General features: G+C 52.5%; 2 protein-coding genes and 2 non-coding genes across 5 annotated transcripts; 1 reads left to right on the top strand and 3 right to left on the bottom strand.

Annotated features, from left to right (window-relative positions):
• Window positions 1-4,321: 4,321 nt before the first annotated feature.
• Window positions 4,322-23,258, bottom strand: LOC119095558 (failed axon connections). The gene is made up of 2 exons (XM_037218410.1): window positions 22,832-23,258; window positions 4,322-4,547 (listed from the first exon to the last, which is right to left on the bottom strand). The coding sequence occupies exons 1-2, from the start codon at window positions 23,144-23,146 to the stop codon at window positions 4,341-4,343; spliced, it is 522 nt and encodes a 173-aa protein (XP_037074305.1). The 5' UTR covers window positions 23,147-23,258; the 3' UTR covers window positions 4,322-4,340.
• A 6,707-nt stretch (window positions 23,259-29,965) lies between these two features.
• LOC119095528 (N-terminal Xaa-Pro-Lys N-methyltransferase 1-B) lies at window positions 29,966-36,490 on the top strand. Of its 2 annotated transcripts, none has more exons than XM_037218378.1 (5): window positions 29,966-30,015; window positions 30,936-31,198; window positions 32,751-32,934; window positions 34,422-34,530; window positions 34,982-36,490. In XM_037218378.1, the coding sequence occupies exons 2-5, from the start codon at window positions 30,959-30,961 to the stop codon at window positions 35,205-35,207; spliced, it is 759 nt and encodes a 252-aa protein (XP_037074273.1). In that variant the 5' UTR covers window positions 29,966-30,015; window positions 30,936-30,958; the 3' UTR covers window positions 35,208-36,490. The 2 variants fall into 2 exon arrangements, with proteins under 2 accessions (XP_037074273.1, XP_037074274.1); XM_037218379.1 differs by having other exon boundaries at window positions 29,977-29,991.
• A 24,040-nt stretch (window positions 36,491-60,530) lies between these two features.
• Window positions 60,531-60,603, bottom strand: TRNAK-UUU (transfer RNA lysine (anticodon UUU)). Its single transcript has one exon. It is a non-coding gene; the product is annotated as a tRNA-Lys (tRNA).
• A 2,070-nt stretch (window positions 60,604-62,673) lies between these two features.
• On the bottom strand, window positions 62,674-62,746 carry TRNAK-UUU (transfer RNA lysine (anticodon UUU)). The gene has a single exon. It is a non-coding gene; the product is annotated as a tRNA-Lys (tRNA).
• Window positions 62,747-71,300: the final 8,554 nt, after the last annotated feature.

Raw genomic sequence — 71,300 nt, forward strand, 5'->3', positions numbered from 1 at the left:
ACCGGCCAGGAGGACAGGGGCGAGGGGCGCCGAGCAGGGCAGCGCCTCGGCGCCATCATCTTGCCGCCAGCGATGCATCAGCGGCGCTATGATTTCGTAATGAGCAGGACGAAAATCGATTTCGGGGGACGGCTACCGCTAGCCGGCACGACAGGGGGAGCGATTTGGAGGGGGGGGGGGGGGGGGGGCAGCAAAGGGGACGCCCGCGGCGCTCGCGAGGGGAGACTGGCCAGCGCCGGAGGGCAGATCGCGAGTGTGGACAGCAAGCCGCGGGCCTGCGCGTGTTTTCCAAGCGGGGCAAACTAAAGAAACAGTACGATCAGCAACGCGTCGCCGTCAAGCGTGTCGCCACCACCGCTGCTGTAGGCATAGACGTCGTTGTCCCGCGAAGCTGGAGCAACAAGCGCTGACACGGCCACGTTAGCGCCTGTCTCTGATGTCATACCAGCTATGAAACATCACCTGACGGATTAAACTATAAGCATCCAGACAGGCGCAACCCGCTGCTGCAGCAAGTGAACGAGACAAGATCGTGCCGAGTCTCATCGTTGGACGATTGGTGTCTGAATCACAGCGATGGTCTTCAGTGGTGCTGCCTTGAATGTCTCCATCGCCCGGTCCGCCCGATCCAGCGTGGTCCAGACCGGTCCCCGGGCCAGACCGGTCCGGTCTGGCGCAGTTCAGTCAGGCGAAGCTGATCTGAGTTGCGGTCTGGGGTCGCACCGTTCAGCCTGATGCCCAACCATGTACAAAGCCTGGTCACTCTGGTTTGTGTAGTGGTCCCGTCTCGTGTGGTCCTATCAAAGCAACGCTGCCAGCCTGACGTGGCCCCACCTAGTGCAGTCAGCTGTGGCGAAGTCTACCACGGCGCAGTGCGGTCCGGTTTAGTCGCGTCTGGCCCGGTGCGGTCCGTGACACAGACCACCCGCTCCCCGTGACGTCATCAGAGCGGCGGCCGTCTCTCCGGCTGACATTAGCCCAATTGGACACAAATCCGGCCGGGCCGCCGCGTCACGAACGCGCGTCTGACAACTGACGCCGGTGGCGGCGGTGGCAGCACGGACTTGCCGTCTGGCGCGCGCCGCCACCAGCCCCGCCCGCCCGCCAGCCAGTACAGCACTGCACGCCCGGGCGGCCGGTCGCGCCGACTGTCAGTCATACCAGGTCTTGTCCCGTCAGTGGGCGTCCGTCCCCCTCGCCGGCGACAGCCCGGTGCGGCGGCATCTCCGCCGGGAGCGACAGCCCCAGCGGCCGCAAGGGTGCGGGAGACGTCCCCCGCCACCGGCCCCCCGCCGGGATCAGTCTCTCGGATTACGCGGCGGCGCTGACATTGTGACGGCGCTGCCGCGGCGATCGCCGGCGCGCCGAACAATGACGAGCGCTTGCTGACGGACGCCGCGGCCCGCCGGGGCGCGCGGCTGATGAGCGCGGCGGTCGGGTTACGCGGCGACATCCGAGCCGCCTCCGCGGCGGCAGGGGCCGGCGCCCGGTCCGGAGGCGCCGACAGGGCCGGCCAGCGGCGCCGACGCGCTCCGGCCGGCGCGCCCGGCCGCGCCTCCACGCTCGCCGCGCCTCCAATTGGCCGCCGGTTCGCGGCGTGCTCGACCGGCCGCGCGGGCGCCGCCACAAAGGCTGCGGTCATTCGCCGCCATCGAACGGGGGTTCGCGTCCGTGACCCGCCGCCGGTGCGCCCCCCCCCCCTCCCCCGGGGGTGTTTACCCAGCCGCCGGCGGCAGCGTCCGTCCCCGGGTGGGGAGGCGCCCCCGGGCGCGGCAGGGGCGCCGGGGCCGGACGGGGCGTCGCCGCGGCGTCGCTATGCAGCTCTGCCGGCACGACGGCCGGGCGGCGGCGGCGAGGCGGCCGGCGGCGGCGAGCGGCAGTGGCAGCGGCGGCGATCAATACCACAAAGTGCCGCCGGCCGGCGCCGGCCCGCAGTGCAATGGTCTGCGCCGCCACCGTCCTCAGGCCGCAGGTCAGGGGTCACCAGACGACGTCGCAGGCGGAGGCACCGGATGGGGGCTGTAAGTGGAGAGCGAGGGGGGCAAGGCACGGAAACATCCGGGCGTGTGATAACGGTCAGCGCACGAAGACGGCAGGGAGAGGCGAGAGAGAGGAACGAGGCGGAGCGAAGTTCCGGCACGGCGAGAGAATAGTGTGAGAACGAACGCCAGGAGTACCACGTGAAATATATGATGCAGAAAGAACAGTTTTCACATTCCCCAATAATCTCGTATACGCTCACGCGTACTTCCTCGGTTGTGATTATAGACAAGAGACAGCTGCATCACATATGGGTCCTACACCCCTACCATCCAATTCCAAAGCTATGAATAATAATCGCCCCACAAGTTATGCCATTCCAGCTGATACTGCTGACTCTCGATGGAAGTGACGCAGTGATGGATACTCAACATGTGTCTGCGTGTATGTACCTTCCGCTGCACCCTGCTGCGTGAAATGAAGGCCATACCATGGTGCGGCCAGCCACTAAAATGTGCTAGCAACTGTTGCTCAAGCTATATATCGTCTTGTCCCGTAGCGAGTATCTACACGCAGGTATCCTACATGAAAGCGGCAGACACAGGCCAAATAGCATCAGCCAGGGACAATTAGCTAATCATCACAGCAAAATAAACATCCGACCCCAACATAACACCGCAGCCAATTAATGCGTCGGGGCTCAGTCGGCCGCCGATTCGCAGCACCCTCAAACGCTAACCCCATGACGTGCGTCTGTGCTTTACCCCCTCAATCACGGGCGAATCAGACCCGCGCGTCTCGGCCCCCTCCCCGTCCCGTCCAGCTCAGGTGACACTGAGCGCGCCCCCCCCCCCCCCTCCCGGCTGCAGCAGCTGAGCTGGCGGCCGCCGACGCAGCCGGCCGCGGCGGCGCCCAGCCAGCCGGCCCGTACGATCCATAAAACGAAGCGGTCGGAACGGACGACGGCGGCGGCGCTGAAGCGAGGCACGACCCGCGCAGCCAGCGGCGCGACAGAGCCGCTCGCGGCAGAGGCGCGACAGAAACTGCCCACAGAACCGCTCGCGGCAGGGGCGCGACGGAACTGCTCCCGGCAGAGGCGCACTCGGTCCGCGAAGGACAGGAGGCGGGGGGGGGGGGGGGGGGGCAGGAGTACGCAGGCGGAGTAGGGGTCGGCCAGGGATTTGAGTGGCGGGCAAACGCCTACGGCATCATCAGCATCTGGTCCCGACAGTGGACCCATTGTAGGTGAGCTTCAGTTTGTCAATTTCAAGTCTATCCTCAATGTGTCCACTAGCGTATCCACCATCGGGTACCGGTGTATCGACCAGTGCGGCGACCAGAGCGTCCACCAGTCGGTCCATCAGAGGTTCATTGGTGGACCCGCCGGCGGAGGGAAGAGTTGGTTCACAAGAGGATCCGCCAGCAACTTCAACACCAGAGCGTACAAAAGTGGGTCTGTGGGCGGGTCCCCCAGTCGGTTCATCAGTGGATTCACCAGTGGGTCCCCCAGTGGGCCTATCTTTGGGTTAACTGGTGGGTCCAAAGGTGGGTCTACGCGTGGATCTGCCAGTGGGTCCACCAGTTGGTCAGTCAACCAGTGGGTCCACGAATGGGTTGATCAGCGGGTAAAGCAGAAGATGCAAAATGTGCCCGCCGGTAGGTCCACTTGTTGGTTCAATGTTGGAACCCCTAGTTGGTTCGATATTGGGACCACCAGTTGGTTCGATGTTGGGACCACTGGTCGGTTCGATGTTGGGACTGCTGGTCGGTTCGATGTTGGGACCACTGGTCGGTTCGATGTTGGGACCCCCAGTTGGTTCGATGTTGGGACCCCCAGTTGGTTCGATGTTGGGACCCCCAGTTGGTTCGATGTTGGGACCACCAGTTGGTTCAATGCTGGGACCATCAGCTGGTTCGATATTGGGATCACTAGTTGGTTCGATGTTGGGATCACTAGTTGGTTCGATGTTGGGAACACCGGTTGGTTCGATGTTGGGACCACTGGCTGGTTCGCCGGTCTGCTCTCTGTGTGACCAAGCGCGTTATCCGACATTCTGAACATTCCCGATGTTTGATCTGCTATCATCAGCGTCTCCCCGATATGCGATGCCGATGTGACGTCAACGGGTTTTCAGAAAACTATCAAAACATTCTCAGAACGCCATCGACGCCTCATGGCTGCAATCAACTGACTAAGGCTAAGTGCGATTCTGCAGCACAGTTCCTGTTCTCTCGCAGCCAAACAGCTGATAAGCCGGCCGTTGTGCGGAGGCGGCCGGGGAAACGCTATCGGCCATTGACCGGAGGGTACGGCCGGGTCTCTCTCTCTCTGTCTTTCCCTCTCTCCCTCTCTCTCTCTCTCACCAGTGCAGATGGTTCTCAATCATGGAGATCATGGCGTGGCTGAGATTCTTCTGCTCGGCCGTCAGCGGGGCGTCCAGGTCCTTCTCAAACTTGGTTGACAGCTCCTTGATGATGAAGGACGAGTCGGAAATCTCCTCGCCGTTCATCTCGACGAACGGCAGCTGGCCCTTCTTGGAGCGCAGCTTCATACGGTGGTCCACATTCTGTAAACAAGGTCTCACTTAATCCTTCGTTCCATTCAGTCTCGGTGCAGCTGCACCTTGTCCTCGCGCCGTACCCTGTCTCCCATGTCTCGCTCAGTCTCAGTGTCCCGCTCAGGCTCAGTGTCTCACTTAGTCTCCGCGATATGCCCCCATCCCTGTGTGCTCCGGTACCACCCTAAGTATCAGCCAAGTATTCCTCAGCCCGCATCTCAGCATCCTTACATCAGTCTAAGTCGGTCTCCATTCGCCATCAATACCAGCCGAGTCTCCTTCAATCTCACTTAGACATATGCAGAGAACGCGGCTGGGAATAGCTTTCCTCAATGGGAACGCGCAGCGCGGGACAGCTTGGAGCCGCTGAAATATTGCTTTGCTGAGAATAGCGCGGTGAGAAAATGCAAAAGCCTCATTCATCGCGCCCTGATGCTGCCATGTTGGGATACACTGGTCATTCACCAGTAATGGACCCGACCCGGGCTCAAAGGCCGGGCGATCGTGCCTGAGCGGCGGCACTTCCTTCCCAGGCGTTTGATATGAGGCGAACGACGTGAACTGTCCAGGCACTTGGGGTCCTATGAACCGGCAGCGGCGCACAGCTCATCTGGGATCATAATGCATGGCCGCAGGGGTGGGCCCAGGATTTTGTCAAAGGAGAGGTCACGGTTCACTGTGGTGCCCTGGAGCTTGGCGCTACCCTCCCCCCCCCCCCCCCCCCCCCCCCCCCCCTCACAGCGAAGTCCCCGAGCTCCGCACCTTTTTCAAATTCCTATTTTTAAATCCATAAAATAAGTTTCGGTGGCAAGGTGAGCCGAATACGCCCCCATTTATTTCCAGAGGAATTTTTCTTTTAGTTTTTACGTTGAACTTATATTTGGAGTCGCTTGGGATGCCCATGAACTAAGTCCGGTTTAAAAATAACGTTATGTGGGCACGAAATGAGAATTTTGGTGCCCTTTACCACAAAATGTTAGTGCCCCTTCGGCCAAAGGGCCATCCCCCAGGCCCTCCCCCCCCCCCCCCCTCCGGGTCCGTCGTTGCAAAACCGCCCTTTCATAGGCACGTTGTTGTCACTTGTGCCTTGCAGCACGCTCAGCAGCTAAGGTCATATGGCGTCGCCTGCTTCCCACCCGGCACAAAGAGGCATTGCAGAGAATCGAACCAAGCACCTTTGGTTTCTCAGACGCGTAGCATAATCAACGCGTTACCGAAACCCTTATAGTGTTGACTTTAATGGAAAGCGCGCGCACACGTGACAGTAGCATTGGGTACTTATGAGCCGACTTGCAGGGTAATTCACTACGGATTCTATTGTACTTTTAATCATGACTAGGTACTAATTTTTCCAGTGCACCAGGCGCTTTTACTTAGTTCCTGACAGTCTACTGCCATTGATGTTAGATGTCCATATATTGGCCCAAGAGAGACCATTCCCATCCCTTTGATCTACACAACCAGTGGTTGCGTCTACACAACCAGAGCATCAAAATTCACGAACTGTCCCAAATCACGCGCATTAACTTCGCGATACTGACGGGCCCGTGGGATCGGAGCAAAAGACTGACACAAATCCCCGCATGCTATACGCATTTTCACCGCGCCATCCGCTACAAAACAACAAGCTGGCACTCCAGTTCCCACAGTCGACGCTGACACAGCGCCTCATCAATAGCCAGTTCCCATGCCAGAGTCGGCTAACGGCCGCGCTCGGCCCCAGCTCCGAGAGACCTGCGCCAAGAGCGCGGCCGGCACGCATGTGAAGCAGCTCCCGGTGGGCAACCTGCCGCTGACGTCATCTACTGCCATGCGCTCGAATCTGGAGGGCTCTCCCAGCTCCGAAGATGGCCGTATGGGCCCACCGAGCAGGCGGCTGAAGTGGCGGTGTGGACCAACGGCGGCGGCGGCGGCGGCGGCGCCGCTGCAGCGCAGCACTCTCAGCCGAGGCCAGAGACAGGGCTGTCCGATCGGGACTCAGTGTCGCAAACGAGGAGGACCCGTGTTTTGGGCCACGGTAATCGCCGACGCCGACGGTGTTCGCCAGTGCCGCGACGTTAACGTTCACCCACACCGATATCTAACAAACAAGTGACTCGCGAATAACACGAGAACCACGTGGCGTTTATTCCAGCAGAATGATACACAAAGGAGCAAACTCCTTGGTGCGTAATTACGACAGATCAGCATTGCAAAACACTGGGATGCACGTCTGCTTCAAATCCAGGCTATTCTGCAAACGTCGGCCGAGCGTGAACGCGCAAACACAGTGCCGCCGGCGTCGACACCCCCGTCCCGCGGGCGGTCCCGTCGACACCCCTGCCCCGCGGGCGGTCCCGCCGACACCCCTGCCCGGTGGACGGTCCCGCAGATACCCCTGCGCCCCGGGTCGTCCCGCCGACACCCCTGCCCCGCGGGCGGTCCCGTCGACACCCCTGCCCCGCGGGCGGTCCCGTCGACACCCCTGCCCCGCGGGCGGTCCCGCCGGCACCCCTGCCCGGTGGACGGTCCCGCAGATACCCCTGCGCCCCGGGTCGGCCCGCCGACACCCCTGCCCCCCCCCCCCCGCCCGGACCGTCCCGTCGACACCCCTGCCGCAAGGACGGTCCCGCCGACACCCCTAACGTGCGGACGGTCCCGCTGACACCCCTGCCCCGCGGACGGTCCCGCCGACACCCCTGCCGCAAGGACGGTCCCGCAGACATCCCGCGTCGAGCGCGCCACGCCTCTTCGTAAACTACTGACGCTGGGACAGCGTCACGAATCACCGCCATGAACAAAGGCACCAGGCAAGGTCGCAGACAGGGCCTGAAGAGGGCGGCGCTGGTTCCCAGCACCCGGTAACGTCCCAGAGCGCCCGGCGACGGAGACCAGCGGCCAGCGCCCCGCCTGGATCGGCCGACCGTGCGCCCCCCTCCCCTCCTCCCCCCCCCCCCCCCCCCCCCGCCTGGATCGGCCGACCGTGCCGCGGTTTGTGCCCGCGGGCGCCAAAACCACGCACGGATGGGCCGCAACCCGACATTACCGACCGTGATGACGGGGGCAGCATGTGTGACTACCGCTTCCCGCTGTTGCACGCGACCCCGCTCCCGGCCACACGCGTGCGAACGCGCGAACCGGCCCCACCCCGACATTCCACGGCGGGGAGGGTCGGGACAAGGGACGGCACAGCATCCAATTAACGCCATGGTGGGGCAGGGCCACTGGCAGGGGATGACCCCGTTTCTCCGTCCCGCGCGGGAGAGATGGGAAAGGGAACGAGCGGTTGCCGATAAGGCACGCCTTCTGTCGCAGCGATACCAGTCCGCTGTGTCAGTTGTGAGCTTGTGTCCCACATCGTGGTCTGGGTGTTCCTAGCTTACCGACCGAAGGTCCGCGACAAATGCAGGGCGGGATCCCTCGAGGCTGCCCGGAGACCCAAGCAACAGTCAACGAACGACCGCACCAACGGGCTGCTGGCCATGCTCGTGTAGGATGAGAGACAAAGTTTGCTAAAATACATTTCCGATCGTAGCAAAGCGCGGCTCGGCTTGCTCGACGCACTGGTTCGTTTGTTGACTCCCTCGAGTTCTCGCCTCGGACGTGATATGTGCAGCCGTCTCATCCCAAACATGCGTAAGAAGCCCGTAAGGGCACGCCGCAGCGCCGCCTGTCCGTGGGCAGTAGCATGCCATGGCGGGCCTGCCGACCACCGCTGGTAATTAGCGCTGCTGATCGACATAAATCAGCGACGCAGCGGTGGCGCGGTGGAACCGCTGCAGAGGCGCATCGCGGTGCAGAGGGCACAAAAACGGCGCACAGACCGCCGACGCCGGTGCAGATTGTGTCAGTGCGCTCAGCAAAAAACACGGCAGCGGACGCCAGCCACCAAACAAACGGCAGACCGTTTTTGCGGGTCCTCTGCGTCGGGCGCGGACCCCAATTGGGTCGTGTACCGCGAGACTAGCTGGTGCACCGCGGCTCCGAAACAGAAACAGCTGACAGAGCCGGCACAGTCGAAGTGCAAGACGGGCGGTCTCCGGTTACAGACAGGATTTACGTAAAAGCACAAAGGCGCCCTCATCGCAGCAAGACACGAATATTAAACAGACATTGAGCCAAGGCCTGCTTTGCACACGACCTTCGCAAAAGTGGCCCTAATACTAGCTTTCCACGTAATACAACATCCAGCCCGCTGTTTATGATGGGTCGTGCTCGATTTCGCCCATTGTCCGGCACGCAAGCGGCTGAGCCACACCAGCAAATCAAACAGCATGCAAAGCCCGGTGCAAACACCAATCAGAGGACGCCGCCGCCCGACGGCCGTTTTTTGCCGCGTCATTCCGCCGCGCACGGTCCCCTCTCCCTTTCGCGGCACCCCACCCCTGTCCCCTACCCACGGGCAGCAGGGGCGGGCTCAGCGACACAGTTTGGGGGAGGAGCCGATTATCTGAGCCAACTCTCGCATTGTCCGTGTCCGCAAAGTGCACGTTTCACGTCGTGCTTTACCCAAATGCCCGGCCTTTCCAGGCGTCCGGTCGTGACAGCCGCTGCACGCGCTCCTGCACGCTGTTCTGCGCCGGCGGTGCCAGCGGTGCCCGCGGCGCCGGCCGCCGGTGCCGGGCCGTTTGCGCGGGCCGGGCGCCCCCGTAATTGGGCCGGCGACCGGCCGGCCGGCCGCCGCCGCCGCCGCCGCCGCCGCGGTCGGCTGGGAAGGGAAGTCGTCACGGGTTCGTGTTCACCGCTCCCACCAGCCCTAATCGTCGCCAGTCGGGTCCGCTCCTGCCCGCGCAGCCGACCCCAGAGGCGGCGGCGGGGGGCGACGGAGGGGGGGAGGGAAGCAGGTGCGGACCGCCAGTCCCTGGTAGCGCGGAGCGGGGGGAGGGGACGCGGCGTCAATGCGCGCGCGGGACGCACGACGGCTCCGTGACGCGCCGCTTTGGGGAGGCGGCGCCGCTTTCAGAGCGGACGCGCGCCGACAGGAGCGGGCGGGCCAATTTGTCCGCTGGCCGCTGAAGCGCGGCGGGCGTCGACTGTCGGCTGACAGCCAGCTGAGTCTGCGTCCACGCTCGGGCGCCCTCATCCGCCGCCCAAACGCAACCCGTCCTCACCGCTCGCGATGACGAACACTGAGACCCGAGCTGCTGTGACTCAGCAGCGGCCGGACTGCGAATGGCAACAGCGAACGGGAAATATCTCGAAAAGTTCCAAACGAAATAAGCACGTGGTTGTCAATCCGCCCTCATTCAGCTGTCTATTACACATTCACGTGCAATAATAGGCTCACCAATAGCATAGCCAGCATGGGGCAGGCCTTCCGTGATAGCCTTTTTGCTGGATCAGCGCTTACATCCATCCTTTCTCCCTTCCCCCTCCCCTGTAAATTTCAATCACTAACGCCGGACGGATCGCCGTCATGTCTGTGGCTGCGGGCGATCAGCGTGTGCACCTGGCGTGGGCTTCTCACGGGGGCCTGCCGACTGGCGCCTTCCCAGCCAGGAGGCCAAGCACCGTGCCAGCCTCCGCCCTCCTCCACAAACTCATGCCTTCTCAAGCGCTTCCCACCTCCCCATGTAAATGCGCAGCGCATTCTCTTGCTGCGGCGGCCGGAGGCCGCTGCAGACCCTCTCGTCCGGCGGCCCGCTCGCGAGGCGACTTATCGCCCGTCAGACCCTCCGCCCCCCCCCCCCCCCCGCCCAACCGCGGGCCGGGTGGTGACCTGAGCGACACCGCAGTCGGGTCGCCGGGGCGTCCCGCCGACCGCCGCGGCCGGAAGCGGCGCCGGCCGCGTGGGAGCGCCGCCAGCGCCGCCGGAAGGCCACCTTGACCCAGGTCGCGGCTGGGGCGGGCCGCCCTCCGCCGCCGCGTCCAGCGGGCGGACGCCGGGCGCCGGGCGGCGGCCGAGCCGCGGGCGCCGGGCGAGCGCGTCCGATGACCTGGCCAGCTGATGACGTGATGTGAGCCAGTGAGGAGGCGGGGTGACCTGCGATAGCTAAGGAGTTCCCAGGTCAGGGAAGGTCGGATTCAAGTCAAAGGGACTCCCTCACCTTTGAGCATATTTCAAAATCACACTAGTGAAGCGTCAGGACTAGTTACTTAGTGTACAGGGCTAGTTGCAAATATTGCATGATACGCCGTTGGAACAAGCAAAGCAAATGGCGTCTCCAACCTCTCACCCTGGTCCCGTGAGGAATCGAGCCCGTACCGCATGGTTTCCCAGACGCGCAGCTAACTGCTACACTACCAACGCCCTTCCTTGAAATTATAAACGCTTCAGTTCAGAAACTGTTTCAACAAAAAGAGGCTTACTCTGTTCACTAACCGTCCTCCTTTTCTGTTCCTCTTTTATTCTAATCCCTTCTCCACTTAAGTTGCCATTTCTTCTTTCGGAATTAAAAATGACACATGATTGTGAGGGCACAAACACGTGATAATTAGAGCCACGTCATGAATTTCTGCGTGACCGGTGTCGTCATCGCTCCGGGGCGGCGAGGTGGCGTCGTCGTCGCGGCCCCGAGGCGGCGGGGCGGCGGGGCAACGGGCCGAGACACGCCACCGCGCCACAAGACGCGCGCCGCCCGTGATTAGCCAGCTAACGGAAATGATTGCCACTTCCGGCGGGGCGGCGGCGGGGCGGCGGGACGCGGCGGCGGCGGCGGCGGCGGCGGCGGCGGCGGTCGTGGGAGTCTCGGCGGCTTTTAAGCCAATTTTGACGGTGGATAACGTGAAATTCCCCGACGTGGGAGTGCGCGCTCCATCAGTGGCGCGCGCACACCACGCAGGCATACTTCTGGGTATCGGTAACGGAATCGTTAGTAATCGATAACAGCCGCCTTCCACAGCTACGGATGCTCCTTATCAAGCGGCAGGCCGGCTTTCAAGCATTGATAATGGAACACCGCTACGCGTCGTGAACTCACCAATGTCGACTTCTGAACAAAACAACGCAGCACCGCCATCTGATCCTCAAGTATGCAGATCGGTCTCCACGAACGCCCGAAACGCAGCGCCGTTTCGCTAATGAGACCCAGGTTCAATGCCACCCGGCGCTATCACAACAAGCTCCTCGCCCGTATCGATGACGGACGACGGTGCAGACACAGAAATACTTTCACGCACCGGCGGCCGCGGCACCGCGCGCCGCCAGCCGGGAACAATGGCGGCGACACAAAGCGACACAATGCGACACAGGAAGCGCGTCTCGCCGGCGCGGACGGGGCCAGCATTCGCCGCACGTCGGCATCGGATCTTCGCCGCGGTCGACCGGTCGGACAATGCATGAAGGCCCGCCGGGGCAGGCGGCAGGCGCGGGGGAGGGACGGGCCCAAGGTAGCTCTCGAGGCGACCAGACGGGGCAGCTCGAGCGTGGCCGGCGACGTGGTCCGCGGACGGCGACGACGCGCAGCGCCGCTCCAACCTGGAGGTGGCTTTGCGGAGGGTCTGGTTAGGAGGTCTGGCGGCAGGGTATAGTGAAGTCTACTACGAGGTTCTCTCCAGAAGATCCAGCGGGAGGGTATGGTCAGGAGGTCTACCGAGAGGTTCTCGTCAGGAGGTCCAGCGGGAACGGCCACCACTTGACCTTCTGAAAAACCTTTCCACTGCACTGGTCGTGAGCGAGTTGTGTCGAAGTTGGACGCAAGTGGCCTTACTGTCGACTGTCGAGTCTTGTCATGTCATGTCATGTCATGTCATGTCATGTCATGTCATGTCATGTCATGTCATGCTGTGGCGGCAAGGCAATGAATACAATCGCCATCAGTCATGTGAGTGAACCATACATTTGCAGGTGCAGTACAATGCGCATGTGTATTACAACTACAGGCCCCAAATGTGCGTTTTGCCGCAGTTGACATCGTTGCAAACAATGCACACCTTTTACGACATACCGGAAACTGAAAAACCAGCAGTCCTCATCCCTCATTTCATCCCATGACAGAATTTTCCCATCACTTCCTTTTCATCCAGCCAAGAGCTGTATCGGCGAAACTATTGCCGATGGGCACTCAAGAGGGCCCAGACATAGGCTGTGGCTGGTCGGAGCTGGATGAGCGAGGTGAGGGGGCTCGCGTCTGGACGGGCTCCCCTGGTAAACACCTGCAGCGGCACGCCACAGCTCAGCCTCCGTTGACTGGCGCGGACGCCGGTGAGGTACGTTCTTTTACAGGTGCTGAGGCCGGCGTGGCACATACTGGCGTGGTAATTACTGGTACGTGGCCGACTGTCACTTGAACCCTGCACTGATGTACAACACGCAGCGCGTGCAGCACTATCTGAAACTGACTAGCGAGACGGAGGATCCAGTCGCAGTGAGTAAACAGCTTCAACGGCTATCCTGGCTGTTTAAGAGCCCAGGTATTCGGAACGCTCGAGGCATCGAGCCTCCCCCGGACGATAACCAAGCACCGCAGAGCGGTGGGGCAGCCGGCCGGATGCGGACAGAGCCCCGGAGGCGGAGGCGCCCCCCCCCCCCCAGGGGGGGGGGGGGTAGAGCATGTGACCTGATCACGGGACGCAAACCTGCGGCGGCGTCACGGCGCCGACCGATAAACAGTGCGTCACGCGGCGGCACGGGAGTGAATGGTGAGTCACGCCACAGCCACGAGGGCACACCGCCACGCTGGTGGGGTCGCGGCTGCGGCGCCCGTGGGCACAGCTGACCAAGGCCGGTCCGAAGCAGGGAGCCCTGCTGCGGACCTGCAATTGCCACTGTGCGAAATTGCCAGATCAACGGATCTTCGCGCGGTTCTTGCAGTGCTGCCGGACAACATTAACCGGGCTGGCGTTAATAGGGCTGGCGTTAATAAATAACTCATATATGTCCCTTGCTGTGCGTTAGATAGCGGGAGTCGGCTCATGAACCCTTCATGCTCGGCCTCCAGGCGAAAGTAGCTTGCCCCGCCCGGGATGTTATTGGGTCTACCGGGACACCACGGCACGGGGAGGACACGCTCGCGGCAAATGCGGCCGCCTGGCCTCACTGGGTACCACGAAGGAGCGAAAAAACGGTTTATTGGAGAGTGCCAAGGCCAACTGCTATCCCAGTCGTGTCACCACCATTTTCCACCACCACGGCTGGCCAGCAGGTGACCACGCCTGCTGCCCCTTGGTCACTGGCGCCCGCTGCCTCTGAACGATAGTCCTAACGCCTGTGAGCGGACGGCCAGCCCAACGCCTCCGAGCAAAGACTGTTAGTGAGCCAACCAGCCGCCATCAGCCCTGCAGCACGCCCCTAAACGGTCTGCAAAAGTCCTGCATGCGGTGAAACGAAGATGAATGACGGAGCGAGTAGAAGTCAAGGGTTAAGAGAAGCGGGAGATAATAACAGGGAGAGGAGGGGAGAGAGACAGAGGGCGGGGGGGGGGGGAGAAAGAGCAGAGCCGGACGTGTTGGGGGCCCACTGAAGGCGTCACGTCCGCCTGTTTATGAAAGATAAGGGACGTAAATCAATTGCTCAAAGGAGAACGTGAGCGGAACGCGGAGTTGGACAGCGCGATTTATTGCACGGGGGGTGAACGTTCTGTTCCGACGCGCGGCGACGAGCCCGGGCCCGCGGCCCTCCGCCGAGAAAAATGCCACTGGCGCCCCTCGACCGCCGCTCGCTCCCAGCCTGATTGAATTAAGCAGCAGCGCGAGCACAACACAGACGCTCCCAGACGCTCGCGGACGGTGCGCGCGTGCCGGGCCCGCCGGCGGCAGCGGCGCGCGGGAGCCGGCGGCAGCGGAGCAGCGCCGGCTGTCGGCGGCAGCCGGCCGCGGCCGCGCGGCCACCGCAGCCCGGTTTCCCCGGGCGGTTCCGGGCCGCCGGCTGGCCCAGATGGCCGGCTGGCCCGCTCCCGAATGCCCAAACCGCTGCGCTGGTCTGGCCGGTGCGCGGTGCAATGGCCGCTGCCGCTGCCGCCCTGCGGCGGCGAGGGAGCGGGGAGGGAGGAGGGACGGAACAGCGCACCGGGAATGTGAAATGACACGCCGGCCTCCCCACGCCGAGGCAAGATGAACTGCAGCTACGCCATGGCGCCGGAGGGCCCAGCTTGCAGGCGCCGTGACAGACGAGTGACTGCAGGTGTCGTGACAGACGCTTCACGGATGGCCATGCTATGGTCGGAACCATCGACTCTGAGATCGTGAGCTAAAACGGATGATACAGCGCATCAAAACGCGGCGAAGTGGAATCTTGCGGCAAAAACAAATTGACCCACCCAAAATTAGTGCAAAGGGTATACAATCGTCTGGGAACTGCAGACCATCCGTCCAGCTGTCGTTGCTCGCCTGTTTCAAGACTGGGGCTCGGCAGTCTTGTGAGGGGCTGCACTCCCGAGGATCTCAGCGTCGGTAGTGTCACACTCCGAGTATCTCAGCGTCGGTAGCGTCGCACTCCAAGGATCTCCGCGTCCGCAGCGTCGAAGCTATCTTCCTTAGTGCATGCAAACGGCAAGCGGCCGCATGCAAATGGCCAGCAGGAATTGCAGTCCGATCATTGCAATCCTGTCCCGGAGCTAGCCCAAGCGTAGTAGACTGCGCCATTCTCCAGCTCCGTTTAACGCAATAAATTGAGCAAACATTGAACGGACTGCGCTGTGGTCACCCGTAAGGGACGTGAGGACGGCCAGACGCCGGCAGCCGGTCGTGTTTACTGTTTACTTCACATACTGCGACGAGGTGACCAGAGCGGGGGAAGGGGAGGGGAGAGGGGTGAGGCACGTGCCGAGATCGCCCACAGCCGTGCCGGTCCAACGTCCAGAAAAAGGGAGAGCGCAGAGTCACGCAGGCCAGCGCACGTGGCCGCCCAGAGGTGCCCAGGCACGTGACGCGCTGTGCGGGTCACCGCACGCGGCCACGTGCGCACGCGCATGCGTCAAAAGGCGGCGGACGTGCGTGTGCAGACTGCAGACGCCGGTGCCGCCACCCGCTCAGTATGCGGCGACCAGGCCGCCAGCGACCCCGCTGCAGGGCGACCCCATCCGTCTCCCGCCGACGGGGTCGACGTCCGGAAGCCGACCCCGGCCCAGCCCGGCCCCGGCCCCTATTCCGCCGCCCCGGGCTATCGGAAGACATCAGGCTGCAGCGCGGAAGGCCGGAGCGCCGCGAGAGCAGTGAGCTGACTGGTGGACACCGGTCAGCGGCGGCCCCATCGGAGCCGGGTGTGGTGACGGCAGCAAGGCAACAGACTTGAGAAGGGACCGCCATTAGGCAGCGCAGGGATTCTAGAGCCCTTCTAGGCATCGGAAGAGCGGCGCCACTGAAAGCGAAGTGGCGATGAGCAGGTCACGCCTTCTACCAAAAATCGTGAGGGTGTGATTACTTCCCACATAAACGTTTAATTACTCGGAAACGCAGTCTGCAGTGCGCAACCTAACTGCATTAGCTGCTTGGTGTAAAGGCCACCTGTTGCATCCTTCCTTACCCATGAGCTGAACGCATCAGGAGAGTCAAAACACGGCAGCACCGAGACTGCAAACTAATTACCATCACAACTCAGCCACTGCGCATGAAGTTGGCAGCCATAAACCTCGCCGCCGGCCAAACTGCGCTTCGTCGGAAGTCTGAGCGGGGCGCCGACCGATCAGCCTCCCATAGGTCACCACCAAGGCAGGATTGCTCACCGCCGGTCGGCGCTCCATCCGTCAGCCAGTAATTGGCATAATTGAGCCGCTTCCGGCCGGCACGACCCCCGCTCGGCCGCGCACGAAGACGCTCTCGAAATGGACTCTTCCAGGAGCTGCTCAGCGGCCGGCTCTCGCCGAGTGAGCGGAGGCTCGCCTCGTCTGAGGGCGCCCCGAGGCTCTACTGCGAGCCAGCGAGCTGGTGCTGGCGAGTCAACGAGTCGGTGCTGGCGATCCATTGAGTCCGTGCTGGCGAGCCAAAGGGTCGGTGCTGGCGAGCCCGCGCGTTGGTGCTGGCAAGTCAGCGAGTCCCTCCTGCCAGCCAGCGAGTCGGCACTGCCAACCAGCGAGTCAGTGCTGGCGAACCAGCGAGTCGGCGCTGCCAGCCAGAGAGTCGGCGCTGGCGAGCCAGCGAGTCGACGCTGCGAGCCAGCGGTCCAGATGCCGGAGGAAGGTCGTGACTCAGCAGCGCCGGATATTAATGTCGGCTGCTGGCTCGCGTTCCGGACCATCATCTGTGCTGCACTGTCGCGATGCGTCACCGGACGCAGTCGCTCGTTCGGCCCCGTATCACGAGCGTGACCAGCGCTGTTTGCGCCGATCAAACGGAGCGGCTATCGACGCGGCCCAGAGACAGCTGGCCAATCGTTCAGACCTCTCGGAGCGGATGCGTCAACAAAGGAACAGAGAGGCCCGTCAGACAAAAACACAGTTACCCGGTTTACATGGGCAGCCGAGGATAATTCGAATTAAGATCGGAACGGATCATGCGACGTTAACCCTCTCGGCGAGGGGCGTTTACATGGGCGAAACCGGCTTTACGTCGGATTAACGGTCGATAGTTCGATCCCGCTTAGTTCGAACCAAGGAACGGGTTATGGGCGAAAACTGCGCTTTTGAGGCGAACTGAACAAAACAAGAAGAAAAAAGCCGGTACTCTGCGTATGGATGGCGAATGTCACGAGCCATGGCGGGCGCGAGACAGATTTGAGGGCGAGGAGGAAGATGGACTCCGTTGGAAAAATGATCTGTGCGGGACTCATAGGCTTTGTAGCTACAGCACAAGCCATAGCACTTGAAACACAGGAGTTGCGCAGTCAGCACTGCCAAATCTGTCACATAAGCAGTGTTATATGCAAATTTTTACTAGCAGGAAACTAGCTAGCACGAAATCAGTATTTTCTTGTATTGGCCAATGACACTCACAAACTTACCACACTCATCAGTATGCCACCCAGCATCATGTCATCTACTTTGCGCAGCCCAAGAAACACATTACCTAATCCCGCACCAATGCATTTATGAGCAGCCTGCAACAGTGAGCTAAGCTACAGAAATGACTCATGAATGCTACATAGTTAGTGGCAAAAATTGTGTAACTATGTTGTCTTTCCCCATCCAATGCATCATCAGTACCTGCGGGCAGCATTGCCATTTAGACTTGGCATGGACTGGCAAGTCAGAATGCAGCTATTTGCTTTCTTGACATACTAGGGTTGAAATACTACTTTGATATCCTTGCAGTCAACAGCATTGGCTGATATGGACTGATGGCTAGGTGGCACAAACAGCCGTGTTCGCACAGTCCAAAGATCATAACGTGAACCAGCCCCAGAGCTGTCATGACAAAAGCAATCTGGGCTCAAAATTCATAACAAATGATTAATTATAGCAACAGCTCAATTATCCACCTCATGGTTTGCAAAGATACGTGTCACAAAAAAGCACCGAGGCAACATATTTACTCACCAGTACAAAAACAGGTAATGATGTGCACTGCAGATGTTCTCTGCACATCATGTGGCATTAGGTTAGGTTTACTTAGTTTATGCACTGTTTTCTTCCACATGAAATGCACAAACCTGGATTTGACAGAGTACTGATGACAGCTAATTTCATCCAGTGCTCACATTTGCTTTCTTGACATTTTGGAACCATCACTGGGCAATTTTGGTCCCATCATTAAAAATAGTTCACATTCTGCACTGACTGCAATTATCTATTGCCTATATTTGTTGATCCTTTGCATCATGCAGGAATTATTGAGTTACCTATCTCACACATTAAACCGACAAGCAACAAACAGCCTAATTGCATCAAAAACAAATATTCCAGCCCCCACTTCCTTGCCAGTTGGTCTACCAGTGTGACGTAACTTCATATTTCCTTGACAAGCCAGTCACCAATATCCAGCACATCCCTCCTGCCAATAGGTGGTCAACCAAATGTTCAAGTCACAGGAGGAATGTCTGCAAAATCAATCCTGGGGCATTTATGTATTCACCTAATGAAAGGAACTATTGGTACTCCCTGCAAGAATTGTTGAACAGTTGAATTACCTACCTCGTGGCCTGCAAAGACACCCATCACAAAAAAGCACCAAGGTGACATATTTAATCACCAGCACAAAAACAGGTGATGATATGCAACACAGACGTGTTCTCCATGCAGCATGTGCCATCATGTTAGGTGTTAGTTTATGCACTGTTTTCCTGCACATGGAACACACAAACTTGGATTTAGCAGAGAAATGATAACTATTTTCATCCAGTGTTCACATTTGCTTTCTTGCTGTTTTGACCCCATCATTGGGCAATTTCGGTCCTACCATTAAAAAGTTCACATTCCGAGCTGACTGCAATGATCTATATTTGTTCATCCGTCATATCGTGCAGCAATTTTTAAGCTACCTTTCTCACACAAATTAAACTGACAGGCAACCAGCAACCTAATTTAAGGAACATCTGCAAAAACACTCCTGGGGACTTAAGGTATTAACTTAATGAACAAAACTTGGAGGCATTCTCTGCAAGAATTTTGAGCAATCCAAAAATTAAAATGAGAACAAGTCAAAGCTATATAAAATAACCATATTACCTCCATCTGGCTTTTGGACGCATGGAGCCTGCCCCAGATGTAAACTAATCTAACCTTTAGGCGGAAAGATAGCACCAAACACCGTCGACGCCTGCTGTCTGCATAGATCAAGCGCCTAGCAAGGCTAAATTACGTGAGCATTTCTGTGCTGCCAGCCACTCAAGGCCCTCAATAATAAGAGTAGTTTTAGCAGCATGGTGTCAACTTCACCTTCCTTCTCTTTTCCCTTACCATCTTGGACTTGAACCGTCTCGAGCAATAGCTAAAAACCCGTGGAAAAGCGGTAACACCGCACAAAGCTGAAATGGCTATGAACAGAACTGCGTGCGCCAGGCATTTTTCTTTTTTTTTGTTTAGACAGCTGACGGCCGATAATTCGGACGAAATCCCTTCCTGAACGGATGATCCTCTCACGGGAAGGGATTTCCTCCGGCGCACGATTCGAATCAGCGGAACGGCGCGTGAGTGTATACATGGGCCAGATAGTTCGGATCGAGGACGGGTCCCGGCTTAATTCGAATCACAGCTGCCCATGTAAACAGGGTAAGTGTTGGGCGTCACGGGACGGGGTGGGGTGGGGGGGGGGGGGGAAGGACGCGTCCTTGTGCACGAGGAGGAGGCCTCGGTCTGGCAGGGCGACGCCTGGAGGGGCCGCGCGGGGAGTGGCGTGACTTTGGATACAATAGGGGCCCATTATTGAATGGTGACGCTCCGGGCTCCGAACGCACGCAATTGTGGCACCTCAGCCATTTAACGTCGAAAGCAGCTGAAGCTGGGCTTTGAGATTTGACGTACCATTACGGGATGGATCAGATGACTGTCACCTGCTTGTGTTCCTCATCCACTAAAACATGGTGCATATGTCCAGATATCGCCACAGACATGTGCCGCTGCAAACATGTGCCGGAGGTGATAACACTCGAGCTTGTGGCCTGAATCGATCAGCTTCAATCCAGTCTACATGCTGTAGGACTGTGGATCCCTGATGGAAGTTAATGTTCATACAGTTGAGCGATTTACAGGACACAGCTGAGAAACAAACCGTCTAGAAACTCTTGAATGTACTGACCCAACTTCTTGCCGTACTTACAACATATTTATCCGCACAGAGTTCTTAAGACCTGACATCAAATACCTTGAAGCCCGCATCAATCTTTGCATGAGGTATAGTTAATTTTCGATACCCAGAAGCAGACCATATCAACGAATGTTTGGAAAGATAATGTCATCCAACCAGCATCTCCTGGTTATGAAAAGTTGACACCCGTCAGCACATGAAGTATGTGCTCGATTATTTTCTCGGTACCTGCGACCCCAATTCCAAGCACAGCCTAAACTAACATGCGAGCAAGCTTACTTACTTCCAATACGACCATTTCTTAGCTACATAAATTTATTCAAGGCTTATTTGTTCTAAACTCTTGCCTCCTCCCACCACGACCGCTTCCAACTTGCGTGAATTTCGTCCAACTTCGCACGTTAGCGAGATCATCAATCAAAGCTCCTCGGCCAAGAAAATGTACGCCGCTGCCTCATAAACCCGGGGTTTTAACTAGCCGCGGACCGCAAGAAACACGGCTCCCAAGCAGCGGGCCACATTAACCCAGTAGGGCAGCCGCCACATACCGACGACCGTCCCAAGCGGAGCGAACTGCACGCCGCAGCACCGGGGTGCAACGGCGGCCGGTGCCGGCCCTACTGGCCGCATTTCTAATTCATGCATGCGCGAAATAGCGCCCTGGGACTGCTGACACTTGCCGTTGAAAACAGCTGGATGACGTGAAAATTAAAGCAAAGCTGTGAAAGCACAGCCGGAAACTTTTCGATTCAGATTTGAAAACGACGCTAAGCGGGAACAGAAGCCCAGACAGTGACCATGCTTGGGTGCAGGTGCAAGGACAAATTTCCGGACGTAGGTAAGCGCGCCCAGGTTGAACGCTGAAATGTTATAAAGGCCCAGTTTCTGATGACTGATGACAGCTATTCTCTTGCACGTACTCGTCAAACTCGGTTTCCACGACTAATGAGAACCGTGTTTTTTGGCAGAAAAGTCCCGTTGCGGCGACGACAATTAACAACGAAAAGCAAGATGGGGCGCAAAACACGCCGGTTTGGGAAAAGTTTCGACTTTTGGTATCTTCTTCGTCAGGTGCTTTTTACTCACGTCGTAGTAATTCTGCATGATTCAACCTCTTTGCAATCCAATCTTAGGTTATCAAATATTTTAGCATAGAACATATGGAAAAGGAATGTGGGACAGTGGCTTTTCCCATTATGCACCATTTTGGCTAACGCTAGTGCCACCGTCGACACAACATCGCTGTTAATTGGTGTCTGACGATGCGTCGACTGCAATGGTCATCTTGAGTATGATCAACAAGGCACGACAATAGAAAAACTCCACTTATAAGGTGCTTTTAGAAATCGCAATTTTCTGTTTATTTCAGAAAACGAACTAAAACGATTAGGCGCGCTCCATCCACTTGAATTCGAAGAGACCTTGTAGGGAAATATCATGTCCTGCTACATGCTTATCATGAATGGACAAGCAAACCAGTAGCAGCTCGCGCAGTTCAACTTTGAGCAGAGCTATCAGTGTGTAATTCGCGCCTGTCTGTTCGCAGATCAAGTCTGATACGGTTCGTCATTGTCACGACCGTGAGTTTGCTCGGAGGTGTAGACTGCCACGTCCCCATATATAGAGCCACACAAAAAGGACCGTAAACTACTTGTTAACGGTGCTTGACTACGGTCCTCCGTTTCACCTTATGACACCAAAATGTTGGCGAAATGACATGAGTAACTACAGTTATCAATACCAATTTATTGAAGGATGAAATGCTGCCTGCTCTGCTGCACTGCATCGACTGCAGCCAGATTAACAGACAACTCCGTCCCCTGCAATGCATGGTGGTCAACGCCCGTGACACCGCCGGCGCACCCAGGTCCGACTGCCGTGGCCAGATTCTATACATCTCACCCACGCCCAGCCCGTGAGACGACCTCCACCATCGGGCTGGTGTTCAGATCACCCACGCCCAGCCCGTGAGACGACCTCCACCATCGGGCTGGTGTTAAAACGTTCATTAAGCGCGCCCGTTTCCGGTAACGCGATCTATCGCCCATCACAAATCCGGCTATAATTTCGGAACGGGCCGCCGGGCGCTGGTGGTTCGAGCACAGTCTGCGATCGAATGGCGCCCGCTCGAATGACCTTCCGCTTTTCCCCAGCCCCTCCTCGGCGGGCACCGCCCGAGGCGTCTGTTAATTCCCTCTGTTCCTCCACCCGGCACCGTCCCGGTCCCAGAGGACGAGGCTAGAGGATCGCGCTGAAGGTGGTCAGGCCGGCGAAAATAGTTTTATGGCGGCGAAATTGGACAGTTAAACTATATGGCGCTTTTTAGTGCTTCTAAGCTCGGTGTGGACAAAACACAGTTTCTCGGAAATTGCGAAGAAATGAATCGATCGGCACACATGAGCGCAACTGTCACGACACACACTTCAGACACACCAAATCAAACAGCAACACAAGTTCATTGAAGTCGCCAGATTCAGAAGTTATGTATCCTTGCGGCGTTTAGTTCGATGGCCCATGGGGGGGGGGGGGGGCGGCCAGAGCGTAAGCGGCAGCCAGACACGGGAAAAGGGGTGAAAAGGGGCGAGAACCGTTGGCCTCCCCGGGCGAGCCCACTAATGGGACCCACATTCCAGCGAGCCCAGACTCCGCGGGCGCGCGCTCACGGGCATGCAAGCAGCGACAGGACACGAGAGCACGAAACACTCGGGAAAGGCGAGCATTCAAAAGAAACGAATAGCAGACCGTGCCGGCATTCTCACCTCGTATTTGATACCGGCGACCCTCAGGAAAGTCTCCATCTTGAGGCAGAAGGGCGAAATGGAGGGCAGCACCGGGGTGCGCGAGAACTGGAACAGGTACACCACGTCCTTCTCAAAGTCCGGCTTGTGCACGGCCGGCTTGGGCGGCGGCGCCGGCTTCTTTTCCTTCTTCTCCTCCGGCTTCTTGTCCTTCTCGGTGTCCTGGTCAGACTTCTCCTCCCGGTTGGCCTCAGCCTTCACCTCCTCCTTGACGGGGACGTCGGTGTCGGCCGGGGCGGGCGGCGCCTCAGTCTTCGTCTCGGCTTCGTTGGTCATGCTGGCTGTTGGAGGACTCCGACTAGGAGGGTAGGCACCGAAATGAAAGAGCGGCTGCACCGACACCCAGCACACCCGGCGTCCTGAGAGAGTCTCACACCGGGGCTCCACTTTGAAATGGAAGGCACCCCAGGGTGGCGTGACGTCACGCAGACCGATCGACAGAGCGCCTTCCCATTGGCTGAGCCTGGACGCAGAAGTTTAGCGAATATAAATTATTATGTCGTTCAATGTACGGCGCCCAAACTTGAATAGAGGTTACTTTGTCTTTATTTTTATCGAAGTGGTGTCAAATAAATTTTTAACAGCCCAAAAATGAGCTTTGACAACGCAGCTGCTCTGTTGATTGGTCAGGGCGTGTCCCGCCGGCGCCGGGTCTCGTCGCCGCACGGAGACCGACCTGTCGGGCACGACAGGCGCATGCAATAACGGAGAGCAGCTGCAGAAAGGTTTTGCATATGCCAGTGAAAATCCTCATCGGTTGGTCCGAAATTTGATTCTATTACACCTCAGGCACGGCCTCCAGCGGAGGTCAGTGAATGAGAAAAGGTGGCATTGCAAGGCTGCCAAAACGGACACTCTTCAAGTGCGAAAAACCAAAGCTGGATGAGGTTTTCTAAAAACCCGTGCCCCTCCTAACACACCCATCGTCCCTCATTTTATATCCAGACCGTTCAAATGCGAGGGCATGTTTTGGCATGTGCTGACATCTATTGAATGCTTTTGAACTATGCTTTTCAAGTACCGTTTAATAGGTGGCGGTAGGACACGTCTGAATCATTTTGTTCGTGAGCCAGAGGCATGACTAAGACGGTCGACTCATATGGATTTGTCATAGGAAATGCGAGAAAATCGGTATTATTAACTGGTACCTTCAGCCCCGCCTGAAAGTCCACAGCCGAATAAGGCTGGTTATACAATTGTGAACCGCGGTAGCCTGATCAAGGATATTCACACTTCCGGTAAGTGGGCTATATTTTCACATAACTTGTGAGCAACATAAGCTCAGGCTTTTGTAGTTCATGACTTGTGGTTTTCTTGTGGAGGTTACCCTGCACGCCAGCCGAGCTGAGCGCCGATTATGCTACGACCCGGTGCATGTCATTTGTTGTAAGGATGCGAAGTAAAATGAATTCGCTTCTTGACTCGTAAAATACCTACAAGCTCTGAAAACGACATATCATTAAGATGTCATCTAGCTTGCGTGAAAATTGTATTCAAGCGCATTGAAGTATAATTATTGGTACCTGGGGCGTAGTTTCACAGAATAAATTGGGGGCTGAGCAGGTATGTGTTTGGAGCCCACGGGTGGATACAGAATCCCATAGGATTCCATGTTAATGGGATCCTGGGATCGAATTCGGGAACCTTTTTAACAAGCACATATTTACTTAAGAATGAAAAGGCGCGAACTTCCCTGAAATGCGTCAAAACAGGTTTGTCCACGCATTTGCCCAATTTTCGTCTCAAATTTAGGGTTAACTGGATCTCAAGAAAAATGCACTGCACTCCGTCATGTACCGTGAGAAGAGCGTACACTGTGGGGGCAGGAGGAACACTGCACCTGATGTTTTCTTTACTACTCGGATTTTGCGCCTGACCCTCGACCCCTGCGGATTTTGCGCCCGCCCTCGGCCCGTATGGATTGCGCGCCTGACCTCGGCCCCTGCGGATCTTGCGCCTGACCCTCGACCCCTGCGGATTTCGCGCCTGACCTCGGCCCGTATGGATCGCGCGCCTGACCTCGGCCCCTGCGGATTTTGCGCCTGACCTCGGCCCGTATGGATTGCGCGCCTGCCCTCGGCCCCTGCGGATCTTGCGCTTGACCCTCGGCCCCTGCGGAGCTTGCGGATGGATGGCAAGCACTGCCGATTTTCAGAGCTGAGTCAGCCATAACTAGGCATTTTCAAGGAATCGACCGTCCACGAACAGCCGCCTCCGCTGGTTCGGCGGAGAAGGTGGTGCCTCTGTAACCGGCCGTCAGCAGTCCCGTGTCACTGCACGACGCAGGCGCGCGCTCGACTCAGCGTCTGACTCACAGCGCGCTGAGTCAGTTGTCACCGCGACCTCCCCTGAGCATCACTGGAGTGTTGAGATGACTCCGAGCTTGTGGTCATCAACCTGCATTTCTGTCCGAGTCCGAACCACGAGTCCGTGGTTCGCGGAAATGCATGTACTTTTCGCTAAATTTTTATTCACACGTGAGCCCTTGTAGAAATCTATATTTCATTCAAGTCAAAAACAGTCACACGTGTATCGGGCACAAGCCTGCCGCGTTCCAAGCTCATGTCTGCCGTTCATCGGCCGCGAGTAACTATGGCTACCGCCCCGCTGAGATGGCATCGTCAATCAACGACAATCTCATCCAATTGCCACACATTACTCCTAGCGAACTGTATTGTGATCCAGACACTCTGGTTGAAACGAGTGCGGTTCGGGTCGATAACTTCCGTCCATATTGTAGAGTGGACCAGCTCCCCCAGCGCCGCCCAAAAGATGGACCCTCGGCGGATCGATACCAGCGCCATTTAATGAGCTCTCGATCGCACTGGCGCAATCGGGACAATCAGTAAATCGCCCGCTGGCGGGCGGTGATAAATGGCAGCGCATCTGTCTTGTGGGCTAGGAATACAATCGCGCAGCTTTCCGTGTCACAAAACCAGGAAATGGATGTCGGGTGCGTGCTGGACACAGCCGCGCTACCATACGTGTCCTTCGAAGCCGGATACTTGTCCTAAGGCTTGCGTCTATCTCGCTTTGATCTGGAAATAAATGTGAAGCATTTTTGTCATGTTTTTGTCCAAAGACGTTGATTCTGTGCAACCCATTGTTTCTGCTAAGGCCCGCTCCTACTGCCGTCGCTGCACACATGTGTCCGGATCCCAAGGTGAATCTGGAATCCCAAGGGTTTCATGTCAATGAGATCCTGGGTCCGGATACAGGCTTTTTCTAGGGTTCTATGTCCAAGTCTGTCTCAATGCATCGCTCTAACACCTAGTTTAGTTTGCCAATACCTAGTTTGCTTTTTTGCTTGAACATCTAGTTTGCTTGTCAGTAAAATGAAAGGGAATGAAGTCTGGTAAGAAAGTTTCACGGGGCGAATAGGCCCGTTGACACCCATATGGAGTTAGTAACGAGTTGGGTTGGGCACAAAACTTGGGGAAAACTACGAATATGGGTAAGACGTTTATAAGATATCGGGCATTTACTCCGAAATATTGAGCAGTTATTGCCAGAAACGTTTCTTTTAGTCACACCTACCTTCATTAACACTGCTTTTGCGAAAATGAACGCAAACGGATAACTTTGGGTGCATATTTTCCCGATGTGCTTTCATGACTTTAAACTAAAGCGCTGGAAAACTACAAATTGGTGGGAAACGAGCGGGTGCAACTGATTGGGAATAATTGGCGGGAGGGTATGTGCACGACTTATGGTTAATGGATGGATTAAATACAGAAGATATGATCAGAGAAGACCTCTTAGTGCGGGAAAAGTCAAATGACAAAGGCTATATTGCCATAGAACGCGCTTCTTGTTTTCTCCTTAGTAGCAGGCCCCTTAACTTTTGAATTCATTCGCGCTGACGATATTTTTTGGAATTGCTTGAGAGTTTGCCCTATTTATTCATTGCAATACACGTCCGGTCTGCGGATGCTTAAATCTACACTACGGAACACTTGATCGGGTGGAACTGTTCGTTCCGACCGTTGGCGTGACCTGTATATCTGGGATACGTCCATACAGTGCCACTGCTCAGGAAGAAACTTGAGCTTGCATGCATGAAACTAGGTTATGCAAGTCCGACTCCATCTGCGCGGCCAGCTTTTTGATACTTCTCCTCAGTAAGACAACCCCTTGACGTAATGTGCACTTCAGTACAACGAGTAAGATACTCATGGGGTGTGAGCTACAATCAGTTATTATAACATCATGTATTCTGCGTAAGCTATATTGCACTACTCCATGCAAAATAAAATAATGTAACGTTTTTTGCATTGCGTTATGTTTTTTGTTTTTTTTGAAAGAAGATAATTAAATACCCGGCCAAAATGACAACAAACACCGATTAAGCGGTGATCAGCGTGCATACACTGCGCGCAATATCAGAAAACATTACATCAGTGTCCAAAACACAACTGCAAACCCACCTTGGGGAATTGTAACCCATTCCAATGAATGAAGCCACACATTCGTTCGTAACGTTCAGCAGTTGACAGCGGACACAACTACCTCAGCCTTCGGGACACTGGTAACAGCGGGCCATCAGCTTAACTCTAGACAAGTGCGCGTTCAAGACGTTCTGAGACCGATCGATGTGCGTGGTCACTTGAGAGCTGTTTGGTGCGCTGTTAAGTTTCGTTGATTTTTTGGACACCTGCGCGTTCAAAGCTTTCTAAGATCGACTGTATGCATGGTTACTTGAGAGGTTGTTTAGTTCACAGTTAAGCTTCGCTGACTCGTTGATCACTTGTTGGTTGCACACCTATAGCAGGTAAAGTTGCGACTTAAATTCATGAATATGCAAGCATACATATGCTGCAATACAGGCTAACCACCGTAGTTACTGCGCTCGCGCTGTATCACTCGTTTCCTTCTTGCAGATGGAAGTGATTCCAAGCAGCTGCATCGCAATTACTACCGAAACATTCGCTACGCAGATTCCGAGCGTAATGTAACAAGCCACCTTTAACCCTCTTGATACAGGCACTGTGCAATCAAACCGCGTGTGGAAGATAATCTTATCGAGGAGCATAAGATGGGTAACTAGAATAGACATATAAGCATATAGACAATAGACAGGTAACTAGAATAAAAATAGACAGCTGCTCCAGCAGAAAGGACTGGTAAGTGACACGGCGATTTCGCGGATGGCAACGAAAAGGAAAATGATGACGTCATCGTTCTGTTGCTGATCCTGGTGTTTGGTAGCGAGCCTTGTTTTCATGACACAAATCGCTGAGGATGAGGATGGTGGTTGAGAACGACCCAAATTGTTAAGGAGCCCCTTCTCATTTGAAGCAGATTGCCTAGAACCTCTCGTTTGTTAACGGTCCGCATAAAAGCCTTAAGAAACCCCCAAACACCTGTTGTTGATGTTACCACATTTGGCTCAATTCAGCTAACATGAAGCTCGTACAACAACTTAATGCATAAAAGTCTGGCATCTGTCTTGCATCATATTGGTGTCGATACATTAGTAATGAGCATGTCCGTGGGTATAACCATGACGTTTCCAGACTAATGCAATTATCACTGATGAGTGACGGAACAACACACAAATCACACGCTGTGAGCTGACGGGCTTAAAACTGACTTGACTTTGACATGACCGAAACTTGAAGTTCGTCTTTGCGAAAATTGCGGCATGATTCAGACTTGCAGGAATATGTTCATTTTTGGTGCGAGACAAATTGACAAATTATGAAATTTTACGGAAAACAGCTTTTGTCGTCCAGAGTAACAATTTGGTATTTTTCGCACGAAATATGACGTCAACGGCCACTGACCGGTCCCAAATTATCGATTCTAGGTTGGATCGACTAGGGCTATCAATTGCCACATTATTGTTTTTCAGATCCGACAATTTAATCCTGAAGCAGGACATACTTTCAACACCCAAGCCGTCGTGTGAAGTGATAGTACCCGGCGGTCTCGGTTCGACCGGACATATGTCGCTCATTTGTGTTTTTTATGTTCATTTCTGTTTTGATTTCATTTGCGTGCTTCATGACCTCTAAATGGAGTAAATGAGGGGAGGTTATAGCTTCGCCGAAGATGTACAATATTAATAAGCGTATCTGCAGCTGAGCTAGAGTATCCATCTACTATAACATAAAACAACGCACATGCTTCTTGCCACTGCGACAAAGCTGTTTTTCCACGATTTTTTTCAGTGCGATTTAATGTACAATAAGAGATTAATTAATATATTTTAAAATATATGCATTGCGTCCGAACCTTTTAAGGCAGGACGGATTTATGAGGTCAGAGCTTACGCAAAGCAATGCCTGTGGTGTGAGTCCTGACGTTGCAATCTGACTAGGCTTTTCTGACTCAAGGGTAGAACTTTGAGGCGAAAGTTGAACGTGTCGCAACATTCAGCATAACCCGCCTGGCACTCTGACCTAATCAAACTTTCTGCGACCCGCTGTCACTGGCCCAGTGACGCGACTAAGATATCGTTTAGGCGGGGAAATTAGATCATAGGGCCCTTCCAGCATGGCAACCGCTCTTCGTCACTCAGGGCCTCGTTTTGAGATTATGAGCTTTCTGAATCCGCGCTAAGACGGATATTCGAGAGCCTGCTTTAGAAGTACCTTAGCTCCCAAAAGGTTATGAAATATTCCCCCTCAGGGCGTCTCCGCCAACTCCAGGGGAAGGAGTCAAATGCTCATCGAAATCTTCCCCTTTGCTAGGCCACCTCACCGGATGAAGCCTGAAGGGCATCTCAGCGAGACAGCTGTAATCGACCGAGCTACGGTATGATATTTTGGTATTAGTAGCGCGTCGACCCGACTGAGCTACGGGTGCGAGTGTCGGAAAACATACCTACAAGCTTTGTAACCCTCATGTCATATTGGTTAGAGGCTGTGCGTAAGAGTCAATTAACTAAGTGAACCAAAAACAATTTTCTGGGTTGTGGGCGTCAATTTCCTGGATTACAACCTCCGTAAGGTGTCCTTTAGACAACACTGGTAGCTGTAGGGAATTTCGGCAGTGTTAGAGAATTTGTGATGGCAGCCATCCTGCCAAACCTGCATATACGGCGCGCCAATGACGTGAAGCGACGTAGTTGACGTTCGACGGTGTGCTATAAGTTGACGCGCGAACAGTCGGTGCATGTGCGCGTTGCGTACATTGGAAAGGTTATTTTATGGGAATTATCTAAATATTTTTGTTGTGTTTTCCTGGTCGTGCGGAGCAATGCGAGACGGATGGAAAAACGCTGCTGAGCGTGTGCAACATATTTTGTATTACTTGCACTGTTTCAACTCAGTTCATCTCACGTTTAGGTGCTCCTCTCAAATGACAGTTCCTATAAATGCTGTATTTTCCCTTGTGGTGCCGTACCATGTGAACACTGACTATTCTGTAGATATGACCCAAGCTGTGCAATAAGCTAACTCTATAATCTGTACCAAATAGTTTTGCCTCCCTGGCAAGAAAATGTGACATAAGGTGATATTAAAACCTATGTAGTTGTTATTGCCCAAGCAAACTCTGTCTACCATCCACTGTGAGAATGTCTTATGCCGGATCAAGTTAAGAGTTCAAGGCTGGGCAAAGTACCAAGATTTGAGGTTACCTACTTAAAGAAATGGATGATGCCACAATGTTTTTTATGATTGAAACCTGTTTTTACCATTACAAATAGAGCCACAAAAATATTGTGTTTTTTACATGTTTTGATTGGGCCAAGGAGTGCAAGAGCAAAGTGGTTGTAACTTCCTGTGTGGGTTGTGTTGCTATTTTACTTTGTTTCTGGTCCCCTAATTCAATCTGCTGCACCTGTGGCTGAGAGGCTGAAGACCAAGAGTTATTGCAGGCAGTCTTACCATAGCACACTTAACATTGACTCACTTTTGCTCCTTGTGCAATGACTTAAATTGATATACTGCATATTAGTGACATAACATTGCTACTTGGAGTGAATAGGAAGGGTGCAAAATTATTTTATACATATATTGTTTTTGTGGTTGAACCTGTCATCTTATAGCATGGTGGTTCTTATGACCACAAGTAACTGATTTGATGCTCAGTTTAATTTCATCGCCACGTTTTCCAGGTGTGGCAACCTTATGACTAAAGATGAATGACAAACCTGTAACAAACAACGGCACCCATGAAAATCCCGGTGGACAACCAGAACTAAATAGTGGTTGTGAAGGAGAGTGTGCACAAGATCCCAACAGTTTGATCAGTTACACCAAAGCAGCAAGCTATTGGTCCAGTGTGCCTGCATCACTCAATGGCATGCTTGGAGGACTGGGTCATGTGTCACACATTGATATCAAGACTTCTGATGACCTCCTCAACACCATCTGGAAGGTAAGGGATTCTAGAATCTGTGGTATAACATCTACTGTTTGTATGCATGTCTATATCATTGCCATGTTTGCATGAACTGTCTGTTTGCACAACTTGTCTCCCACGCACTACTGTGCCATGTATTTCCAAGGTACCACTAAGGCAAGCTTGTTGTTTAAACACTGGCTGTCAACCAAGTGATCTGTGCCATGAAAATCAAACTATTCCAAAACATGTTGCCACTAGCCTGGGTGGTGATACTGGGGTAAAGCCACTGGTGGAAGGTGCCCCAGGCCAAACTGACACCACCTACATGTGGAAACAGATCCCATTAACCACTGTGCCAACAAAACAGACCCTTTAAACACCATTCCAACAAAATGGACCCTTTAACCACTGCACCAGTGAAATGGGCCATTTAACCACTGCCAACAAGCCTGTAGTTTAACTTGTTCTAGTCTCTGTAGTTTGTCTCATGTTAAGGAATGACAGAGTGTTCACAAGTGTTCTTGTTTCATGAATTAGTTGCAATTACACACATACATGTCCACAGAGCATGCCTTTTCCTGTGCAGGCTGGCACTTGTAATGGTGTGCAAATTATGACATCATCAGCAAGTCACATCATACTTCAACCTACAATGGGGTCAGGTCCGCAGACATTGAATTGCGTGTGCACTTGGCCTGGGCTCGTATATAGGAATTACCACCTAACCATGGCATAATAAAGGAGCATATTTTTAATTGGAAGATATTTAAGTAAGCATCAAATATGATGAAACAGGCTCACATATAACTATTGATATGCTTTGTGAGTGCAAAAGACTACTATAGACAGCACAATTATCTGTTCAGTAAAAGTGCCCCTTATTGCATCATGGTTTGATTACATCATTGTACCTTGCACACCATTGATTTAGAGCCATTTGACGGCCTTTCCTAGCTAGAAATCTTCCTCACGAATGCCAGGCATGAACACCGTAACAACTGCACTCATTTTTGTTATTAATATATAACAATTACAATTACATAATTCTTGGTCGTGATCGCCGCATGGCTCATAGAATGGCAGGATTTGAATGAAGTTCTTATGACATCATGAATGCTAAGGTGGCTTTGGAATACTCTCCCGATATACGTTTCCCCATTTTGTGCGGGTGTGTAGCTCAGAACCTCGAGGGGCGTAGGTCTTTAGAAGGGCAGGATTGTGAACAGCACCGAAAGGTTTTCAAGATGGCTGTTTCAGTTTTAAACCCCATAAAAATGTGGAACACTCCCTTCAAGAGTCGCCAGCACCACCATGCCCTGCCCGGATTCAGTTGCCGGCGGGCGCTACGGCGTCTGGGCGCTCAGATGGCGGCCGCAGTCTCCAAGCCACCACGAAAGGCTGCCTGGCGATGTGCACCGCGTAACCTTTTAGAAAAATGGATCGCATTGTGATACCAGGCACATTGTGAATATTATTACACGCATTTATTTTACTACAAATTAGCCCAGCAGCGTGCGATGCTCCGGAGCGACACGACTTCTCGCGCGGTGGACCACCACTGAGGGTGGCGCACCACTGCCGGCAGTGGGCGCGGCCGCCGGGACGCCAGCGAGCCCTGGACTGCGGCGCCGGCATCGGCCGCGTCACGCGCCTGCTGCTCTCGCGCCGCTTCCATACCGTGGACGCCGTCGAGCAGTGCCCAAAGTTCGTGGAGGCTGCGCGCGAGACGCTGCGCGACAACGAGCACGTTGGCCAGCTCATCTGTGCCGGTGAGGATGAGACGGGGCGCTGCTAGGCGTTCTTCATAGAATCAGCTGGTTTTATCTTCAGCATGGGCTGGGTAACGGGTGTTCTGATGCATGTTTTTGACTGTGTTCGTATATGGTAGCGGATAGCCTGAAACCGCTTGGAGAGCTTGGACTTTTATCACGACCGTATGGCGGCCTCCAAGACGCATGTGCTGCAGCACGTGCCCGAGCATGCTCTGCATAAAGCTAGAATAGCCCTTTTCGAGCGCTGTACGTTTGCTGTCAGATTGTTTGACAGTCCAACCGATGTTCATGTGGACCACGGATTTCTTACCACCTACTGTTTAGTTCCTACTGTTTAGTAGCCCCCATCAAGTTCATGGGTTTGTCATGTCATGCCATTGGGGTTTTACGACGCACCCAGCTGCTGAGGCTATATGGCGTCGCCTGCCTCTCACCCTGGCCGGAAGGGCTGGCACCACGGGGAATCGAACCCCGTACCTCTGGTTTCCCAGACGTGCAGTGGCTAACGCAGACGCGTTAACCACTACAATACCGGCACCCCTTCATGGGCCTTACACTATGCCTTGCGGCTCACTTTAAGTGCTAACATTATCTGTCTTTCAAGATCTTTAATCTGCAGAGCAGCCTTTTCCGCGCATGTTTGAGTCATAGATTACACTTGCCCGCCATAGTCCTGCGCATTGCCCGCCATAGTCCTGTGCATTGCCCGCCGTGGTCCTGCGCATTGCCCGCCATGGTCCTGCGCATTGCCCGCCATAGTCCTGCGCATTGCCCGCCGTAGTCCTGCGCAAGTTACTTCGGGCTCCGCAGAGCAGAGCTACTACCGTTCGCGCGTCGGGGCCAATGTCATTCTGCATCGTTTCTTCCTCGTGCTTCCATGAGACGCTGGACCTTACGACGGGCTTTGCGAATCTCCGGGGGCAGGCCTCTTGTTGGTTGCGCGAATGCGCTGCGTTGATGAGTGTGAACTGATCGTAGAACATGGTGAGGTTTTGTTCTATAGAACTGTTGGCGTGCAACTCCACTCACAGGGTAGAAGAAACAGTTGGCTTATATAAAGGGGATTACTGCCCCCCCCCCCGCCCCACACACTTCACTCATCACAAATCCTGCATTAACTGCGGCGTCACATGCCAAGAATCGACCCAAGACTGGGACGGCATTCCTGTTTTAATATCTTCTGTTTCCATAGCCCTGAAGCTGGAACTGCGCGACAGGCTGGCTGGGGGTATCCCCTCCACCGCATTTCTGGAACCCCTGTACAGGCAGGCTATCTGTGCGTTGTATGCGCCGCTCCAGCCTTAGAGTTCTGTCAAAGGATCTCACTGTTTTTCTCTTCTTGTGATCACATATCCTCGTGCTTTTAAAAGCCGGCAAAGTCGCGTCCGGATCGAAGTCGTGACGCATGCCTGGTGTAGCCTGTCATCGCCATGGAAACGCTAATGCACTGAGCCACGTGTAATTTGCCATTCCCTGGCCGCCAGGCCTGCAGGAGTTCAGCCCTGAGGAGAACTCATATGACGTCATCTGGTGTCAGTGGGTGTTGGGTCACCTGACTGACGAGGACCTGGTGCAGTTTTTCGTCGGATGTCGGTGAGTGGATTATGAGACCGGCCGTGTTGCCTCTCTTTAGATGTCGTACCTCCATTCCCTGTTCTGGTGATGGTGCGGCTGCCGTCTTTGAACTAGGAATCATAATCTGATTACGGCTCAGTCTGGTTTCTTGTCGTTACGCGTGATCACTGGCGACCAGGCAAACCCGTCACACAGCGCCAATGACGAGCGCGATTTGTGCTGCTATGTTGAGTCAAGAACATAGTGCGAACTTTTGTTCCATTTGGAACCAATGTGACAGCATTCGCAAGATATGAGAGCATGCGACCACTGGGGAATGAGGTCACCTCCACTCTGAGAGTGTTTTAAGATGGATTTCAATGCATCCTTCGCATTCTTTTTTTTCATTTGCGTCTAAAAGGCACGGCGCATCAAGGCAACCGCCTTCCCCAGCAATTCCTCCCCAGGCCACTCCCGTCGTTGCCCACAGCCGAGGCCTGCGCGCCGACGGTGTGATTGTCGTGAAGGAGAACGTGGCCACGGGCGACCAGTCGGAGTACGACGCGGCCGACTCGAGCGTCACGAGACCGCGCGCCCTGTTGGAGACAATCTTCGCGGACGCCCAGCTTCGCGTTGTGGCCACCAGGCGGCAGCACGGCATGCCGCGTGGCCTGTACGCAGTGCTGATGTTCGTGCTCAGGCCGGACGAGCCCTAGGGCTGCCAGGTCTGGTTTTGTGATATGCTGGTGCTGCCGAGACACGTGGTGGTCCAGGAAGCAGCTGGAAGTCAGGCAGGCTGTTTGGAGGAGCATTTGTAGTTATTTTGGTGTGAGCGATGTCCACGGTCCACACGCGGACGGTGCATGGTGAAGGTGCCGCTGGCTGTCGCAGCCACATTCACGGGGCTCAGAGCTCGGAGCTGGGCCAGCTGTGTTGTGACGGAGCTCGGAGCTGGGCCAGCTGTGTTGTCACGGAGCTCAGAGCCAGGCCAGCTGTGTAGCACGCCTAAAAAGATGAAAACAGCAGATAGATGCTACAGCTGTTCTGTCACGGAGCCCGGAGCTGTGCCAGCTGTGTTGTCACGGAACTCTGAGCTGGGCCAGCTGTGTTGTCACGGAGCTCAGCGCCAGGCCAGCTGTGTTGTCACGGAGCTCAGAGCTGTGCCAGCTGTGCTGTCACGGAGCTCAGAGCCAGGCCAGCTGTGCTGTCACGGAGCTCGGAGCTGTGCCAGCTGTGTTGTCACGGAGCTCGAAGCTGTGCCAGCTGTGTTGTCACGGAGTTCGGATCTGGACCAGCTGTGTTGTCACGGAGCTCGAAGCTGTGCCAGCTGTGTTGTCACGGAGCTTGGAGCTGGGCCAGCTGTGCTGTCACGGACCTTGGAGCTGTGTTATCCCAGTCTGATCCCAGCCTTGCAGTAGAAACATCATCTGTGTAAAGTACCTGCTCGTCTCATCAGCTCACAGACGAGGCTTGTTAGAAAATACTGGTTGTACCAATGGGGGTGCCGCATACGCACATGGTCAAGCGGCAGGGTTTTACCATAAGTGTCCTTGCTTGAAATGATCATTGGGCGGTGTTGTGCATTACGGTGCTTTGGCTGAACTATGAGCCGTGTTTACCACTTCCCGTAGCGCACAATCAACGCATTGCTGGAACTAAACCAAACGGGGTCGCCATTTCGCGTTAGCGCCTTGCGCGTGGGTGCCGGTGTTTGCCGTAGTCCGTGGTGGTGTCTAATTGCTGTGGACTGTTCTGCTGGTCGGCAAAGGCCAAGTTTGACGTTTATCGTTGCAGTTCTCATCGGCGGTTTGCAGCCTTCGTCATGAATGAATCCTGGATGTCAGGCCCAATGGAAGGTTATTTTGAGTGTCCTGTCCATCATAACATTTTATATGGTTACTTTTCCTCATCGTTAGTCCTCATATCCAGAATGTCGCCCAGCTCAGGTGGAGATCATTGTATCATACTGCAATGCTTTGCTATACACTGCGTGTATAAAGTTATTAATACATTTTGCGTGTAAAATGCATATTGCATTGGCCCTGTCAGCCCTTCGTTGGACTGTCCAGACTGAAGAGCCAGGTGAATTTCAGTGGTGCGTGGTCAGGATCCCTGCCATTTTCCCACAATATCGATGCTGCTCTGGTCTACTTCGATCGGACACGCCGGGCCGTAGTCTGAAGGATATTTTGGCATAGGACGTAGCTCCTCGAGAGTTGTATTCAAGTGGCAGCGAGTGACTTCCTTGTCCGAGGCCTCTCGACATCCACTGTAATGAATGAGGATGCGGTACGTTGTGATGCATTTACATAGACTATAATGAATGAGGGTGCAGTACATTGTTTTCTTCGGGTGAAGCCCCTGCACGGTTTGCGCGATGGGTATGTCGCCTTGATGTGGTCGGGCTTTGCCAACACCGTGAGCCAACATCGGGTGCGATCCGTGAGACCCCCACTGATCCTTCACTTCACCCACAATGCGGCAGGCCGAGACACATGCCGGCATCACGCATGACGACAGACATGTGTCATGATCATCATCACATCGATCAGTATCACACAGATCATCACACGGACGCGTCACGCGTCTGTCCTATGTGACCGTTTTCGCTTGGTGCGGGAACTTTTCCTTCCCGTCACAGACGTCCGGAGCTGTTGTGGTTGATCCCAATCTGAAGCGGTCAGTCCATATCCCTTAGAACTCGTTCACCACTGCCTAACAATACCGATAAGTTCGAGTCTTCCAAAACTTCTGCTGGCTCCGGACAGGCATCGCACGCCCGTCCGCTATTTATGTGATATGTAAAGGCACCGGATGGTGGCGTTCCGACCTCCGAGATTTCAGTGCATTGCTACTGTACTACGTCAGGACGCATCCTAGTATCCCAGGCAATTGTCAGAATATGCTTGAAATATTACGGTATCTGGCCACTTGATTAAATTGAAGCCAAAGTGTTTACATATTTTGGTTGCGTTCACCAGAAATATTTCAGCACAAAATGTATCGCGGGAGCCCCTTGCGTGTATTTTTGGATCGCATACTTATGCTGTATTGCGTTAAGCACACAGAACAAGAACGGTGCTTCTAGGAGAGAGGGTGGCAGCCGACCCCTTGTATTTCCTAATGGGCATACACAATGTTTTCCCCTTACAACCCCTTACAATGTTAAGAGGCTCGATTATACAGGCAGGAAGGGCCGGGTGATCAAGACAGCATTTTCCTTTAGATAAAAAGGAGGCCGATTAAAGGGAGTGGCTCACATTTGTATGGGGTTTTGAACTGAAAAACCATCCTGAAGACCATTCCGTGCAGTCCAGAACCCTGCCTCCTTAACGGAGGTGTTCCACATTTGTATGGGGCTTTGAAGTGAAATAGCCATCTTGAAGGCCATTCACTGCAGTTCACAGTCCTGCTCTCAAGACCTAACCCTCCCTAGGTTCTTACCTACACGCCCGCAGATATGTGCACACTATTTCGGGGAGACTTTTGCAAGGTCACCCAGTCATCCGTTACGCCAAAGTAATGCCACTCAAATTCTGTCATTTCGTCAGCCAGGTGATCAAGACCAAGAAAATGCAATTGTCGAGTCGTTCATATGTGGCGTTTGTTGGCACGACTTCCATTTATGACGGCTGTCGATTGACTTTTAATCAATGTTGTACAAGGCACGATCTCGTAGCCAATGACGTACCGAGGAGCATATTCATCAAAAGGACGAAGTCGTGTTGCCTGGAGTACTGAAAGGTAAACCAAAAGTTATCAGTGAGGTCCTATAATAAAGATTCTGATGCTTGCTTCAACATCTTCAAATGTGGAACATTTTCTTCAAGAAGTGTGCGCTGTGAACTACACCGACTGATGGCTATACCTACAATGGCTATTTCAGCTCAACACCCCATGCAAACGTGGAACACCCTGTTAAGGCTTGCAAAAATGTCTTGCGCTTGAGACTCTAGATGGTGAGCATCAGGCCACCCTGGTCAGTAGGAGGCAGGTCAGCCGACCAGCTGATCTGAAGGAGGTCCCGTCAGATACCCAGCAGATCCATGACAAAACACAGGAAGCACCGTCGGTCATAAAGGCCCGATTGGAGAGACTGGGTGGTTCCACCAGGTTGACAGATTAAATCTTATTATGTATATCAAAGAGGTACTTTTGGCGAACCAAATTCGAGGATTGAGCAGAAGACCCCGCATCTGCCCAGGAGACGAAAAGATCTACTCGTCCATCTGAAAAATCTTCGAGGGGGACAAATGGACCAACTTTTAAAGGCCGTGGACCCGCCACTGCTGAAAAAAAACACGTTATTCCGGGTTCGTGGAATACCGAATATGGAAGCGGCCGCCCTCCTCAACCATGCATCACATGAGCACAGATTCTCACTGCAGGACTAATCTGCATAGGTTAATAGGAGAAAGTGTAATACAAATTGCCTCCTCATACGGAATGATAGGTAACGAAATCAGGACAAAGCTGCTCTCGAGACGCCTACCCCCGCCTCAAGAGTGCCTGATGTTGCGTGCAGCCACTTTCTGGTCCTCATCCACGGCGCATGCAGCCGCAGCTCGTCTGAAAAGAAGTTTGCCCCGATTGTGCCTGACGGCATGACCATCCGGCTAGAGCAAGGAGCGCACTGGCCGGCTGCCGGCTTAGTTTCACGGCTGCGCGGCAGATGAAAGCTGTGCGAGCAGCGCTGCAAATGGGAATCAGATCGCGCTCAGCGAACCGACGCATCTTGGAAGCGTGCATTCACGAGCATGTTGGAGAGCCGTTGATCCGTCAGTGCGATCACTGCAGAATGAGAACGTTGATCTGCTTCCTGCTACCGTCGGTCAGCCGCTTGGGCCGGGGCTTCACCGAAGGCCCGATGGATTTATCGGCATTGCGGTCGTCTGCGCGTTCCTCGTCATCGGCAGAAGACGACTCCCCGCCGCCGACCTCCCCACCAGCACCGGCGCCCGCGCCGGGATGGCCGCCATTCCCGGAAACATCGCCGCCAGCGTTGCCGTGCGACTAAATTCCTCCAGGGCACCTCTCGCGCAGGAGATACCCGCAGGCGCCGGCCGCGGGCGCGCCGGGGCGTGACGCCGTCTCGGCCGCTGGTGCTGGAGCCGTCAGCCAGGCGTGAGCCGACATTGCGTGCCGGTCGTGCCCTTTGGCTTGACGAATAGCGGACTGTGTCACGCCGCCGCGCCCGCCGAGCGCGCTGGTCACCAGCAGGCGACGGAACGCCTTCGGTGGCCCGCACTCACTGGCGTCAAAAGGCACTGTGGCCTGCGCCGATTCTGCTGAGCCGCTGTGAACGCATGAGAGCACGTGCGCGGTCAATAAGCACGGCTCGTAACCCCGGTTACGTCACGGTGCAATCTGGAAATGACTAGGTTTTTGTGACTTATGAAACTGGTGTTGAACTCTTTTGCAATTCTGCTGTTGTAGATTGTCACACTTGGTCGTTCAACCGGCTTTGTTCCGGCGAATGACTGGACGGATTCGCCGTGTACCATCGCATTCACATTCGTGCCAAACAGTCAGGGCACATGTACTCATGATCCGTTCTACAGGAAACGGTAAAAACGGAAATGGCATGAACCTGGGTGACCGTGGCGTGATCATCATGCACAGCATATGATGGCCGAATGCATCACCAACAGCGATCACGACATCACTGGTTTGACCTCGTTAAAATAATGAATGGCATAGTTGAAAACGTTGCCGTTTTCTATCGCAGTACGCTGCCTTTTTCTATTTATATTTGTTTTATATTGAATAACGCATCAATGCATCGGAATCACGATTCGCTGGCACAAATGGAGTGAAAAGCATTAATAGCGCTTGCCTCTCCCTTACAAAAAAGAAAACTGATAGTTTAAGTGCCTGTCTCCTGCGGCAGTTTATTTTGCTCTTGTACGCACGCTCCACCATATTACTGAAGATCCTCATTGGGACCAATAGAGTGACTAATTCAGCACAGGCTCGGGAATTGCCGCGTTAGGTGCACTTTGGGGGCCTGAGGACCTCCACCGCGCGGAAAGTTCTGGAAACTAAGGTCATGAGCGTGCATAGAAAAGAAACAAGTCAAAGGTCTATGAGCCCCCAATGCAGGACAAGCTCTGGATGGGAGTCGCCTGTCATGCCCAGCGAAGACCGGAAATTAATGACGGGCTCCTGGGTGTCGATATTTGGGTGCATCTTACACATATTTCCTGACAGAATATTCGCCGAACCGTCTCAGAATGCTGTACTGTATTAGCCGCGCCATTCTTCAGAACCGGGTTATTTTGTTGTTGATCGAAGGTAGCCCCTGCCAGGCCATAGCCCAAATTGTACGCTGTCATATTTGTCATTCTTCCCATAGTTTGATCAGGGGTACTTTGAGATGTCTCGTCAGGGGGGTCGAATCTCACTTGATCCATCGTATCGGTCGTAAGAATGCCAGCCATGTCACCTCCCACTTCAACTCCCGTGCCGTCCATGCCTCCACTGTCCATGTCGGGCTCCTTGGCATGGCTTGCGACGAAAAGCAATTGGTCGGCTAGATCCCTCGTAAAATCGGTGGAGTCGTTCATCTACGCCTCCGCGATATCGATCGGAAACTCCTCCGCCACTCGAGCTTCCTCCCGTGCGCTTTCCTTCTTTGACAGTAGCTGATCTGCCAATTCAGGAGGGGCCGACTCGCGTGGTTCGTCCATCTACTGAAACTTTCGCCCTGGAAGGACGGAAAGACTGCTGGTTTTTTGTTTGCTCGGGTAGTTCGTTTGCAATTTCGTCATTTCATTCATGCCGCTCCATCGCCTGAACGCCCGAAGTCATAGCGAATCGGCCCGCTCGTGGTGTCATCGGGTCAAAAGGGATGATGTTGACCGAGGCAGTCGGGGCACCTTTAAAGTTGTTCGGGGCCTTTCTGTGACGACCTGAAGCCTTGGCAAGGATCTTCTTATGGGCTCCGACCTCACCAGAAACAGAAGGCTCAAAGGTGCTAGGATCGCCTGAAAACACAGATGCGCGCCACCGAAAAAACACCCTAATAGATTTGTTGCAGTCAGTCAACGTTCAAGCATAATTAGCCACACGGAATTCCCTTGAGCAGTTCAATATTATCAATCCATGAGTTTCATCTTTTCCGCCAGATTGTTGAAGTCGCTCAATCCACACCATACTGACGTCAGTAAACATGAAATATTTCCAAGGTTTCAAACGGGGGACGGAACCCTATCATTTTTTACGAGCATGAAACATCAATTATGCCACAGCCTTTACGGTGATGCATGCAAGCACATTGGGTGCAAGTGAGCAGTGTTTTGCCCGTCTGACCTTTTTTGCTGTGTATTGTATCCTGAGTACGGAACATCATTTGTTTTTCATGCATTTAGTTAGTGGACGGCTACAATCCATGCCATATGGTGCAATGAACACATTACCAAAGTCATACGTACAATGTCAGGTGAACAAAACGGGTACAGGCATTCGCTGTAACATTCGCTGTAAGGGGCGTGTTACACTTACAAGTGCTGCTGCTCTGGTGCATGCCTACAGCGAGGTCTCACCACTGTGTACGTGGCCCCCAGCACCCTCACATCTGCTCGACCTTTCAGTCACGGCGCTGTCGTCCTCGTCCGTCGTCGGACAAGGACGAGGACGTATAGATACGTCGGACGACGAGGACAATATCGCTCTCCACCCGCGCGGCCGTGTCGCTCGTTCCGACCCAGCAGTAGGGCCTCTCACCTTGATCCGACGCCGGCGACACCCTGTGGCGCAGAACCCGCGCGCGGTGCGCCGTTGTGTCACCGCGTCGTTATACCGCAGTGGGTGTCTGCAAGGGCCTCGCCGGGGCCGCCCTGATTGAGCCGTTCCCGCGGCACGCCGGCGAGCGTGCGCGGCAAACGTGGCGCAGCGGAGCTGGCGGTGCCGCTCGGCCAGTCAACCACGGCCAGTCGATCGGCAGAACATGCGTGCACCTGTGTGCCGCTGGGCGGCGTTGGATGGCTTTTTTTGGCCTCAGCATGAGGATCGGGGGTCAGTGAGTTTGGAGTTATTCAGTGTTTCCAGACAGCCACATCCAAGCCCAGAATGTGAAGGAACATCGCGGTATTATTCTTACTTGCCGTAATTAAATGACTGAATTGTCTGACTCTGCAGTAGGTTACATGCCACTTCATGTTTCTTTACCATGCGGCCGATCACTAAAAGCCATCAACTTACAGCATTCCTCAATTACATGTCACCTTGCTTTGCACCATCACTGGCGGAAGGTAAATCCTCACCCCTAATCCGACTTGCCTTAGCTAGACAAAATATCATCCTCACGCCAGCTTCAGTCGACCGTGAGCCTCGGATACATGGATACATTTTCTTTTGAGGATCCGATGATTATACTGATGTGATGATTAATCACTATACCTGGATCCCACATGCCTATGCGTGTGCTTTTATGTATGTATGAGCGTTCGCCGTGTACTGCTCTAAATTCGAGAGCCAGCTGCAGCCCTCCCTGGTGCCATCCGCTGTTTACCCCTAGTTTCTACCACACGCTGTTGAACCGAGCCCACTCCCATAAATTTCCCCCACCCTGCATGGAAAGCTGCCCTGCTGCACTGCCATCCCCACCCCTGTTAGCAGACCATCACGCGCGACACAATCCCCGTGATCCTCTTCCACTTAACGCGATGCTGTCACCCTCGACATGCAAACTACCATCAGGCAGTTAAAAGCCATTCTCCCCGTCATTCTAGCCACACAGAGGCGGCGGCACCGCACAGAGGCATCATTATCATAAAAGACACGGTGGTTAGCCGTACCCTGGCCATCGAACCACCACGTCCCGAACGACCTCTGCGCCCCCCCCCCCCCTCCCTCCCCCCCCCCCCCCAGGAGGCCTCTGCGGGGCAGGTCGCGGCCTACCGCCGCCGACCCCGGCGCCACTGACGGCGAAAGTCGGCGAAAGCCTCAGGCGGACGCGCCGCTCGCGCCCGTCGGCGTGCGACGAGCGTTGTGCAAGCCGATGCGCCGACCGCGGACGGCGGGTCGTCGCTGGCGACGACGGCGCATCGCGCGCGTTGGGCAGTGCGCCCGTGGGCGGCGCGTGCAGTGGACGAAAAGTCGCACGCTGCCGATCGTGGCCAGGTTGTTTATGGTCAGAGATCGCAGGGGGCCGGGTGCAGCTGGCTTGAGAGTCGGATTGCATGGAGGATGTTGCACCACGGGGTATACGTGCGTTATTTGTGCACGCCCAGGGCTAAACGCGCGCGAAATATGACGCCATCCGTGTGCAACAGGTGTGCACTGGTGCTTACATGGCAACCTTGTCGCCACTGTACTTTTCCGCTAATTGTCATGGCTTGTGCGTAAAAAGGTCAGGCAACACCAGCCGTCAACAGCGCGGGAGTTTTAACTCATGCTAGAGTGCTTGACAGTCTGGCGTATTGTTCAAGGCGCAGCTTTTAGCTGCCCATTTAAGGCAGGGTCCATTGACTCAGTCTGGTGCACTATTTCAAAACTTATGCTGCAGTTTAACCTTAGCTTGACTGCTGTGATACCCAGACCATGGCTCTGTGGCACGCATTTAAGTGCATCAGCCCCTCCCCCCCCCCCCCACCGCCCAGAGTTTCGAGGCAGTTCCGTAAAGGATAAATTCCGTAAAGGAAAAGCCCGTATTGCGTACTGTTCTTAACCGTTCGCAACGGATAACGTTCGTATCCAAACCGTCCGCACTTTGATACCAAATATAACCACCACTAATTACACTTATGCACCGTCGTAATGTTACGTTGTATCAGTGGCGTACCAAGAGCGTTACGTTTTTTCTGTCCGTCGCAAGCATTTGCGCCTGAGCTATCACCTGGGATGTCAACAATGAAGTAACCTGCAAAACACGTGGAGCCCACATGCCACCATCTGGCATCATTGGTCCCGCAACCGCCATTGAGCGCTTCGAATTAGAATCGTCCACTGAGCCGTAATTTCATGTAGATGATATTCCCCTGGAGAGAATATAGTTTCTAATTCATCCGGGGTGGCTTTTGCGTCTGCATTGTAAATAGAGCAGACCATTCGAATCCGGAATATTTGGATTTTCCACCGAACATTCGGATTCCTTAAACACCAGAATACCGAAATCAGTGTTTGAAAATTCGAAACACTCAAATATCTGCCCAAAAGCTCACCGCACCCGATATCATCTTTGGAAAAAATTAAGAGCTAGCTTTGGCGTCGCGGTAGCGGAGGGGAACATCGTGTAGTTATGGTCGATCGATTTCGGACTCAAGTCACATGGAGAGCGAGCACTGCTGGTGTGTGCACAGCTGGTGCACCGGATCACACAGGACCCATGATAACAACAGCATTGCGCAGAATTTCTGCAGACCTGAGATCAAAAGACCTGCGATTTTTGCGATCTTGTTAATCCTGACCACCGAAAGTGGAAAAGCTAAGAAACACATCAAAGATCACGTTTCAATAATTGCATTGAACACAGGTTCCGAAAACATTCCTAGGGCAATCGTCAACGAATTAAAAGTGTTTCACCATCAATCCATGGCAGGAGAAATTTGTACTCGGAAGGTACATCGAGGCTGGCATAATACTTACACCTTTTGCCATTGGTTATGAATTACATGCTCAATGCTGTGGACTGAGACTGGATTAAAGCTGTATTGAAAATTGGGGCGTTCCTTGGCAATAACTTGAAATCAGGGGCGGCGCCACGGGTTTTGAGTTGGAGGGGAGACATAATTTTTCAGGATGCCTCCCGGACGAAATTGGGCCTCCTGTTCCTGGGCAATGTCGTAACTGGGAGCACCGTACGCCAGTACCACCCCATCAAGTTACTACACACATCAATTTCCATCAGAACTTATGTCAACGGCCGAAAAATCCAAGGTAGGGGCCCATAAAAGGGCCGGGCCTCCTTATCCAGAACAGGATCAAATGCAAATGCAAATCCAGCCAAGCATCTCGCTGTCCTAAACAAGATGTCCTAATTCGGAACGGCGGCCTTCTGGCATCTTAAAGCGTCTTTCCTGTTCCAGAACAGGGCCCTCCAGGTATGTTATATAGAGGGCCCCTCCTTATCTTGTGCAGGGTCCCCTAGTTGTTAAAGGTGCCTCCCGAGACAGCAGTCTTCCACAACACATAATTTTATATCCTTATCCAGAAAATGAGCTACTTAATCCAAAAGATCCGGAAAAAGGCATTGTGATTCAGAAAAGGGTCTTTTCAGTCCCATTTAGTACTCCATGGCTCGGCTATGAGGCCTGCTGGATCTGGATTTGAGTACCATATGTGTAGCTACAAAACCTGCAGTTTAGGTAAAAGCCTTCCAATTTTGCACTCCACCCCCTCTCCCCTTCCCTGCCATTCCCGCTGCTGCATCGACCCTGGGGGGTGAGATGGTCTACCTAACCATCTCACTAAGGGCTGAATGCTTGTCGTTACGTCTTCTTCTCACGACTTATGACCTACCACAAATGATTGTCATATTTCCAAGCCAATTCCAATGAGAAGAACAGCGTGACCGGGTGTTTTTTTTGGTTTGGTTTGAATAAGAAGCCGTCGGCGAATGGTGACTATTGTAGGACTACGATAGAACGAAGGGTAATGGGAAGTGGTGGGTCGAGACGATGGTGGTGGATAGTGGTGGGGTATCTGGGAATCCCTTCTCTACTGCGAATTGGCTGCATCAGGAGCCCCCGTCCAGGGCGTGTGCGGGCGCTGGAGCGGGGCCCCCGCCAGGAGCACTCATACCCACACGAGGCCGATGTCGGCAGCTCATCTCGGCTGAATGGGGCACTGCGGGGATGTGGGACGAAGAGCGAATGGAGAAAGAAGGGCGGATGACGAGGCAATCCCACTAGCGGATAACTGTTCATCACTGTTTTAGAAAACAAAAGCAAACGTGTGGCTGAATTAGACAAGCCGGCGTTAAAGGTTCGAGCCTATGCAAGCTATGTAGTTCACTACTTGCATGAAATCCCGAATTCGACACGCCGCTTTTTGGTGAGCCCTGAATCTTGGTCAAGTTGTAGGGCTTCAAGTCAGTTATGAAGCTGTGGGACAATACTTGAATTAGGGAAAACATTATCCTGGTAAAAGGCAAATTCATGGAAGCAAATAGTCTCGTTGCACTTCGATTACCAGCGGACATCGTTTGGTGAAATGATGTCGTTCCAAAGCGTCAAGAGCATTCACCAGACGCGTGTAATCTTCTGGAATAACTACCTAGGACTCACTACCAGTCTTCCACCGGCGTGTGTAAGGTTCAGTGGTAGGGGTTCAACCCCAGGAATTGTAACACACATATAACATCTCTTTCAGGGGGATGGGGGCGTCAGGTCGCGGGTGGGAGGCGTCAGGCAGGGGTGGGAGAGGGGCTTCAGATGAGATCGGAGATGCCAGAGGGGGGGGGGGGCGAAAGACGGCGTTTAGAAGGGCGTCATACACAGTTATGCGCGATTAATATTAAGGACATCTTATTAATGAAGGACAAGTAAAAGAGGCTATTATCAGAGATGTTCACTGTATGATGATAGGGTTACTACATGGGGTGGTCGTAGTCGTAGTCGTAGGCGTAGTCGTCGTCTCCAGCAACTCTGTAGAGCAAGAAGTCATTGTTGAAGTCTTTTCATAGTGTCATCTAGTTTTTCACAGTCAGGAGAGAAAAAAGTGATTAAGCGACGCTCTTGCACCATGGGGGCTCATCAGATACCCTGCCTGCTGTCCGCAGTTAAATCATCATTGTTATGCCATGCAGAAGTGACAGCAACAGAGGAGCACATAGCATGACTCGGCATACCTCTCACCTTTCAACAGTTATGTAATAATGCACGCTTTATGATAACGCTTGTGATCCTGCAGTTAAGTATGCGATAGTGTATGTGTGCACACGGCTATAACACGAACCTAGGTTTTTGAAAAGTCCCTCCTAATAATTTTTGAATGCCCGCACGTCCCTGAATAAGGCAGTTGTCCATCACAAAGGCGTACCACCGATGAAGTGAAAACGAACATTTACATTAACCATACCTGCAACAACTATGATCTCAGGCCGTTCGACCCTTAGAGAGTCCGCCTGAAGAGTTGGGTTCCATGTTCCGTCTCCGTCTGACGTCCTCCGCCCCCCCCCCCCCCACACTCTGATCTCTCTGATATCCGTCTCCCATCCCCGTCTGACGCCTCCCACCCGCCGTCTGACGTCTCCATCGGGCCTCCATTAGCTCCGTCACGCGGCCGGCGGCCCGTCCTTTGTGCCGCCGGTGCCGGCGTCACGTGTGACGGCGCCGCGTCACAGTCGGCTCGCCGGCGGCCGGTTGCACCTATATCGCGGCGCGGCGCAGGCACGCGCCGCGAAAAACGCTCCGCCATACGCCACCATTGTTGGCAGAGGTGAAAGTGCTCAATTACGAGCAGGTTTTCATTAGTATAAGTCGGAAGCCGAGGTAGGGAGAGGCCAGACACGTGCGGTGCGCCAGTGCGATATGTTGTGTCTCACCAGCTCGGATATGCAGGTAAGGAATCTGGCCTGGACCGGTGTCCGAGCTGACCTAGCCGACCTGGACCTGTGTCTGCGACGTGGCGATGGACGAAGCTTTTGCAGAGTGGATGCCTGGAGGTGTCTGATATTTTACTCGGGATGTATTGAGCTTCTTTTCTTCGACGAGCCCATGATAGCGGGGATTCCCATTGACAATATCATTCTACACATCGTACACATCCCATATGGACGACGTTCAGGAAACACATGTAATTTCCAGTGATCACTCATGATGTTTTAGGTCCCGAATCCCTCAGTGGCATGATACCTTGCATCAGTCACTCTGTAGCAGAGCTCAACTTCATAGCTCAGACTACCAATTGTGAGCAGCATTCCACTTCTGCACCTTGTCGTCATTGTTGAATTGCCGAGATGGCCTTAACCACCGGTGTCCTGGCCCAGGATTAAAGCAGTTCACATTCAGATGCTCGCTGAATGCCCTTCGGTCGTGCATTGAGTTCATGACACTGACAGGGTCGGGTCTCCGACCGGCGCACAGCGTTGGTAACGATGCGATGAAGAAGTAGGCGGATGAACGGTTGCACCAATTATCTTAAGCTCTCAAAACGGAGTTGTGCTCTACATATCGGTTTTTTCAAGTTGCCAACCAATGCGCTCTGCTGCAAGACTTGCTGAGTTCAACGCATAAAACAGGAAAATTTTAACTACCTCGACGCCACCAGGACGCGGCGTTACTCATCACTATGAGATGTCCCGATAACTGGCATCGATTATAGTAACAGTTCGACGCTGTCCAGTATGTAGCAACGTAATTCACATGTGAGAGTGATCTCCGAAGACTCTGAAGAGGTCAGTACGCTCCTAGACCGGAACACATTGTATTTCAATGGAAAGAGTACTCGTCAATGCTCGTTTAGGCTCTCGTCAACAGCTAAATCGGCAAATCTACTAAGCCAGCCTTACATTATCCGAAACAGCTCTATAAGCTCTGGATTGCATCAATTCGGTGCTCAGCATGAAACAAATCAATTGCATTTGTGAACTCTTCACCATTATTCATTCTTTTCATTAGCTGAAACATATAACCAAGGCGAGATTATGTTTTGCGCGCTGCCATTGTGCTTGATTGATGCAATTTTTTATAAGCTCAGATAACCAGGTGTAATGCAACGCTTGGTGCATGCATATGGTGGCCTGTGTTGGGTCGTGAATGTCCTATTTCGTCGGCTTGAGCAGCATTAGTTTTTGGCTATCTTATTCTTTTTTCATTCCTAGCGAAACGTCATCAATTCCGACACATGTGCATAACAACATCCCATCACCTAGTAAAGATCTACACTGTTTCGCTTGAATCGGTGTCAGTTTGACCCCCCTGAGATCTCAGAAACTAAGAGAGCTAGAGACACCAAACTTGCAGGGTGCGTTGATCTGTGTATGAGCTCACTTGTGTCAAAATTTGATGTTCCTAGATTATAACATTCGGGTCAAATACGATCAAGCAACGGCAAACTCCTGATTGGTGTCCAAAGTGCCCCCAGAAACTAGATACCTATTCTAAGCAAAAGGTCACCGGTGCTCATTCAAGGTCTGTGACCTTGTTTAACCCTTTACAGGTCATGGTGACCCAAATCATACAAGGCTGCTTCGAGTTGCATTTGAATAAGCGTCAAAAGTTATGCTAGACAGCATGATCCTAAAAACAAAATGCTGACGCGATTTATTTTGGGTCAGACACCTATTACGGTCTTTAAAAGGTCCATGGAGGATACCTAATGTGGTTCCTGTAGTAAAAAAGCGAAATGAGCAGCAGAAACTACTACATACAGTGAGCTCTAGAGTAACAAAGCAGATTGGTTTTAACCTTGGCTTGACGTTCATATCTGACCCTAGGTCGATGAACTTTGTTTATTCAATTGCTGTGTTGCCTAAGAAGCTATCTCAGAGATTATGGCTTCTTCTAACACTGTTATTGCATGAGATTAAACGATGCCCTAGAAATTGTTGAGCTGAATCCGTGGCCTGATTTTGACCTGTTGTAGGTCAGCGACATTACAAGATGCGTCTAAATTTCTGATACCAAATGATCTGTTATTCAATTGTCTACAGCTAACAAATTTGGGGCGGCTTCACCGCGGCGTTTGAAAACCATTCAGAAAAACCTTCGGGGAGGGGTCAAATTGACCCTCACCAGAGCGCGTGTTAATGTGCCACAATGCTTAGCTCGGGTCGTCTTGACCTCTGACGGGCTTCGATCCCCGCGGTCCCGCACTTTGTTCCAGGGTGACGGTAAACGGCGCCTTATAGCCTCATCTGCTGAGTGCGTCGAATTGTTACGTTGCCCTCCGATGGGAGATGACGTCATATGCAGTGTAACGGTACTGAGTTGGATATTGTCTTCACATGTTTTCATGCAATTTACTGCGCTGTCTGACATAAACAGACAGATCTGTTCTGTCGCAGGTCGTCTCTTAACTACCGGATAATATGAAGTTAAAACATTCCTCTTGATCACCTAGAGTTCACACCAGTTGATAGCTAATATACGTTCCACGCGGGCTCACCAAATTCTGTTTTTCTAAAGCAATTGACTTTACACATTCTGGCAGCAAATATACTAATGCTGGATTAAGTCAACCTCATGGCGACATAACATCCGTAATGATGGTAGTCATCTCTCTCTTTTTCTCTGTGATTCTGGAAGCAACCATTCTAATTATCCTTCATTTTTATATTTGTTTGATTTGATACATAAGCTGGTCCGTCTACCTGCCAGTCTGGATCAGTACATAAATCAAATCAAACCAATCCTGCATTATCAGGCTAAATCCAGCTACCAACATGGGTCACATAGGATCAACCCGTAAATGAAGGAGTGCATTATCTCTAACTCATATTTCATACCTATTTTCATTTTTAGTTTAAGTTGAATTATTTTCATCGTCCATGTCTGAAAATGCATTCACTGATACAAAACATACGCCTACTATCATCAGTTTTTGCATCATTTAAGGTCCTTTAGCTAGGAGTGAACAGGGCCATCAGGATACAGGGAGTATCGCCTTTTATGTTTTGTTAAGCTTTGCTCTGCTTTATTTTGCCGCGGTTTTGCCCGTGCACATCTACACGGCCAGATCAGATTTATCATATTAGGACTGATGACCCCTTTTTCTTGCATTCGTCTTGAGGTACCCAGACTTTTCGCACAGGCCCAGGTATCCCCGGAATTCTTCCATCGGACTTTTTGCTGCTCTCAGAAACTTGTCCGGGTTATTGAACTTTGTCCATGCTATCCACCGATGCCAAAACATTTGCTATGTGGCTTTGTGTCCAGTTTGGTTTTATAGTGCATGGCATGACCATGCATAACAACAAAATACATACACTACTTTACTATAGTACATACACTATTAAAATCCGCATATCCGACGCCCAACCCAATCTCAAATCGTGTGAGGGCCCAAGTTATCCCAAACAATATTCAGCCAAATCCCAGCGACTTAAGCCTAGATGCCTGAAACACATTCGCTGGCTCTCAGCAGCTCCAAAGTCTCGCTGTCATGCATGAGGTGGATTCGGTACAGACTGGGTGACTGAAGAGCTCTGGTCGCAACCAAACTTGAGGCGAAATAAGATTTTCTGATGATCTGACCAGCGCTGTCATGCTCAACTTGAATCAAAACGGATTGTTTATTGAAGGCTCTACATGAACTCGGTGCAGATCGTAGTACCTTACGCAATGGTAGGCGGTAACCACACTCATTGAACAGCATTTTTGCAACACCCTTCGGAGCGGACACTATCCGCTTAGCACCTTTCAAACAGATGTCCCATGATTGGCTACCAGCCAGTGCACGCATGGTGGAGGCGTGGCCTGAAGTGAGGTCGTGCAGTGAACAACGCTGACCGTTTCATGCTTGATATGCGGTGATAATGACGTTGTTTTCGGCGTCTTTTTGTGCCAGTTACGATAATCACATTGTTTTCCATGTCTTGGGTGACTCGGCTGCATTTTCTAGTGTATTGCCTCGGTGATATCCACCCTGACACATTCATTAAAAAGGACTCTGTTACAGCACGCAACTAAGGCATTCCCTTTTTCAAACGCACCGATCCTCCCCCGCTGAAGTCCTGACACGCCAGGTGACCTGTCCGAGGGCCACGGTTGGCGAGATACCATAGCCGATGCCCGGACATCGCCATGCGATGGCACAGAGCATGCCCATTCTTGCCGTTTGTGTTGAATTCCATCTTCATTCAGTGTCCATTGCTGCTCGTGATTTGTGATCATTTTTCGATGAATTGTCCGCATCTATCTCGATAATTTGTCTGTGCCTATCTCCACGTTGATGTCCATATTGATGACACAAAGTAGTGTCACTGCAATGGCGATTGTCATACCGCCTGCAATTTCAGCGTGCTGTGCTGTGCTGGCTGCTGGTGTCGGCCGTGGCCGCAGCTCCGAAGAAGGACTCGGACGCCGCGTCCGAGGCGTCCAAGGCCAGCCTCTCCGAGTCGGAGTACCCGGACAGCATCAAGGACATGCTGAAGGACGCGCTGGTCGACCGGCCGAAGACGTCTCGCCAGATCTTCCAGACGGGGACCTACATCGGCGGCGACAGGTCCGACAAGATCAAGGAGCGCAGCGCCGAGGCAACGAAAGACGACAAAACGGCTTCTCCTGAGACCGAGCAGAAGTCCGCGAAAGGTACATGGAGCCCCACACCGCGCGCGATATGGAAAGACATTTATTTGTTGTTGTTGCTGCTGTTGCTGTTGTTGTTGAGATTTGGGCTTTTGAGATGAGGTCATGCTGTTGGTGTATTCTGTTTGGCTGTGAGATCATCGCAAATGCTCACTAGATGCTTATGTTGATACGAGGGGCGTAGATTTGCAAAGGTGTTGGGGAGGGGAAGGAGGGACTGAGCATTGGAAGTTGACGAAAATGTACCCTGGAAGTTCATAAAGAGATGGTTTTCTCCAGGGATTTGGTCCACTTTCTTCTCAAACTGGGGTGGGGGGGAAGACTGAACCCAAGTTGGTAACCCCCCCCCCCTCCCGAATCCTGGGAAAGCCATCAATGCTCCGCAGCCGCCGCTGGCGCAACCGGCCGGGAGGTGGGCTGGTAACACGTGTGTTCTGGTGCTCTGCAGCCGCTGCCGGCGCCATCGACCAGGAGGTAGGCTGGTAACACGTGTGTTCTGGTGCTCTGCAGCCGCCGCCGGCGCCATCCGCCTGGAGGTGGGCTGGTAACACGTGTGTTCTGGTGCTCCGCAGCTGCCGCCGGCGCCATCGGCCAGGTTGTGGGCTGGTAACACGTGTGTTCTGGTGCTCCGTAGCCGCTGCCGGCGCCATCCGCCTGGAGGTGGGCTGGTAACACGTGTGTTCTGGTGCTCCGCAGCCTCCGCCGGCGCCATCGGCCAGGTTGTGGGCTGGTAACACGTGTGTTCTGGTGCTCTGCAGCCGCCGCTGGCGCCATCGGCCAGGAGGTGGGCTGGTAACACGTGTGTTCTGGTGCTCTGCAGCCGCCGCTGGCGCCATCGGCCAGGAGGTAGGCTGGCGTCCCATTGCGCTGCAACTCGCCAAGCACCAGACGCGGTCGCGGAAGCTCGCTGACGCCGGTGACGAGAAGACCGCCGCCGACGCCGAGGCAAAGTCCGATGCGGGGGAGGAGGCGGCCGACGCTGACACGGCCGCCAGCGAGGAGGACCGCGAGGCGGAGAATTCGTACCTCTCGCCGCACTTCGCGCCGGCGCCCGGCGGCTTCGGCGGCGGCGCCGGCGGCTACGGCGGCTACGGCGGCCACGGGCCGTACATCTACATCCTGCCGATCGTGCTGCCGCCGGTGCCGCATGGAGGTCATGCAGCGCGCCACGTCGTCACCGAGACGGGACACGAGAGCCACCACTACAGTGGCGGACAGGCCCTGCCACCTATCGGCCATGGCGAATACCACCCTATCTACGCTGGCTCGCATGGTGGTGAGTTGGTACAGCTAGCGATCAAATCCATGGAATGATGCGCAAACAGTCATCAGAGGCTATGGAGGTATGTAGCTTGTAAACGTGCCTTGTAATTATAAAAGGACTATGCAAAGGCCCTGGACGCTGTTCCTAATGCTCCAAATAATTTTGTCACAACCAAATTGGTTATAGACCATGCCAATAGTGTTTCAGACCTCCTGAGATAGTACGACTCAAGCTCCCACATTGCCTTCCAGCTCACACTTATTTTTCATGCCGTGTAAACTTCTATGCACCCCAAATACACAAGGCAGCGTGAAACGTATGCAATGTTTGACGACGTTCTGCGGCTATTTCTGTATTCTAAAATGATTTCATAGATAATGCCTCAGTATAATGCCTGTTCAGCCTCGCTAGTTAGTTCTCCTTGCAACCGAACCTTAGCTCCGCTGTCAATCAGAAGGTGCGGCTTAGGAGCTGATAACTGGTTAGACGGTGTGCAGCCATACGCCTCATCGTAGCAACCTTGGTCAGAGCTACATTTCCGACCACCTGCCCCGTTTGAAAACTCGCGCCTGTGCGACGTCGCCATCACCGTTCTGCTGACCGAGCGAGGTCGCTGACTGCTGACCTTCCCCTCCACCCTCCCCCACAGTCGCCCCGGTGTACATCCCCAAGGGCTACGGCCACGGGGGTGTCGTCGGCGGCCACACCAGCGTGCACCGCGAGGACGGCGGCATCGGCAGCGGACCCATCATCCGGGACATTGACCCGCCCATCTTCAGCGCCTGAGGCGCCGCCGCAGTCGCCGCCATCTTGCCGACGCCACCGTCAGCAGAAGACAAGGCTGGCGCTGTCGTACTGCCGGGCCTGGCAGGCAAGATGGCCGCCGAGAGAAGGCGTTTGTTAGCGGTTTGCGATGGGCCCACTCTGGAGCGTGTGCTCTGTTGTGTTGACTCTGGGACTCGTGGTGACTCGGAATGTGGCTCAAATCGGTGCTGCAAGAAATGAGTCAAGGAGACACTTCTCGCCTTCTTACAGAGCTGCCACAACGAGGATGTTTTGTTATATATTGAATTGGCATACTGAAACGTAGTACGATGCTCACACATAGCAGACTCTCACATATGCACATAAGAAGTTCATAAATATGATCATTGGAAAGCCTTTTTCGATACGCTAGTTTTCCAGAGCATTGTACGGTCTGTGGATGTTGACTGAATACATATTTATTCCATTTATTAAGCTTATGGGCAACGTGAGCTGAGCGGCAGCCGGCTTCACAACATCGACATCAAGGGAGCGTACAAGTTGCGTGTTAATTACATGAAAAAGTCATCGGGTGAGATCGAAAAGTTTGATGAGCAACTTGAACAAAGCGTTATATACAAGCGCTATAAAAACAGCAGGCGTGCTTTACATCACAGCCATTTTTACTGGCACATGAGCAGACAAGTGCATTGCCAGTCCTCTTGAATAAAGAATGAGCGAGCGTGCCGTAAGGTTTTATACGTCACTGCGCGAAGGTATCAGCAACCAACACATGACGGGTCCTTGTGGACACCGTTTCAAAGTGACAGGTTTGGTGACCTATAACACAATTTTCTTGAAAAATGTAACGCGTCTAATTTTTCTGTGGTTGGACAGATAGCCCACCAATAATGATCATAAAGTACGAGGCTGTTAACATTTTCTACCAGAATGCTAAACCACCGGAGAGATTGCCCTAGGTTTGCGGTATTTATTTTGGACCTATGATTATCAGTCATCAACAGTCATCTGTGATGCTGCATGTCCGTGGCCTTGTACCAAGATGTTGGACTCGCAATCGGGTGGAATCAGGTACAAGTCCCAGAGCGGGCGCGTTGTTTGGCCAAACTGAAATAGAAAGGTCTACTGACATCTAGCCAACAAAGGTCGACCCAGGTCCGGGGCGGCCGTGCCGCTGCATTGTGCTGCACGTAAAATCATCCGCATTTCCGTCTACCGAAAGGGCCGAGGCAAAATAATCCGTTAAGATGGACAACACTGGGTGGTGGATACAGGGAACACACAACCAAGCTCTGATAACCAGGTGCTCTGAAACGAAAACCAATCATGCAAACTCATCCAGAATAAATTTCAAAGAAGCAATCATCTTTAATTAGTTACCAGCAACATCACTGCACTAGGCAGCTTCGTATATCTGAAAAAGAGGCGTTACGCGCTGCTGGAACTATCGAAAGGAATGTCTGTCTGTCTGTCAGTCTAAAACTGATTCCACAGGTCTTCATCTAGCGGGTCGATATGCGGTTTCTATCGCTTTTTCAGGGTTTTAGCTAGCATACCAATGGCTAGTACTCTGGCGGCTTCGGCCGCCAGGAAAACCGCGGTGTGGAATCCACAGGTATTTGAATATAAGTTCTCAATTTCGCTCCACGAGTCATTTAGTCGTAAACATCGATGCGATTGATGTTCGCAATATATTAAGATGGCTACCAGTTTCATCTCGTCTTACAAAATAGCGAAAATGCTGCGCAGTATCAACAGGTCCGACTAGCTTTTCACCGCCGCGGACATTTTTTAGGTTGACCATGAGGGGCGTATAGGGAGAGGGTGTCAAAACAGCAAGCTGGATTTTCCTCTCCATGGTTTCAAAATCAGCCACAGAACGACATATGATGCCACGCAGTGAGAGTGTCCGGCTGACCGCAGACGCCAGCCCACTCCAAAATTCGGTGCAGATACCGTGCGGACCCCAGCCTGCGGGCAAACACAGCGCGTTACCCCTCTCGAAGCCGGGCCTGGCACGGCCATTGGTATAAGCTGTCGACAAATGTATCCAGGCGAAATATTTAGCGAGCAGTTGTGGTGCAGCATGCATTGCGAGAGTCACATAAACAAAAACCTTACATCAAAGCCTGACGGTTCGGGAACACGTGATCGGGAACACGTGTTCAGCGGTTCAGACGGCATGTCGGAAACGTTCCATTTTTGTGAAATCCTGTTCGATTGTCAAAGAATAAATCAATGAATCAACGTCTCCTAAAAGAAGCTTGTGAGCGTCACTGAACTGAATCTTATGATAACCATTTGACCACATTCTGGACATGTCCGAGTCCAAGTCTAAAAAAGATTATCAAACTTCTTGGACTCAAAACGATATCCGGGTGGTAGACGGCAACAGACTTCTAAATCATCACAGATATTAAGTTGTTTGAAAGAACTTGGGATGCTCAGAAACCTCATAAATAGCAGGCATGCTCCGAGATACCTCGCTCTGGTTTTTTTATTAGAGCCCTTTCGACCATAAATGTTCATTTCAGGATTATGGAATGAAGGATAATGATTAACAGTGGGGCAGACTTGCATGTGCCTGGGGGGCCAACCGCCGAGCTTTAACCCGCCCACGCGCACTAGGTTAAAGCTCGGTCAGGGTCCCCTTCCCACGGGGCTCTCGGCCCACTCGTGGCTGACGCATGCAGCCCGCCCCAGAGAAGCGGGGTGTCGCGAAGATGCAGAATGAAGCGAGATGGAGGATAAGAGGGACGGATGACCTCACTCTGAATGATGATGACAATACTACGTTGCTAGTCGTATTGAAGGGCCGCAGTTGGCGTATAGTATGGAAAGTATGAATTTGCTATTTGTTGAGGACTTTTATTTGTTTGTTGCTGCTGCATTCAATAAAGCCGAACGCAGCAGTATTTTGGATACAAAAGTCATACGAGCGCTTCTTTCGACCGTGTTAATAAAAAACAGCACAATCGGTGCACAGCGCCTCTGGTGGCGCCGTCTGTTGATAAAAGTCAGAACTATTGATGCCCGTCTACTGCGCCATGCCGACGGGCAGAGTCTAAAAAGCCGACATATGATATAGACACACAACATCTCCGAAACGGCTCGTTCGATCGCCTTGAAACCTCCACCAATCGATTCCGTGCATTAAGGTGAGTCGTAGGGAGGCAATGTTGAGACCTGACGTGAGGACAAACAGCTCGAAAACGCGAATGCAAAATTTTACATGCAAATGCGGACCACTCAGATCTCAGGACCTACTGCACCGATCCCTGTGAAAACTTCACTTTTGGATGCCCCGTACCTGATTCCCTGTTGCGACTCCAAATTTAAGGAATTTAGATCAGGCCAGAGGTCGTCAAATGTCACAAATTCCAACATTCTTACCTGCACACAACTCATTCGAGAACTATTGCTCCGATCATCTCTAAACTTTTACCACTCGATGGGACACACCGAGCAGCTGTAATGTTTATCATAGAGCCAAACGTTATCCTTATTTTTGTTGTATCAAAGCGCGTAGGCATTTCTATGATCTTCGCGGTCGTGCACATCACGGCATTAACATTTCTCCATATTGTGTGCGCCAATGCAAGGGCACTAGCGCAAACTGCTTATGCAGACTTGTTTTTTGTGAGTAAGGGCATACAAAGTACACTGTGCAAGAGATATTTCGTCCAACACATTCGGGACAGCCGTAATCGTCGAATCAAGTATTGAGACGGCGGCGCACAACACGCACGGCGGAGCTCAAGGCTTCCGTTGACTAAGGCAGTGACGTCACTTCCGTCAGTTTTCCTCTTGTTTGCGCCTGGAACTTGCACCCCCGTGACAGGCTATGCACAGAGTGCTGGAAGCGTGTTCTCAAGAAGGATCCTGAGGTCATTTATCTGTCACGGCAGGACAATGACCAACCCAGTTCATTTCGGTCCAGGCTCAGTCCGACTCGGCGAACTAATGAACGACTTGAAACCAGCAACCAACAAAAGACTGCTGAGGAGGCATGCACATAATTACGACAAAACGGTATTCGCACACCACACACAATAATGAGCTACGCATCATCACGTGTCCCACGGCCAAGGTTCTGTTAATCGTGGCGACACCATGCACAATGCAACGCGCGATTTTCAGCACAACACCTCCGCTGAGGGAAATATAACCTCATAAGGCCGGCCAGCCTAACTATGCTGCACTTCTTCTTGGAACAAACGCGAAAGGAAAAGACAATTATAAATGGCGTCATACTTGCAGCTTCAGCAGAGGATTAGGGTAAATGGCTTATTAAATGGTAAGGTCCGGCGGCTATAGGCGTGTTAGATTCTCATCTACAAGTTGTCTGCAAGCAAAAATTTTGGACTTTGGGAAATTTGACGACTTTTGGCCTGACCTAGGATTACCAAAATTGGGACCTCAAAAGAGAATCAGGCATGGGGCGTTAAGTGATGAAGGTTTCACAGCTATCGGTGCAGTAGGCTCTGAGATATGAGTTGTCTGCATTTGCATGCAAAATTTTGCCTTCGCGCTTTCGAGGTGTTTGACCTCAGCTCAGGCCTCGATGTTGCGCCCCATGATTCATCTCATTGCATGAAATTGATTGGCGGAGGTGTCAAGGCGATCGGATGAGCCGTTTCAGAGAACTTGCGTGTCTGTGTAATATGCCGGTTTTTTTACCCATCCCATGCCGACACACCATAAGCACCAATAGCCCGTCGTAGCTGGCAAACATGTTCCAGTCAAGCACACCAAGAGACTCGGAGGCGTTTTATGCCCACACTCCGAGCGTCTACGAACTCACAGCCAGCTCTGGCGGCGATGCAGCGTGGCGAGCTGCGCATTGCAGTCTCTGTAGCCCGCGCGACGTTGGCCATATGGCTAACATTGGACGGCGGCGAGCGGACGGACAAAAACGACAGCGTTTCTTAAAGAAATATCTTTGAAAGATTTGAGGTGTCAATTACTGTGTCTAGAGGATAATCGGGAAGAATTTCTCACACCTATAATTTTTGGATGTGTGATAGGAACGGACTAGCTTTCACAGCACCGAGGACCGCCGCGTGAAGCTTACCACCGGGAGAACACTGTCTCAGTAAGGTCGAGACCCACTGCATTTAGGAACTCGGCTTGGCTACACCGCATCGTACGATTATGATAATGCAGTAACGGAGTGGTAGATGCCGTCACTCCGACAGCGGCGATGATCCAGTGCTGGGTGTCTTTCGGGTAGAAGTGCTGGTCCAACATCGGTGTACGATAGGTGGGCTGTGAACTTGGCTGCTATGTTTGGTGCCGAGGGTAATATGACTACCACTTGTGTCTCTATATGACCCTCGTCTGGGGTACCAGGGCGGAAAACTGATCAGTGGATGTGTTTTATTCTCGACGTAACAGGAATGAAAATACTTGCTGTACAGGATAACGAGAGTAGTCGCATAACGATCGACCGCTTCCGCGAAAGAAAGAAAGCGAATATCTTTTGGACATTGTTTTTGAAGCCGTAAAGGCTTGTCGTCCACTTACTCTTTTAATACCTAACAAACACTGAGAAGGCTGCAAGATATCATTCCTGATGCAAGAAAAGGGCAAAGCGCTGAACTTGAAATGGGCAAAGATCAACACAGGAGAAAAGGACGACAGAGGAGAAAGATCGATGGTGAGACCTACCGGAAACTGTGCTGTTTCCCGGTTCGATTCCGTTGACAAGGCATGCCTGACGAAACCCCGCCCGAACAGGGACTCGAACCCTGGACCGTTAGGTTAAAAGCCTAACGCTCTACCAGCGTAGCGTTGACGAGGTATGCCTGTCAAAACCCCGCCCGAACAGGGACTCGAACCCTGGACCGTTAGGTTAAAAGCCTAACGCTCTACCAACTGAGCTATCCGGGCCTCTTACGGTTTAATTTGGGCCATCCTACGTTGCCAGTAGCCAACATAAAACACGTACTCGCAGAATGGAAAGAGCCCATCTCCAGGACCGTGTCGAAATTCACACTAACGCATGTGTGATGTATTTACCACCTATTTGTCCATAACTATGCGTTCGATCCCGTTCAAACATCAACTTTACCTAAGGGGTTGCAACTTCACTATTTCAAGTCTGCATGCCATCGATTGACCGCCCGTCGCCACTACCGAGTGTTTTAAACAAAACGTCGGTAGCGCATGTGCTGTGATTGCCGACGATTAGCGGTATTTCATTCATCTCCCGTGCATTCATTCATTACGGGCGGCAGACGGGCGCCACGGTAACAATCAGAATGCATTATTGCGCCCTCTGGATTGTAAATTTCACTGGATTTATTTTTCAATTAATTCGGAGAGCAACGTCTCCCTGCTAAAAGATGCAACATGTCACTAACTTGGCCAAGTGACATTCTGCACAGCTGGGTGAAATGATTCGTGAACATGTCTATTTGCAATCGAGAAATGCTACTACGGGAAACAACATCTACAACACTTTCATGAGATGTGATATGGAATTGCTACAGTGTTACAAAAGCATCGCAGCAGCCTTACTAAGTTGTAATTGAAATGTAGCAAATCTGGCGCTGGCAGCGAAAGACGGCATGGTTTTCTGGAAGCGTTTGGAATGTACAACAAAACTCAACTGCGATAGATACTTTGATAGCAGATATTTTGATAGCAGCATTTACAAGCTGATGCATGGTAGTTACAGTCGTAACCATTTGATAATTTCATACGATAATTACGTGCCGCTGCAACTTGCGGTCTCATGTGCTGGGCACGCAAGGCTATGTGGCAAGGGACCTGTGTAAACTATACGAATATTTGATTCAGTTTTAGGAATCAGTGTTTTCATCACCTTACGCAGTTCTTTTTTGTAAACAGTATATCCTCCCCATTATGCATATCTACGTGGTGCCAACACATTGGTTTGGCATGTTGTCGAAATATCAACTCAACTATATCTCCATCTGTTGGTTTTTCTTCGAAGAATAAGGCTAATACTACTGTTGTATCTATGTTGAAATAATATGTTCCTCTTTAAAACACTGAATAACTTACGAAAGTGGATAGGGATTAACCCGATGGTATCAGCCAGTATAAATTGCTTTGCTGACTTGGCACATGTTATACATAGTAATTGTTTCTCCGACAAATTGTGTGCAATAGACATGTATATGTGACGAATTATTCTTTCCGTGCTTCCCACAGAGTGAAGAAACAAGAGCTTCCATGATTGAGAGCCATTTTACGCCCTCTTCGGCAGGAACAGCTGGCACATCTCTAAATCCTCCTCAATAATGGCCCAGCGAAGCGGCAGGATGTCAGACCCTCCTGGTCGGCTGGCCGGTTCCTCCACTACTAATCCCCGGTCACCTGATACAGGGATAAAAAAGGTGTCTTTTCTGAGGTCAAGGACATTTAGAACAGCCCATACTGTCGCCTGCAGCTATCAGCTAAAGCTATCAGAAACCGTTGCAATACAATCATAGTAGCGCCAAAAAACGCAAAATAGAGGCAAATAAAATTTAATGCATCATAGACATCATATTCTTTTTCGTTATATGAGTTTCATCTGCAATAAAACGAATTAAAAAAGGCTGGCCATGCCAAACATTCCGTTGGTTAGGGTGAGAACTTTTTTTGACAGGTATCATTTTTTGAAAACTGCTTTTGAAGCCGTGAAGTCTTGTCGTATCTTTTGCCCTTTGATATCGATACAAAACCAAAATAAGCTGCAAGATACCATTCCCGATGCAAAACGCGGGCAAAGCGTGAAAGTCATGCGAATCTCACATATCTACTTACGCCTTATTTATGAGCTCACATGCTCGCTCACAATTTACAAACTTCCATACACCTTACTCCCTTATTTCTTTACTCCCCACTAGCTCGCTGACGCCCAACGCCAGTTAGTGATCTTAGAAATAGCAATTTCAAAGCAACCCCGGTACAAGACGTCCTGCTGACGGGGAGTACCAGCTAAAACAACGCCCGAACAGGGACTCGAACCCTGGACCGTTAGGTTAAAAGCCTAACGCTCTACCAACTGAGCTATCCGGGCTCGGTTCCGTACATTTTGGGTACATTTTTTGACCAGTCGCGGGCATAAAACACGCTTGCAGAATGGAGTTCACATTTGGAACCATTCATGTTCGCCAAGTTTTCGCCGGGTTCAGATGCGTAGTCGTGCTCTGGAACACGCCGACCTCAATGCAAATACAGAGCGCATTACTCAAAAGGAAATGCATAGGTACTCGGGGTATGCTGCGCAATGCCGCCTGAATTTTCTGCCATGCCACGCCACAGATTAATTGTGCTTTGAGACATCGCTTTTTGGAATGATGCTATTTTCACCAATGGTTGTGATGTTTTTGAATTTGCGTCATTTCCTTTTTTCAAGTGTTCTTGGGTGATTCACATGTCGTATCTGTGTAGATGTCTGTCATTTTAGTGTACATTTCGTACCCCCTGTGTATGGTTCCACCTTTACATGACACGACCACAAGCAAACCCCTGCTGGCTTCGGTCATTTACCGGCATGGACGCAGGACGCAAAGCACATGAATAAATAAGGAAAGGTAACGGTAGCATCCAGAACCTATTCCCCGCTCTCGCCTCCAAGAGCGTGTTGCGCATCTGTCCGCCAGGTGCGCTGGTGTGCAGGCCGAGCACTCCCCAGCTCACGGTAAGCTGCCATCGCCGTGCCGCCGCCGACCTAGAGCATCTGACCTGCTGCAGCTGGGAGCAACAGCCCGGGCTGCACTTGAGCTGCCGCAGTTGGGAGCAGCAGCCCGGCAGCACCTGAGCTGCCGCAGTTGGGAGCAGCAGCCCGGGCTGCACCTGAGCTGCCGCAGTTGGGTCGAGACCCACTGCTGTTTCCTGTCTGTTTCCGTGGTTGTTTTGCCTACGACGCAGGTTCAGATGTCGTGACTGCCTCGTGTCTCAGACCACGCGGTTACGATTGTTCACTAGCGCAAAGCGTGCCACGGCAGGCTTCCCAGTGATCGGAACGCTGTACAACAGACAAGGATTAGTGTAAGAAATAAGCTCATATGCGGACAGTCAGCCTAAATGACTGAGTACATTCGATATGTGGTCATATTTTTGTCGACCTGAGATGAGCCTGGCAGCGAAGTTGAAGACTTTGAGCAGTTTTGAGGTGGTTTGACAATTTGCGCTACCATACATGTGGGCGTACTAGCGTATGTGGAACGGAACCAGGGCCACGGCGATCCTGAGTAACATGGCTAGAGAAAATGCGTGTGTATCATTTAAAATGCCTATCAAGATGTTAATTCCTTTGTTTACTACCTAATCCACGTGACAGCCCCATGACAGAGGTGGGTCCTAACGGTTCCGAGATTTCGCGAAGTTTCAGAACACTGTAACACCCGATCCATGGACAGATGCTCTCGGACCTGGCTGAGGTGTCAACGGTCGCCACACAATAACATCTCAGTTTTGGCGACATTTGGCATCAGCCCGTGCTGCAAAAAACTGCGTGCACGCTACACCCAGCCACGTCTCCCCTACCTGTTGCACCTCCACTAACCGGACGCGAGGACCCGTAACAGCTAGTTACGGGTCGTCAGCTGGCAATTACCGGACCATTTTACGTTATGTTAACATGTTAACGCCGTAGCCGTGTATGTGTGATGGATGCTACTTACGTGCGTGCAGATCTGCAACGCTGAGTATCGAGATTTTGGCTTTTAAGACTCGCTAACGCTCACACCTGTTACATGAATTGTTACGAATCGATTCTAAATGGGTGGTTGAAATTTCCTGCGTGAACGTGCATTGTCAATGTTTATTGCTTTATCAAACGGAACAATAAATTGCATAGACATAAAGTCATAACACACGTAACAGTTTAAGAGCTTAAACTTGGAAAGCCCGTAATTCAGGGTTTACCTGCTTCATCCATGGGGCGGTCAGCCCATCCCCTCCCTTCCTTAAAAAAGCACGTGCCGCCACCCTGGATCCCAGGTCACCATGAGCGCATATATAAAGCACATTGGAAGAATATGTGAGATTTTACGGCGTTGATAACGAAGGCGTTGCTTTGCTTTGCGTTTGCCTCTATTGTCTGTTCTATTGTTTTACTTGTAATTACTTTCAGTAGCCAGACTTAGGAAATGTTTTCGGAGTTAGTAGAAGTTAGGGCGAGGCTATTGTAAGTTAAGGTTGAAATCAGCTTGCCAAATAGGGTTATGTATAGTGTAAGTACTACTTTGCTAGATAGTACAAGGAGATAAAAAAATCACGAAAAATCTGAAGAACAAAAAAAGAGTACTAGTGCAAGAAAGTGTGAATGCAGATGTGACCTGATTCGTCAGAAGATTGTGAGTATAAAGGAAAAGCTAGGCAGAGTACAGAGTGTGTTTGTGTGTGTGTGGAGAACTTGGAGTAAGAATTTGGCTCCGAGGAAAGAACTACATATTTTCAAGGATGGCAGGATTGCATTGATTTTAGCAACGCTAAGGAGTTGGCAAAGGTGGCAGCGGAGTGCGGGGAGTTAAGAGTGAGGTTTTAGCTATACTCGAGGAGCTCAAGAACCTTAGGATTAGGCAGGACAGGGGTGAGGAGGGTAGACTAGATACAGGTCACAGGGTGCAGGCTAGACAGGGCAGGGTTATAGATAAAAGACCAGATGAAGGCCAGGATGGTAGCAAGGAGGGGCACCCCACTCACAAAGATGGCATATGGCAGGTAGCTTAGAATAAGGATCAAGACCTTCACATGTAAATGTAAGAAGTGTGGACGTGCCTACTAGGAATGGTTTTGAGGCACTACAGAATGGACCCAGGGGTGGGGTGGGTCCAAGTAACAGTGACGGTGAGGCAGTGTTCTGATGGCAAGGGGCTCTCCAGTTAGACATCCCAATAGGGTTTTTTTGTAATGGAAGGAAAGGAAGGAGATGTCTAATTAAGCCTGCAGCCAAGATCAAGGACCTAATAACAGTGACAGCGCAGGTCACCAGTGAAAACCAGGCCAGTGCAGTGATTGTGCAGGTTGGGGTCAATAACATAGGGCAGGAAAAAAGTAAGAACAGTGATTGAGGATTATATAACCATTGTGGCCACTCTGCAGCACAGTGAGGGCAGGAAGGTAGCAACAGGATCTTCCCAAAATCGAAGCACTTCCTAAGTGGAGCTCCAGGACGTTGATGGCCAACGCTAGGGTAGGAAAACTTTGCGGAAAGCTAGGTCTCACTTTTGTAAGCGAGTGAGACGGGTTATTTAATTGTAGAGACCCGTATCAGGGGATGGCCTCCATTTCTCTGAGAACGGTGCACACATTCTGTGTAGGGTGTGAGAGCGTATCCTTCAGGGAAACTGACTTCTGGGATGGGGGGGGGGGGGGGGAACATAGAACACCTAAGCAATGAAAATTCCAAATTTTTGAGCAGTGAGCCAAAAATAGGTGCGGCAAAACTTTACGTGGTTATACGCAAATGCAAGAAGCATCAGAAGCAGGCTTAGCGAACTCCTTGCGTGCTGCTTGGGAAAAAAAATGAACATGGAAGCTGTTATTGAATCTTGGATCAGTGAGCAGGTTTTTGGGGATAGTTAACGTGAGTTTGAAGTTCTTGGCTACAATGTGTTTACTTTTTACAGAGAAGCGAAAAAGGAGGTGGGACAGTAGTATATGTAAGGCAGAATATAAAATGTCAGACTGTAGATACCATGAAAGACGGGTGATAGTGTAGAATCCTGGGTATATTTCGGTGGATTTGGTTATGGCAAAGGGCAGCAAGTTAGGCATTGAAACCTTCTCTAGGCCTCCGAATAGTTATCAGAGTGTGGACACAGAAATTTGCGAAGAAATTGGCAGAGATGTGAATGAAAAATGTGTAGTGCTGGGGGATTTCAACATCCCGGGCTGGAGTGTAGATTTTGAACAATTGCCAGATAACCACAGAAATATAGTTGCCGGTTTGAAAAAAAAATCGGCAAGTGGTGTGTGAATTCACTCGGGAAGATAAGGTTTTGGATCTCGTTATGCCTAGTGAGGAGGGGTTGGCAGATGCTTTGACAGTAGATGAGACACTGGAAAATATGGACCACGATATTGTAAGGTTTTCAATGTGTCTAGGTTATTGAGATGGGGCTTATCATACAAATCATGACAATCGAACTGGCGAGTCAGCCTAAGCACGGCTCCGCTCCTTGACGTTTGTGTTGTCAGCAGGCGGGCAGCGTCCCAGCGCAGTGCCAGTGAGTTTTCGGCATTCCCACAGCCGGTCAGCGTCACTATCGGGGACCTCAAGTTGAAGGGGTGACCGAAGTAGACTTGTGGTCCACGCAGGACTCTACTGACAATAGCGTGCTGCGGGTGGCTCGGCTGCCAACGGTCAGATCGCTCTTGAAGTCTGCTTTTTCTGCGGTACAGCCCGAACTTCAAGCAACACCCATCCTTCCTGCACATTGGTCGCGTCTTGTCTCCGGAGTGTATTGGTTTTAGTGCAACCTGACTTTTTTAGAGGGTTCCGTCCAAAATCCTGCACAAATATTGTATCAACCCTGAGGTCTTTTCTGAAGATTCGGAGCTCACGAGCTATGCGAATCAGCATTTGAACGAGCGGATTTTGATTTGAACGAACAACCACGACCGCGACGGTGTGCAGACGCCTTGTTGTTATCCTAGGAGTGGCGGTAAGCTTGTAAGTGTGAGGGGTAAGTGCAGGTAAGCCGGTAAGTTCTATACCTGGTGCACCGGCCTGTCTGCTGGCACGACCGTTCCGTGTCAGGGCTTCTGTGACGTCACCAGCAGCCACGTCGCCCGCTCCAGACCAGCAAAGCCGGGCAGCTGATACCAACCGGATGACGAGAGCGTTCCGATCGGAGATCATCCTCTTTCAACACTGTGGTCACGCTCGGAGGTCATCATCCTACAACACATGCGTCAGACTTCTCGTCCGTGACGTAGTCGATAGCGGAAGGCGGTGGAGTCACCAGAGCAGCGGACCCTTCGTCGTCTCTACCTAAGCTCTCGTCTTCGATCGGCTGCATTGGCTTTTGCGCCGCAGGCAGGCGGCACCCGTCGCGCCTCGCTGGCCGCGTTGATGTGAATACAGGTACCACCGCGCCGGCGTGAATACAATCGCGGTGTAAATCTCCTGGGTGCGCCGGGGTACTAGAACGGGACATTGAGTCTGGCTCTTGGCCAGTGGTTTCATCATCCCCGCGACGTTCGGCAGATGAGGTTCGACAATCGGCAGGTGAGGTTCGACAATCGGCAGGTGAGGTTCGACGATCGGCAGGTGAGGTTCGACAATCGGCAGGTGAGGTTTGACGATCGGCAGGTGAGGTTCAACGCTTCGCGCAGGTGAGGTTCAACGATCGGCAAGTGAGGTTCGACGATCGGCAGGTGAGGTTCGACGATCGGCAGGTGAGGTTCGGCGACCGGCAGGTGAGGTTCGACCATCGGCAGGTGAGGTTCGACGCTTCGCGCAGGTCACAACAGCTCTGTTCAATGTACTGTTAAAACGCACGAACAACGGGCGCCCGGTCGCCGGCGGCAGCACGTCCGTGCTTCCCTTGCAAGTGATGCCGAGCACGCGTGGCGTGCTACATGAGGTTGGTCGGAATGCGGCGCCTCCTCAAAGTAATCGTTCACGGCGTGGAAATTTTAATGGCGTCTACCTTTTACTTGGAGCATCATAATGGTAGGTGCGGCTGTGTTTCCCGGGTATGGTGAGAGGAAATGTACCAGGGCCAGCAAAGTATTTCGGGTCGGCGGTCTGCTGAAAATCCTCCAAATTTGCCTACCGTTTAATCTGGGTCCCACTGAATCATTCCGGGAAGCCTGCCTGCGGTTACGCGCTGATGCACTTTCACTAGCGACGACGAGGGCATAGCACCTTCAAACGTGCGGATCTCATGCCAGAGCGCAATTATTCAACGCACCGGGCGATCGTGGAAAGGGGTTTGAGCGCTACCTTACAGGCTGGCTCCCAGCAAGAAGAGGTGTTGAATTCGCGATCGGCTGGTCTGCGTGTTCTCCGAGAATCGCTGTCGTGACTGTCGACGGGGGACTGCGGGACGGGGTTGTCCAGATCGCGCCTCGGCAACATGCATGTCCCCTGATATCGAGGTCTCATAAAAAGGATTGCATCAGATGTTGTGGATATTTCCTTTCAAAGTACTAGCTGGAAGACTTCACTAGCAATAGCGAAAAACAGGAACTGAAGGCCGTCCTATTTTAATATGTATCCATTTCATATTCCACTTATCGGTCGTCGATTGCCTTCCCTTTTAAACAAGGCTGCCAAACAAGGAAATAACGTGCATTGTGTTAGTCTCCGACAACAATTGAAGGAAAAAAGTGATAACACTCGCAGACCACCGCACGTGCACGCGAATTTCTGTTGGTAGCTGTTCACAGAGCAGCACGCCTGCAGTTTCTGCTTGAACAGCCTCACCTTCTATAAGATTCTTGGTGCTGTTTTCTCATGCTGTTAATGACGTGCGCTGGAGAGCCACTATCAGAAAAATGCATCGCTGCCCAATAGTAAAGCCCTTTTTAAGGTACTAGGGGTTGATATCCCTCTCGCGCATGGTTTCCCTTCCCCAAGGCTTTTCGCATTTGGGTTGACATGCCTGACTGCATAATGGACCATTATACAGTACGTGATTATAATGTAACTGTTAACAGAGCATGTGACTGCTCGCAGCAGGTGCGTCCTCGTGACATCTCAGAAGATTAACGTTAGGACTGTGGCAGTTGGACTCAGCACCTGATTTGGACCATGGCCTTCCAAGGAACAGAATCAGCCCGACAATGACCTTGTATCCCGACACGTTTGGGAAAACTGCGTTTCTGGAGTCATCGAGATATAACGCCCCACCACTTCAGACGGTGATGCTTATCAACTCCATCAAACGCCGAAATCATTTCCGAGAAGTTTCGGATCACATGGTGTCACCAGAGTTAAAATGCGACAATTCCAAGTGCGGGTTTGGTTAGGTTGAGACCATATGTACCTGTGTAGAAAATCTAGGAGTTATGTGGAAATGACTAGACATCCAAGAATGCGGACAGCCGCGCTACCCTAACAGCAGCAGCGGGCCCCCTCCTTCATCTCACAGAAACTGCGCCGCATGTGTCGTACACTTCGGGCGCTTGTCAGGGACTAGGTGCTGTGTTGGTATGGGTTTCTTTCTTTGGTGGATTACTGCATAAAATGCAGATTTGGGGAAGCAAGCGAGCTCATTGAAACCACCGGGAGCGTCGACAACACCGGCTTATTGTTGATTTGAAGGATATAATGCAGCTGGGCAGAACTTTGCATAGAATTTCGCCGCTCGACGCGCATTGCGCAGAAATTGTCTGCATGAAAATCGGAACGAACCACATACACTGATATCAGTACATGATGTCACACATACATGAAAACATCATGTAATGCCGAAAGCGCGGTTATTCACTTCGTCGTACGTGCGATCCTCGTTTCCCCTGTTCTTCTGGGAAATGTTTTCAGTTCTCAATCTATTGTGACTTCAACACGTCCCTCGTATGACTTCTCGCCCACGGCTCCGCATAAGCATTTTGTCTTGTGTGCAGTTCGTCGCATCACATTTCCCGGCATGCGTAATGAGTTTGTCGCATGAAATGGGCGTGGCCTATGGAATGCCCTGCATCGACACATACGAGGCGTGCGACAACGACAAAACAAAGGTTATTTTTCATAGCCCCCTTGCTAAAAGGGTGTTCGCCACCGACGAGAGTCGGAGTGTCCCGGTGGTACGCGACGAACCTGGCGCACCATGAATGCTTTTCACCGTGACAAAGCAATATCATGCTGATGGCAACGACCAACGGCAGTACGGGCTTCCCCATTCTTTGTTCCTCCTCTACCGCACAGTTGTGCAGCGAGCTCGCCGCCAATTGCCTACGTAGGCTTCACCAGGTGAATACCCGGACTCCCCCAGCACTATCACGGGCCGGAAATGACCCTTCTGAAACTGACGTAGTCTGCTCAGTGCATTAGCGAGGAGCATTAGTCACATTCATAAGACAATAGTATTGGCCCTATTCCTCGGAGAAGGTCAGAAGAATGGAAGTATAACTGAGTTGACATTTCGATAAATGGACGTTGCCTAAATATCAACCCAACTATATCTCCATTCTCCTGTTTTTCCCCGAGGAATAGGGCTATACCACTGTCTATCTTTGAAACTGCCTCAACATGTTCTAGCGGTTGTTTTGTGTTCGCATGGTTCTTATGGCTGGCAATCTGAGCCAAGGGCGTGCTTTTTTTGTTTTTGGGTTCCAGATGCTGCGCCTCCGGGCGCCTCGCATCAAGATTTTGGCGACTGCTTCAAGGGAGTGTGACTAATGTTAACGGCTTTCTCCATACACGCCTAAGGGGAGTTCGGCAATAATTAGCTCCGGTTAATCTTGGTTGCTGAATGTACACTTGGATCTTGCAACGGTTTTGATTTATCTACTTTTATCGATCCCATCGATGGCTGTGTGTGAACAAATATAATCCTAAAAAGATAAACCAATGAGCGGGTAGGAAAGGGCGAATGCACTGGCTTATATGTTGCGAGTAACTGCGCGCTAGATACATGGCCACTATTTTGGTTGCTAAGCATCACAGAACA

This window comes from Pollicipes pollicipes, unplaced genomic scaffold (genome assembly GCF_011947565.3).
Source record: "Pollicipes pollicipes isolate AB1234 unplaced genomic scaffold, Ppol_2.1 Scaffold_4219;HRSCAF=4965_pilon_pilon_pilon, whole genome shotgun sequence".
Classification (NCBI taxonomy): Eukaryota; Metazoa; Arthropoda; class Thecostraca; order Pollicipedomorpha; family Pollicipedidae; genus Pollicipes; species Pollicipes pollicipes.

Bases quoted from the DNA above. Each gene is read 5' to 3' on its own strand.
- LOC119095558 (XM_037218410.1), bottom strand. From the start codon at position 23,146: ATGACCAACGAAGCCGAGACGAAGACTGAGGCGCCGCCCGCCCCGGCC. The intron at 4,548-22,831 runs GTGAGAATGCCG...CCTTGTTTACAG, and splicing joins TCGCCGGTATCAAATACGAG to AATGTGGACCACCGTATGAA.
- LOC119095528 (XM_037218378.1), top strand. From the start codon at position 30,959: ATGAATGACAAACCTGTAACAAACAACGGCACCCATGAAAATCCCGGT. The intron at 32,935-34,421 runs GTGAGGATGAGA...CCTGGCCGCCAG, and splicing joins TGGCCAGCTCATCTGTGCCG to GCCTGCAGGAGTTCAGCCCT. The intron at 34,531-34,981 runs GTGAGTGGATTA...CGTTGCCCACAG, and splicing joins CAGTTTTTCGTCGGATGTCG to CCGAGGCCTGCGCGCCGACG.